This window comes from Balaenoptera acutorostrata, chromosome X (assembly GCF_949987535.1).
Source record: "Balaenoptera acutorostrata chromosome X, mBalAcu1.1, whole genome shotgun sequence".
In the NCBI taxonomy this organism is placed as follows: domain Eukaryota; kingdom Metazoa; phylum Chordata; class Mammalia; order Artiodactyla; family Balaenopteridae; genus Balaenoptera; species Balaenoptera acutorostrata.
In genome coordinates, this window is record NC_080085.1 from 104395947 (window position 1) to 104467658 (window position 71712).

Below are 71712 nucleotides of genomic sequence, written 5' to 3' on the forward strand. Positions count from 1 at the left end.
TTAAGAAGAGAAAACAGGGAGAAGTTTGGAATTTTTTTAACTTATCAAAATCCTTCTTAGACTCTGGCCAAGTCACTCCTAACCCTTCTTTGCCTCTGTTGTCCCCTTAGCTCGCAGAACCAATGAAAATGTCTCTACTTGAGAGACACTCTGCAGTCGCCGTGGACGTGTTAGTGTAGCTGGTAGAGGATGCTGGCATAAAACCGACCTAGATTTGAATCCTGATGGCGTCTAGCAGCTGTGCCTAGAGCAAGTCAATCTCTCTGTCTTGGTCTCCACTTCTGTAAAATAACATCTAATCATGGCTAGCACATCTGTAGTGTTACCTGCATCATTTTTCATTTAATACAACAACCCCTAGAGGAAGAAACTATAGATGAAGCAACTGAGGCACAGAGAGGTTGAGTGACTTCCCCAAGGTCACACAGCTGGTAAACTGCAGAGCCAAGATTCTAACGCATGTTGGAGTCCTGGCCCTAACCACCACACCTACAGCCTCTCCAACTGAGAGCAATAAATGAGGACACACCTACTAAGGGCTGTTTTGAGGATTAAAGGAGTAAATGTATGAAAAACCTAATTCAAGTGTCTGATATCGTGTGTATGTTAAAGAAGGTTATTTTTCCTTCTGCACTGGGAAATCTGTAAGGCTTTTTCCTGGGGCAGAAAAAAAGGTTGGAGGGATGAGAACAGAGGCGAGGGGAGAAAGGAGGCAAGGTGGAACGTGGAAAGGAAAAAAGGGGTAAACAAGGCGGTGGGGGGGCACTGAATATTCAGGACGCAAGAAGTGGAGCGGGCTAGGCCTTGAGAGAACGCGGTGACTCTTTCTCAACTGCAAACAGAAACGTACCCGCCGAAGAGCAGACATTAAACCGACGCAGCCTCAGTCCCGAGCCGGCTTCCTCAACCCCGCCCCGGCCCCAGGCCGGCTCGGCCGGGGCGCGGACCTGCTTCCCGTCCGGGCCGCGGGTCCGCCCTACGCCGGGCGGAGCCTGGCCCGCCCCCCGCACCGGAGCCCGGGAGCCCCAGGCCCGAGCCACAAGATCTGCCGGCCGCCCGGGGCTCGGGCCGGGGAAGCGCGATGGCGACTTGGCGGCGGGACGGCCGGCTGACGGGCAGCCAACGGCTGCTGTGCGCGGGGCTGGCGGGGGCGCTCAGCCTCAGCCTCACCGCGCCGCTGGAGCTCGCCACCGTGCTGGCCCAGGTCGGCGTCGTGCGCAGCCGCGCCCGGGGGCCGTGGGGCGTGGGGCTCCGCGTCTGGCGGGCCGAGGGGCCCCGCGCCCTGTGGAAGGGGAACGCGGTGGCCTGCCTGCGCCTCTTCCCCTGCAGCGCCGTTCAACTGGCCGCCTACCGCAAGTAAGAGCCGGGCACGGGCGGCGTGGGCGGGGCCCGGGGCCCGGGAGGCCGCCGCCTGGCGTCCCGCGGCCCGACGCCGCCCGGGTGCACGGAATCCGGCCAGCGGCGCGCCACAGCCCCCTTCCGAAGCGCGCGGGAGCCCCTCGGGCCAGAAGGCAACCTCTCTGGCCTCCAAAGCGCAGTCCCCACCTTTTCCTTTTCACCTTTTCTTGGGATTCCTGCCCCGCCGGGTGCAGTTTTGTGGGGACGCAGCTCTGGCCCAGAGAGGTTGACCGGGTTGGACGGGCGAGGAGGTGGAAGGGGTCCAAAGGAGATTTGGGGGGAAGGAGTGAAGAGATCTCCGGAGAGATGGCCCCTAATCCTTCCCACCATCCGCCAACTTGGAAATTTTGCTTTGGCTGGCTTGGGAGAGAGACCCTTTTGAAGATGCGTGTATGGAAGTGTGTCAGAGCCCCCAGAAGAACGTGCTTGGTAGGGGCACAGGGCCCAATCCACTGCGACAAAAAGGCCACGGAGTTCGGTGCTCCCCACCCCCCCCAAGAAACTGGACTTTAGGGTCCTACAGAGGCTGCAGCTTCCCTTCCCCAAACTGCAAGCAGCTCCAACCTCGCTGCTCCCTGGACTCCTTCTTTGGGCTTTTAACACCTCCCCCCAAAACAGCTGCATTTTAGGAAAATATCTAAAAAGGTAATGCCAGATGACTCTTAAAAGCTTCCTCAAGAACTCAGAGATACTTGCATTTTAACTGGAAACAAAGTCTAAAAGAATGAAGCGGTAATGATGCAAATTCAGGTAGAGGAGATGTTTCTGCAGCTGGGGGGATGTTCCCCGTGTTCCTCATTCGCTGGGCACACTGCCAACTCGGAAGACGCCTTGGCTCAGAATTAGAGAAACACAGCCCACAGTCTTGACCACGTAGGTCGGCCTTGGAGGCTAACAGTCAAAGGATTTTGCCTTTGGCTCTGGGAGGCCAGAGCTGGCAGTCTCACCTGACAGCTGACAAACAAGCCCGATGGAATCTTCCTTATCACTGAGTCCTCGAGGCCAGTGCTCATTTCACCTGTGCCTGGGAATAGAGTTGCCTTCTCTTTCTCTAGGAAGGGAGGGTAGTGAGATCGTGGGTCATTTCTGTCAAGGCTCTCTTTCCTCCCCAGCCCCCTTTCCCTCAGCAACATCTGGCCTGCAGTCTGTAAACAGTTCTCCTCTGAATTTTAATGACTCAGTTTCTCCCCACTTCACTCTGCTCTCCACAAAGTATGGAACTCCTCCTTTGGAATGTGTACCAAGGGGAGGGAAGCAGAACTTCAAAGGCTGGTTTAAGTACTGTGGCTTTGCTGCTAACCATCTAGAATATATACAGTCATCCCTCCGTATCCGGAAGGGCATTGGTTCCAGGACACGCCCCCCCAACCAAAATCCCCAGATGCTCAAATCTCTTGTAGGAAATGGAGTAGTATTTGCATGTAACCTATACAGTCATCCTGTACACTTTAAATCATCTCTAGATTGCTTATAATACCTAATACAATGTAAATACTATGTAAATCGCTGTAAATCAATGTAAGTGCTATGTAAATAGTTGCTGATGTGCAGCAAATTCAAATTTTGCTTTTTGGAACTTTCTGGAATTTTTTTTCCTGAATATTTTCAATCCACAGTTAGTTGTGGAACCCACAGATATGGAGGGCTGACTGCATATCATGGGATTTTTAACAGCTTTACTGAGATATCATCGACATAAAAATTGTATATGTTTAAGGTGTACAACTTGATGTTTTGATATATGTGTACATTGTGAAATGATCACCACGATCAAGCTAATTAACATATCCATCACCTCTACCTAGTTACCATTTTGTGTGTGTGTGTGTGTGTGTGTGTGTGTGTAAATCGTTGGATTTTTACAACACCTGCCTCCTTCCCTGTAAGGTCCACAGGGCACGAAGTATGCCCACTTTACAGATGCACAGTTGGGTTCAGATTGGCCACGCCACTCGTCAGTGACAGAGCTGAGCTCCACCACCTGGCCTTCTGACTCCAATGCTCATGCCCTATTACTTCATGCTGCCTTTCTCTCTGCTTTCATTAAGTGACCATGGTGTGCATGATGCTGGGGACGATGCAAGATGAAAGGGGCATGGTCCCTGTGCCCCAGAGCTTACAGAGCAAAAGAGTAAAACTACTGTGTCCATAGCATGTGATTGCTAAGGATAAAGTGCTATAGCAATTCACACCTCTGATGACGGAGGAGGAGGAGGAGAAGATGTAAAGATGTCACAGTGGAGAAAAACCATCGGAGTTTGGTGTTGGGAGAATGAGTAGGAGTTTTCTGGCAAAGCTGGGGAGAAAGATACTGCAGATAATGCCACAAGCAAAGGCACAGAGGTGGGAAGGCATGCAGCGTGACTGGAGCATAAGGTGTGTCTCTGGCTGTAATGGCAAGTACAGCCAGAAAAGCAGGTTGGAATGAGATCTTGGAGGGCCAGATTAAGGAGTTTGGACTTTACTTGGAATGCAAGGGTAGCTGTGGGGGATTTTTGATGGGAGAGTACTGTGATTACAGCAGTTCAACAGGAATTGTTGTCACCTGGTAGCAGTGGAGGACGGCTAAAGAGGAGGGAGGCTGGGGGGGTGGCAGGACCACCTGTCGCACTAGTCCATGTGGCGGTTGAAGGCACCTGAAATAGGCTGATGACAGTGGGAGTGGAGAAGAGGAGATGTGTGGGAGAGGAAGAACAGACAGTTACCCAGGCTAGGTTTGCTAATAATTTTTTCCTGCAAGATTAGTTTCTTTCTGGAAATTAAAAAGAAATATTTCAGTGATGGACAGCAAAGTGGTTGATTAATCATGGTGCCAGCCTTCCTACATAAAGACAGTACCTTGGGTCCATCATTATACTGATTAATCTCTACCCTCCTGACCATGAATTTGCAAAACAGTTGGTTGGGGGTAATGGTACAGCCTATGATTATGGGTTTGAACTAAGCATAAACCTCCAGAATGTTCAGAAAATGGAGTGGTTCAGTGACTTGTCCACAAACACAATTAACGGCAGAGCTGGAGCTTGAAACCAGGTCTTCTAGCTCCTTAGTGCAGGGCTCTGCCCAACATTGTGATGCTGAAGTGTCTCCTTACTTGGATTTACAGTTAAAAGAATCCACTCAGTAGAGTCTATTAGGAGCTAGGTCCTTGTGCTAAACAAATAAAACCTAACACAATGGATGGCTTTCAAATATATCAAATAGTAGACCCTCACCCAACTTTATGCCACAACTGTTTGTCTAGCTGTAGAAACATTGGTTTGGGTCCCTGAAACTCTGAAATTGTTCATAACCAACACCATTTCCTTATTGTGTAATCGATTCATGAGCTTGTGTTTGGCTGCTAACTTGTGTTAGGTTGAAGTGTTGGCAGTTCTACCTACATACATCCAGGGTGTGTGTAATATCCATGTGCCTGAGAGGACGGGGTTACTGCTGTTCACCAGCTCATCCAGTTTCGCTGGAAGAAGCTCCTGTGCTGTGTGTAGGAGTGGGAGGAAGAGCAGAAAGGGGAACTGCTCCACACAATCAGACGAGCACTTAAGATGTGGGGACCAGGATGATGTAATTGATGGCCCATCAGGGGTGCCCTGCCTTGACTCTGACTGTAAGAGGAACGATTTGTACTCTTTGTCTCTGTATAGTAAAAGTCTGAGAAGAAGGACTTTCTTTGGTGGTTCTTTTAAATTTTGTATATTTGATAGCAAGACCCTACTTTATAAAACAAACTCATACAAGACAGAGCTCCTCTTCCTAGTTCATCAAGTCATTCAGAGAACCAAGGGCCTAATGCCTCTCTTGTTGCCCCTATCAGTCATCTCTTTGGCAGGGCTGTTGAACTCTCTTAAGATCTATGCTGAATGCTAGCGCAGTGTCTGGCACAGTGTGGATGTTCAGTGACTGGGGAATGAATGCATTAATGCCCTGGGAGTGGCGCGCGGGATGGGGAATAAGGAGGAGGTAATGAGAATGAATGGTGTTTCTTTTGGCATTCAAACTCCTGCTTCTTCTAGATTGTTCCCGCTTGCTGCAGACCACCCCCCCAGCCAAGCATTTCCACTTCCTGTCTCCCCTCCCCTGGCTAAGGTTCCCCTGCCACTTGATTGGCCAGGGGAGGGAGGAGGGAGGACCGAGGGAGTGTGCAGGCAGCGAAACCGAGGCAGATGGCCCACTGGTGAATGCCAGCTTAGTTACCTGCATCTTTAAAAGGTTGCTGGTTCACTCAAATGACTGTTTCAGTTGGTGCAGTTAAGGTAGGGTGACAGAATGAAGTCCAGACTTTCCTACAGCTTGAAGGAGATGTTTTTAATCGACCAGTGTTTACTTGGGAGCCAAGGAGCCGTTCTAGAACCCCTTCAGTGGTTTCACCTGAACTCTGGCTCCTCTTATTTATCAGAGAGGGGGCCCTGGCCTGCTGCCAAACTGAAAAAGCAGGAAATACACAACTTCACTGGAGCTTGGAAAGCCAAAGAACTGGGGATGCTCTCATTTTTAAAAAGATACAATACTTTTATTTTAGCCTAGCTCTGTTCACTTTCTTTTTATTCAGATCCTTGCTATCCCTCTCCCTCTTCCCCTCCCCACCCTCCGACAGAAAATATTATTTTTCCTGGTTTCCAAGCCCTTTTTTTTATTTTGTCCTCATCAGCAAGAATGAGTAAAATTCCTTTGCTTCCTGGCCAGGGAACGTGCACCATGTAAAAGTCCCCTTAGAACAATTTCTGCCGAGGTAGGCCCTCATGACTGGGGATGCACTGCTTCCAGAAAGAGGGATTGTAACAGAGTGGCTTTCTATTCTGCATTTAGAAAAGTCCACCCAAAGCCATTTTTTTACTAAATTGTGAAACTGCAGAGAAACACAAAGAATAGTCTAGCAAACATTCATATACCCACCATGCAGAATTGACAGCATGAAAGATAGTTTAAAAGATACTTCAAGTATCTTTTTTTTACACAAGAAATAAAATATTACAGATAAAGCTGAAGTCCCCTTCATTCTCATTCCCATCCCATCCACTCTCCACCTTCCTGGAGGGGTCTATTTTATACTTTTTTATATGTATCTATATCTATCCATGATTAGTATAATATATGGTTTTGTGGATGTGTTTCTTAATTTAAATGTAGTCAGCCCTCTGTATCTTCGGGTCCTGCATCCATGGAGTCAACCAACCACAGATTGGAAATATTTGGGGGAAAAAATTCCAGAAAGTTCCAAACAGTAAAACTTGAATTTGCCACACTCCAGCAACTAGTTACATAGCATTTACATTGTACTAGGGATTATAAGTAATCTAGAGATGATTTAAAGTATACGAGAGGACAAATAGTATACCATTTTATATGAGCAACTTGAGCATCTGCAGATTTTGGTATCCGTATGGGGTCCTGAAACCTGTGGATATACAGAGATGGCTGCAAATGGTTATCATACACCATAGGTCACTCTACAACTTGCTATTTTCACTCAACTTTATGCTTTTACGATTTATCCATGTAAATACATAGTTCTAAGCACATTCATTTTAACTAAAGTATCATTGTATCACTGTTCTACAATTTATCCATTCCCCTACAGATGGACATTTAGATGGTTCGATTTCACTTACAAACAACGCTGTATGTGTCTTCATATGTTCCCGTGCAAGAGTTTCTCTAGGATATACACCTAGAAATGGAATTGCTGGGGTGAAAGTAGGCATTTTTCCAATTTTACTAGATACTGCAAAGTGACCTACCAATTTACATTTCTCACAGCAGTGGGTGAGCGTTCCTGTTTCCACACTTTCTCACCATCACTTGATGTTATCAGACTTTTTAATCTTTGCCAGTCTGCTGGTTGAGAAGTGGTATTGTGTTATTGTTTTTATTTGTTATTTCCCTGACGGTGGGGTGGCACATCTTCTCTTATAATTATTAAACCAATATATTTTTTAAAACTCAATTACTGGGGATGCTCAAAGTCATCGTTTCAAGCAATTTCATTTACGTTGCAACAGAATCAAAGGAGCATGTTCCAGTTCCGTATTTACCAAGTATTTCTGTTCATTTACACCCCACAGGCAAGCCAGGGTTGACAGTTATGCAGATAAAAGGGGGAAATGCTTGAAATGAAGTGAGGACTTAGGGTAGATAGAAATAAGAGGGTTAGGTATCTCTTCCTTATAGCTGTTATATAAATTATAACAGCTAATTTTATATAATTAGAATCATAGTCATCAATATGAACATAATTGAATGTGTAGAATTGAATGTGTTATTCATTAATCCTAATACATTAGTAATTTTCATTTTGTAAAGCACTTTCAAATGCAGGGAAATTTTGCAATAAGTAGCATCGAGCACTCTAGCACAATCCATGGCTGATTCCCTTGGACTTTTTCTCCCTATTTTCTCCCAGGTTTGTTGTGCTGTTCACGGATGACCTGGGACACATCTCCCAGTGGAGGTCCATCATGGCTGGGAGTCTTGCGGGCATGGTTTCCACCATCGTGACATATCCTACAGACCTCATCAAAACCCGGTTAATTGTGCAGAACATGCTGGAACCATCTTACAGGGGGATCCTCCATGCTTTTTCTACTATTTATCAACAGGAAGGGTTCCTGGCCCTTTATCGAGGGGTGTCCCTTACTATTTTAGGTAAGATGGAACTTTTCACCTTGCCCAAGAAAAGACTGTGTTCTTTGATACATGCAAATGACTTGTATACCTTTGTTGGTAACCAGTTAAATCCATTTTATTGAGTTCAAGGGATATATATATGAATGTATTGTATACCTTTGTTTGTAACCAGTTAAATCCATTTAACCGAGTTCAAGGTCATATGGATTCAATCCACACAGAGTCGATTAGCTTCATTCTGTTCCATAGCCATACACCCCACTCCTAACTCTGGTCTGTTATATCCCAGGGAGGGAGTAGGACAGAGTGCATGTGGCTCAGCACAAATTGATAGGAAGACAGTCCCACACACTCCCCATCTGACTGCAGGAAAGAGTCTCTGTGTGCATCGGTACACGTATGAGCACAACCAGGGTAGCAACTGTAGCTTCTGTGGTCTTTGGAACCTTTGCCAGGGCTACACGTGCACAGGTCACCAGGACCCCCAATTGCCAATCCAGTAGACTTTTGCCTTTTATCTGACCTTTGTTGCAGCATTTGATGAGATCGATCACTCTATTCTGGAAACTTGGCTTCTAGGACCCCACTGTCTCCTAGATGTCTTTCCCACCTCTCTGCAGCTCTTTCTTATCTGGCTCATCTGACGATGCCAGCCCCCTGTGTGTCACTATCCCCCAGCTCCTGCCTTAGCTTTCTTCTCACCCTCCATACCCGCCCTGGGTGGCCTCATCTAAGCCAGTGGCTTGAACAAGCATCATTATACTCTAATGACTCCCAATCTCATCTCTATAATAACAATGACTAACATCTAGTGCAGTTTACTATGTGCCAGGCACTGTGCTAAATGGTTTGCATACAGTTCCTCATTTAAGCCTCATTTTACAGATGAAATAGATGCTTGGGGAAGCTAAGTGACTTGCCCAAGGTCACAGATAGAAAGTGGAAGAATCTAGCAATATAACCCCAGAGCCCTCTCTCTTAACCACTGACTACTACCACTTCCCAATGGCAGTACAAATGCCTGCTATTGGACACCCTCACTTGATGCTCCCTTGGCTCACTGAAGTCAAGAGTAAACCTGATGGCCTCGTTAGTCGCACACCTGCCCCCCTCCTGTGTTCCCTAATGAACGAGACCACCTTTCTTTCACCCAGTGGCCCAAGCCAGAAGAAACCTAGAATCACTTCAACTCCTCTCACTCCACGCCCACTTCAGCCACAAGTGTTGTCAATTTCACCTCTTTTAACTCTCAAGTCTGCCCCCTTCTCCATCCCCATCTTTTCTGCCATAGGTCACACTCTCATCATCATCTTTCCTGCAGACACTTATGAGAGGCTCCTACCTAGTCCCAGTCTTGGGTCTCTGCTGCCCTAGTCCGCCCTGTGCCCTGCTGCCAGGGTGTGATGATCTTTCTAAGTGCAAGTTGATCATTTCACCAACCTCTTTCCACTGCCCTCCTTAAAAGCCTTCACTGACTCCTGTGAGCTACAGGGAAAAGCCCAGATTCCTTGTGGCATACTAGATCCTTCAGACCTGGCCCTGCCAGCCCCTCCTACCTCATCTCCTGTCACGTTCTACCTGTACTCCTGCTTTGGCCATCTAGAAATACTTGCATTTCTTGGAAATACCACTCTCTTTGTACATGCTGTTCCCTCTGCCTGCTCTCCCAATGTCTGATGAACTCCTACTCATTCCTCAACACCCAGTTGAAAAGTTCTCTCTTCTGTGAAGTCCTTCTTGATTCCCCCAGGCAAAATTAATCCCTCTGATCCTTGTGTACCTAAAGCACTTTGTATAGCCCCCTTACTATGGCATATGTCATCTGTCTGTCTCTCCCACTAGGTGGTGAGCATCTCCAGGAATTAGCCTACTTACACCTCTGTATATTCCTGGCACCTGGCATAGGGCACATCACATAGCATAAACTCCACAGATGTTTTCTGAATGAAGGAAAATGTAGGGTTGGTGCGTCATTTTTAATGTGTTTATTAAATAAATATTACATTTTTCTAAAGATGAGCAACCCCACTAGTGTTAGCCCCTCTTTTAAATCTCATTTTGAGGGAGAAATTTAGTCCCTGTGTAAATTTCAGATTGCTCCCAAAGTTTCTGGAAGTTTCAAAGTGCCAACTACTGCACTACTTGCTCACCATCTTTTCCTAGAAAGGTGAGGCTGCCATAAGGTGCAGGGTACCCACTGGGCCCTGATATGGCCACATCATTCCCAGGGGCAAGGGCAAGTAACCTTCCTCACCACTACTATCTCACTCTTCAGGTTTCACAGAACGTTTCCTTCTCAGCTGGAGATCAGTTCCCCCCTAGTCTCCAAAACTTAAGTACCGCCCACTAACTTTTTTTTCATGGGAGTGATTTTTTCCCCAACACTCTATTTTTTAAAATTCAAACACCCAGAAAAGTTAAGAGAATTGGAAACAGCCTGGATAAACAACAAGGTCCTATTGTATAGCACAGGGAACTAATTCAATATCCTGTAAAAAACCATAATGGAAATGAATATGAAAAAGAATATATATGTATCACTGAATCACTTTTCTGTACACCAGAAACTAACACAACATTGTAAATCAACTATACTCCAATAAAATAAATTTTTAAAAAAAGAATTGGAGGGGCTTCCCTGGTGGCGCAGTGGTTGAGAATCCGTCTGACAATGCAGGGGACACGGATTCGAGCCCTGGTCCGGGTAGATCCCACATGCCACGGAGCAACTAAGCCCCTGCGCCACAACTACTGAGCCTGCACTCTAGAGCCTGCGAGCCACAACTACTGAAGCCTGTGTGCCTAGAGCCCATGCTCCGCAACAAGGGAAGCCACCGCAATGAGAAGCCCGCGCACCACAACGAAGAGTAGCCCCTGCTCGCCGCAACTAGAGAAAAGCCCGCAAGCAGCAACAAAGACCCAACACAGCCAAAAATAAATAAATAAATTAATTAATTTTAAAAAAATTGGAAACACCCATATACCCACCATACACCAGCTCCTTCAATTAATGTTTTGCTTTATCTGTCCCTCTAACCATTCATCAGTCATATATTTTTTGATGATTTCCATGTAAGTTGCAAACATCAATACACTTCACCCCTCAACCCTTCAACATGCATACCATTAACTAGAGTTCAATATTTGTTTATGGCTCTTTTAAAAGTAAAATCGACATAGAGTACACAAATATTTAGGGAATCTTTTGATACATGCATTTTGATCAATGACACAACCCGTATCAAAATATAGCACATTATCATCACCCAAGAAAGTGCCTGCTGCTTCGGTTGGAGTGACTTGTTTAACAAGCCCAGAGCCGGTCCTGTTTACTTTCCCTGGATTCCCCACAGGCATTTATGTTCTCAAGCCAGTGTTTCCTGAGACATCACAGCCTCTCCCTGGCCTTGTTTTTCAGGTGCTCTCCCTTTCTCTGCTGGCTCCCTTCTAGTTTACATGAACCTGGAGAAAATCTGGAATGGACCCCGAGATCGGTTATCTCTCCTCCAGAACTTTGCCAATGTCTGCCTGGCTGCCGCAGTGACCCAGACACTCTCCTTTCCCTTCGACACGGTGAAGAGAAAGATGCAGGTGAAGAGTTATGTTTGGGAGGGTTTGTGAGTATGTGGGAGGGATGGCTTGCAGTGTTTGTGGGTGGGTAACAACAGCAAAGAACATGGAGCCTGAGCGATGCCAGGTTTCCAAGGAGCCCATGACTGCTCATACAAACATCCTGCAAACCCTCACTCCGTGGCATTTCTGCTGCTAACCTCAGGGCAATGGACTCGAGCCCAAGCCGCCTCCCCATTCCCATCCTCTGCTTTTTTAGGTCTTTTATAAAGCGCTTTTCTTTCCTCTCTTCATAGCTGCCACCGCCCGTTACATCAAGGCGGCCTCCACAGCGAGGACAGGGCACCCTTGCCTTCATAGCCTGTCCTTACTTCAGTGAAACAGACTGGAAAGAACCAAAATAAGCCAGGAACTATCAATAGCAAGGGGCCAGTAGTCCCTGATTCCCCTGCTGAGGAAGTAACTGCATTTGAAATGGGCCGGTGTCTTAGTGGGATTGGCCCTGCATTTTCCTAATTGTTACCTAGGAAAACTCACAGTTTCTCTACAGACCACAGAGACAAAAGCCTGATATCTGAGGTCTCAAAGAGAGGAATTGGCTTAGCCTAGAATCAGCCAATTTTGATCAAAGAAAAATCAGAGTAGTCCAAGTAAGGTTGGGGTTACAGGCAGATCCACACAGGGCAGGGGTGGGAGTCGGTGGACTCAGAATCAAGCAAGGCTTCGCATCTGCCCTGAACCCTGCTCACTCTCCGCCAGCCTCCCTCCAGACTCCATATCCACAGGCTTGCCTGCCTCCCTGGCCTCTTCCAGGCAAATCTTGATTTATACAATCGATGTATTCCTGAAGAGCTGCTTGGATATTAACTTGGGGGAGTTGAATCCAATTGTAAATGATCAGTCCCCGCTGAGTTTGTTTTTCCCCAGGTCTCTAACTTGTCCCTCTGCTATCTCAGTGGCCCCCGGCTTCCCCACGTGGTTTTCTTGGCCAGGCCAGGCCAGGCCTCACTTACCTCAGCACTAAAAAGCCTGAAAGTACTTATCTCAACCTATAAAGAAAAGCTGCCTTCAGAACAATACATATCACAATTACACCCAATTCTGCTGCTCCAATCCATCAAACTTTTCATCTGTCTGGGTTGTGTTCCTTTCCTATCCTTTGTCCAAACACATTTTTTAAATTGTCACGTTATTGTAATTTTAACGTAGATGCAAGTTTAAAGCCTGCTTAGTGTGTGCTTATTTATAAAAGCCATTATTCCTCATTTCAAGAGTAATGTACATACACTTAAAGATGGTTAAAATGGTCAATTTTATGTTGTGTGTTTTATTTTACCACAATTAAAAAAAAAGGAATGCACATAGATTATAGAAAATTTGGGAAATACAGAAAAATACAAAAAAGAAAATAATAATTACCTCTAAGCCCAACACCTATGCATTATAATGATTAATAGTTTTACTTCTGTGTATGTTCATATGTGTATGCATATGTGTGTGTGCATAAATGTAAGTATATAATATATGCATATGGAAAGTTATTTTTCACAAAATTGCATTCCTACTGTATATAAAGATTAATATCTGTTTTTTTCACTTATTTTATAATGGATAGTGCCTCGGGCCATCAAATATTAAGAGCATCTTTTCTAATTATCACATATATTCCACCATATGGATGTGCCATAACTTAAAAAAAAAAACAAACAGATTTATTCTCTCAAAGTTCCGGAGGCTAGAAGTTTAATATCAAAGTGTTGGCAGGGCCATGCCCCTTTTGAAGGCTCTGGGGGAGGATTCTTCCTTGTCTCTGCCAGCTTCTGGTAGCCCTAAGCATTCCTTGGTTTGTGGCAATACAACTTCAATCTCTGGCTCCATCGTGCCATAAATAACAATTTTTGTTTTTTAATATTCAGGCTGTTTCTAATTCTTCAGTATGATAACACCACAGTGAAAGCCCTTGTATTTTTTCACATTTGTGATGATTCCCTTTAGCTGTATTCCTAGAAATACAGGCCACAAGATAAAAATAATTCTAAGGCTCTTAATGAAGTTTGCACCCCAGAAAGGCTGTAAGTTTACGCCTGCACCAGCAGTGAGTGGGGTGGTTCATCTCAACTCCCATCAACAGTAATGACTATCACTTTCTAAATCCTTGTCAACCTAATAATAGCTGAAAAATGCTGGCACATTACTTTAATTTGAATTTCATTGATTACAAGCAAATTGTATGTTTTTCATATATCAATTTGTCCTTTGTATTTCTTTGTAAATTTTCTGTGTCCATTGCCTATTTTTCTAGGCTATTCAGCTTTTTTTACTAATTGGTAAGAAGTCTTTATATGTTAAAGATATTAACCCTTTGTCATACACTGCATGCATTTTTCCCAGTTTGACAGTTGGCTTCTAATACTGTTTATGTTGTTATTATACATATTTTTAAATTTTTATGCAAATATATATATATATATATTACTATTTTTTGGTTTCTAACTTTGCTCTTCTGTGTAAAAGGCCTACCTCGTCCCACAATCATATGACTATTCACTTATATAGTTCTTTAAATATTTTTGTTGTAATTTTTACACTTATCACCTTATTTAGAATTTACCTGAGGTATGATGTGAGGTAATCATCTGACTTTTAAAAAAAAATAGTTTACCAATTGTTTAAGCACCATTTTTGGAATACTCTCTTTTCCCCACTACTCCGTGCTGCGACTTTTACCACATCCTAGATATTTGTATATGTTCTAGGGTCTGTCTTGGGGCTGTGTATTCTGAGCTGTAGATTTGTCAGCCTGTCCTCGTGCCAGTGCCACACTATTTCAATGCCTATAGCTTCATAATACCTTGTAATGTCTGACAGAGCATCTACCCCCTCACCACTCTTCTTTTCAACATTTCCTTGATTATTCTCAGTCATTTGTTCTTCCTGATGAACTTTAGAACTACCTTGTGATTATGACTGGAGTTATGTTCAACCTATATACTTGGAATAATTTATGTAAAATATTCTATCTTTATTCAGGAATACTGTATATCTCTCCTATAGCTTCAGTCTTCTTTCTTTACATTGAACCATATGACATTGCCAACATCCTACCTTTTTGACATACCCAAAGGGCAACTTCATATGGTTAACTCTTATAAAAGTTGATTTCTTCATATGATAATTATGCTCTTTCTAAAAAAGATAGCTTCTTAAAAAAAAATCCAGGGTGAGGTTGAGTGGGAAGGAGGTATGATATACTACAAGCTTTTTATTCTTTTTTTTTTAACATCCTGGCCCTAGGAATTTATCTTCCTGTCAGGAGTGAGAATGGGCTCTCGCTGGTTGGCCATCAGAAGATGGATGAAACTAAGGCTGCTTATATCACTGGCTTCCATGCTTTGAGGATTGCTTTTTGAAATAGTAGAGCCAGAGGCGTCTCGCCAGCACTTTCTGGCACCTCTTATAATTTAGTGTTCCTTATGCAGAGTTCAAGGTTTAGTGAGCTCACTTCCTCCCCATAGCAAGCCTGCTCAAACCCAGGGCTTTGAGCCTGGGGGTTGGAGCAGTCAGTGAGAAAGGGTAAGAGTCTAGGACCAACTCCGGTGTGTGGGTTTTTTCCCTACACCAAGGAAGTCTCCAACGGCAGCTGAGTGTCCTACAGTTCCACTCAACTCGGACACTCTCTACTCAGAGACAGCATCAGATTCCACAGGCCAAGGGCTCAGTCCCCCAAGACTGCCCCCCCACTTCAAATGCCGGTGTCAAGTCCAGGTTGTCACCTGTGCTTCTGAAGTATAAATTAGAGGTTCCCACAGCCCCATCCTTGGATTCAATTAATTTGCTAGAGTGGCTCACAGAACTCAGGAAACCAGTTGACTCACTAGATTACTGGCAACCAGGCCCCATCCTTAGGTGCTTTCCAAAAGTCACTGCATTAACATAAACTCAGGCGTGGTTCAAAGGGGTTTGTTATGAATATCAAGGCACCTTTATTGCTCTCTTCACTTAGGTAATGTCAAGGATTATAGGAGCTCTATGCCAGAAATGGGGACGAAGACCAAGTATATATTTCTTATTATACATCACAATATCACAAAGGGTTTCAGATGAAATTCAGTGACATCTAAATGTGAGGGTGGAGGTTTCAGTCTTCTCCGTAAACTTTTAGCTTTCCTTTTTCCACCTGAGAGCTAGAACAATGACCTCTTATGGGGTAATCTAGCCACCACTACATTCTACTCTAGAATATACACCTACCACAACAATATGCTGTACACTAGAAGTGGGTATTTGGGGGTAAATTTGATCATATTTTCCCTTGTATGGAAGCCTTATGCATAATGCATACACAGAGCTTCAACAAGAAGCTTTCAAATAAGTGCAAAGTCATGATGGTTGTAAAAAAACCCAAAAAAACCCAAAGAGGCAATTGAATGGTTTTCACAAAATATTATCAGCATCCAGTTACGAATGACAACATAAATGTCATCCAAAGATACGGGAAGCGAAATCTTACGGTTGCGATCAAAGTGTTATTTTACAGGAGTTAATAAACACTAATACCTTGTCCCGCCTACTTAAAAAAAATTAACTCCCCAAAACAGAACCACAGGCTGCTTTTAAATGCAAACATGCGTTGCTTTCTCTGGCCATTAGATGTCGCTGCAGTAACGGAGCTTATCTGAGCACTACCTGAGGGTATGGGAGCCTTGCAGCTGGTGATCACCGACTAGTTAACAACCCCCTAATCCCTGCTCAAAATACATCTTCAGTTCGGAGAGTAAGGAACCTAGAAACAACAGGCTAACCCTAAATTCTGTTGTGGCTGTTGTTTGTTCCTGCAGAGCACTCAATGCAACTTCTCCAAGAAGAGAGAGCTTTAATAACAGTCTCCCCCCACCGCCCGTGGGAGCAGGCAGGGTTTGCCCGCAGAATTTATAAGGAGAGAGCTTTGCGGGGCAGCCGGGCTGCTCTGACCCGAACACACTTAATGGTAACATTTGCATTCCATCGGCTTTCCTCCTCACACTGTCCATCAGGAAGCAAATCAATGTCAGGTGTCTGTTAGATAACAAGCTGGACAGGGAATTTCCTGAACCCCCATACCGACTGGCCACTTTGTCTGAATGTCTCATTCTCCTTATGTATGCTTTATCCAGACACACACAAAATCTGTCCGTTTAATGCCGCATCGGGTTGGAAGTCTCTTGAACACTAATGACAGTAATCATAAGTCTTGTTTAACCAGCTGAGCCCTTCCTTCACCGTGCTTACACTCATTTTATTCCTTTTTCTTTTTCTCACCCCGGCTCCTGGCTGGCATGCTAGAGACTGGAGAGGTAAATAAATTATGCATGTGCATGTCTTGATGGGATGGTTTCTGGTGGGAAGGGGGTGAGTCAGCCCTGCGCACAGATAGGATGAGGTGCCCCCATACCTGGGGCGCTTTCATGGCCCCCAAGACCACCCTGCCTGAAATGCCCTTGGCCACACTTCAGCACATTTCAGCTCAAGCTCTTCTAGGTATATACCCAGCCTTTCCACTTTTGTCTCTCCCACACCTGGCCCTGAGCTTGGGACCAAAGAGGCTGGCAGCACTTAGTGTATTGAGAGGACAAGTAGAACAGTAAAATACTGATGGAGATTAGTTTGTCTGATGAATCTGTGGGCTCTCCATAAGGACCAGGGAGTCCTGAGCAAATGGTTCTCTGGACAGTTCATGTGGAAAAAAAAGAGGAAGATAAGCTGCCCAGAAAATCCAGGGAGCAGCTGAGAAGGTGGAGCTTTGGAATCTGGTGGGCCTTCTGAGAGGATCAGGAGGGAGGCACCAGGCACAAGCTCAGTCTCCCGCAACTCTGCCTGACCCCCCTCCCTGCAGCCCGTATTAGGTGTCTCTGTTTCATTAAACATAAAACCAAGTGTTAGCCTGTTGCTTTCTACCCAGGGGACTTCGACCCCATCAGGGCTCACAAGGCAAGCAGGATTAGGCCAGGTCAGCATTTGAACTGAAAGCACATAAGATGAAGGACAGAGGTAGTATCCAAGGGGCACAGCTGACTGAGCAGAAAAGGCACGGTCCCTGAGTGAAGAGAGGGCCCCAGCTGTTCAGACAGATGCTTGAACCTGCCTGAGATGCTGAACTGCGCACGTAGCTTCATCCATTCCCGCCAGGTCGCCCCGCCCCTCTCGTGGTTCCTCCTGCTCAGATCCACATCCTCAGCCCTGAGCCACATTTCCCGAGCCCTGGTCCCACACTTCTCACTGTTTGCCGGACGCTGCCATTTGGCTGTCACCTCTCCAGGGTCACCTCTAAGTATGTATCAAACTGTCTTCCCAAGGTTCTGCATTTCAGTGCTGTCATTCCCCCAGCCACCCAGGCTGCAGACCCGGAAGTTGTCTTTGACTCTTTCTCTTCCCCCTCCCCCAATCAACCTTGAACCCAGTTGGGTCTTCATTCCTAACGCTCCCACGTTGGTCTTTCTTTTTGTCACTGTCACTGCCCTAATCTAGGACCTTATCAGCTCATACCTAGGCTACTGCAGTAATCCTCTAATTGGTCTCAGGATTAACTCTGAAACTGATCATAAGCATTGGGTACTAATGTACCAGGCACTGTGCTAAGGGCTTTATGCTCATTATCTCATTTAATCCTGGCAACAAACCTGCCAGGTGGGCGCTGTGCTTATCAAGCCCATTTCACAGAGGAGAAAATCAAGGCACTGAGAGGTTCTGTAGCCTGCCCAAGTTCACACACTCAGTCACTGAGTAACCTGAGATGTAACTTATCGCCAGGGCCAATATTCATTTCAGTCCCCTCCAGCCCAGGCTTCTGCCAGATGAATTTTCTTAATATCTGCCTGCGTTGTGTCCTTTATTGCTCTGAGAGAATAAAGGCTGAGCCCCTTGGCCTGGCAGGCTGCCCTTACCAACTTTGCCGCGCTCGTTGCACAGAGGCCCCCTATATCAGGAGTCGCAAAATCAGATGCCGGCAGGAACTTGGAAGTAACAGGAAAAAGAGAAAGTAGGGAAATGCAGGTAACATAACACTCACCCCCTAGAGAATAAGGATTCCGATGCAGTCTGAGCCATCCTGGCTTTCAGAAGCATTCTGGAGCGCTAACTGCACTGTGCTCACAAAATGTGACCAGCATCTAAATATGAATTGCAGCGTGGAACAAAGTGGGCCAGGGGAGGCTGCAGCAAGTTCCTCTTCTCCAAAGGATAGATGCCATTTAGAAATGTGGGCCCACTTTTCAAGGGAGCCTGAAATCCAGATTTTTATGTAAGATCCCAATTTTTCAATGTTGGCAAATAAAAATTGTTAAATCCTGCCAGGGCTAAACAGAACATGCCTTTTTCTGACCTCTGCTCTGTTCCAGCCTCCAATTCAATCAAAATTATCTTAGCCCCCCTCCCCCATCCCCCTGAAGAATAAGTGTATTTCACATTCCTGTCCCCTCTGCCTGGAGCATCTACCTCCATCTCACCTGACATCTGCCTCGTCGTGGCTGTCTCTTCTGACCTACAACAGCACACATCTGTTGCTTTTGTTTGATAAAGGAGTTGGCTTTTCCTACCCCTCAAACAGCTATCCTATCATGATGGATAAAGGCAGGTGTTTTGTCTCTGTAGAACCACAAATGGGGGTATTCCCTATGGCCTCAGAGGGGATTCCGGGGTAGGAGAATCCAGGTTAACTAACAGGATTCTCTGCCGATAACTGCAGATGCTGTTTTCACTGTCACTCCCACCCCACCCCCAAGGGCATATTTTGTTCCAAAAGCTTTGTGGGTGAACAACCCCTTTTAAATGATGCTCTTAGCCTGTATGTGCGCTCTGGTCCAGCTGGTTTATTTTCCACAGCATTTCAACGCGTGCCCCACCTTCTGCCATCTCTCCACCATTGCAGCACATCTCCACCCTGTCTGAGCCCCCTCCTGAAGCCTTCTCTCCCCTCCTCAAGAGGAAGAAGTCTCCCCATTCTGAACGCCCAAAGCTCCCTCTCGCTATAGCTCTCAGGCCCATGTCACATACTTCCTTGTATTGTAATCTTCTGTGTCCATTATTCCTTCTAGACTTTGAGCTCTTTGCCTTTGGGACGTATGTCTTACACATTTGTATGTCCCCACAGCACATAGCCTCATGTAGCAGGCACTCGATACTTGTTTAAAAATGAATGAAGTTCAGGGCCGGCTTCTGAGATCTCACTGCCTTGTGAGTACAGAATTGAACCTTAGCTGCTGCTGGGTGAGCCCCAAGTCTGTGTGCTCGTCCCTACCCCTGCTGAAGGTAAGAACAGCCTGCCCTTTCCCCGGCCTGCTGACCTAGGGAAACCTCGGCTTGTCCCGTCTCAAACTGCCTGCAATCCTCGCTCTGAAAGTGCACTATCTCCCACCCCCTACCTTAGCTCTCCAGTTGTGTATCGCAGCTCCAACAGCTGTTACCATTTCAAGATAAGTAAATATGCTAAAAGGACAGAGTAAAACAGTCTTGATGTATACCCCCCTCTTCATGGCAACCTCCCACCGCTTTGTACAGTGCCTGGAAGTGCCTGATGAATCAGCATCATAGCACTTGTATTCGTCAGTTTGTTGACTTCAGTAAATGTGATATGAATGAACAGGTCTAAATCTGTGCCCTCCTTTGGTGGGGAGGCTTTTGTCAGGGGTAAGGATGGGGACAAAATATGTCTGGAGGAGGTAACGAAAGGAAGGTTTTCCGTGGGAATAAGAAATTGTGATAATGTGATAAAACTACCATTTATTGGTCATGTGATACAGACCAGGCAGTTTATTATCCCATTCCATCCTCTTTATCGACCCTGTTAAGTATTGTTATTATTCCTAGTTTCTAGGTGAGGAAATGAGGCACAGAGAGGGTAACAGTCACTTAGCTAGCAAGTGGGGCGGGGGGCTGGGATTGAACCTAGGTCTCTCCTTCAGGCCCATGCTTTATCCACCAGGACTGTAGGGGCTTGGTCCTAGATGCTAGGTAATAGGTTATTTTTTTTTCCAGTTCCCTTGCCCCGGGTGTGGGAGTAGAGGATGAGGGAGAGGGAAACCTAACCTTGAGATTTGGGAGCACTCGGCCTCAGTCGAAAAACACAGTAGTGCGCAAGCTCAGAAACAGGCACGAGGGCGGCTTTGGCCAGGGAATGGTTAACTCAAGTTGGAGAAAAAAAAAAAAAAACCTTTGGAAAACCAGGCTGTCGGCGGCTCTGGCTTTCTTTGGCCACTGGCAGCCTGACAGTGGAAGGCTTGAAGCCGGCAGGTTGGAATGAGAAGCAGAGAACATTCAGCAGCCATGGACCTTTGGCCACCGCGGACTGGCCACGCCGCTCAGACGGACTGGGAAGAAAGCCCCTCCGGCTCACCGAGCCCCTAGCAGAGAAGGTGCAAAGCCCCAGAAGGGGAAAGTAGATTGTTCTCATCACACCTGCTAGGAAGCGCTAAGCGAGTTTCAGATGTTCCACCTAGCTCAACATTTCTTGGTTGACGTCGTGTCTATTGTCAGTAGGAATAGAGTTCTATTTCCCCAGCACAGCCAACTTGCCCGATGATCCTGAAGTACGAACACTGCTGGGTTCTAAGCTCTCGGGGTCATGGGAGAGGATGGGAACCTTACCTTTTTAGTTCGTTGCATTTTTAACTCCTTGCCGTCATCTTGCTCTGGGGGCTGGCCCCTCTGGGGACTGACTTCTGCCTAAGTCAGTAGCATTGCCTTGGCGTTCTGAGAAAAAAGTATGCTTTTCGGATCCAGGTAGATGTCTGGACATCCCTCAGGCCAGGTGGCTTCGTTTGAGCATCATCGTTAAGGTGTAAGGAAAGGACAAGTCTCCCCTTTGTTTTTTCCAAAGGTGTAGAGTGCCCTAAATACTTTAGGGATGGCAGTTGTTGATCATGGAAACGAGACTCTCCCCTAGAGGGCAGGCGAGGAGGGAGTAGGGAGGAGCCTTCCTAATTCCACTCATTGTGAAATCACTCTGCCCTTTCTCCTGACCTGAGCTGGCTTACTCCTTCCAAGAGATAAAGTCTAGGTATCAAAATGGCCACCCTCTGCTAAGCAGACTTCTTTGAGCTCCAGCTAAACAATAACAGCAGCTAAGACAGGCGTTCCCCTTCCCCCTGCCTCCAGAGTGGGGGTGAAGAGAGAGGTAGGGGAAAGGGAAAGAAAGGTCCCAGAAAAGGCCTGCTGTCAGCCAAGAAAGGCCTGCAGCTGTAAGCAGTCATCTGCGGCTCCTGCTGTCAGGAGGAGATGGACACTGGGGTTTGCCCATCCCTCCACTGGGCTCAAGCCAGCTTTAGAAACGCAGCACCGGTTTTTACCTCCTTTCCCCCACAGAGCTGTTGTTCATTTGTTTTTGACAGCTGTGTTCATCTTAAAGCTTTCATGGGCAGATTAGCTCATTGGTCCAGAGTGTGGGCTTTGGATGCCATCCCTGTCCCTTACTCTTCCCGTGAACTTGGGTAAAAGCCACATCGCCTCTCTGAGCCTCACCTTCCTCATCTGTAAGGCACGGGGAGAAGCCTAGTGCCTGCCTCATATCCCCATGGAGAAGACTGAATTGGGTTAATGCAGATACAGAGCCAGGAACAAGGTAAACAATATAAATACTCAGTAAAACCGAGGTACTATTTTTATTCTTGAAGCATCTCTTCAGAATCTACGCATGGCGTTGAAGGCCTGATTAGAACCATAAAAGCCGGGCCAAGTGTGTTTGTGTGTTTCCTATGATCGCTATAAACACACAAATGAGCTACCATTGCAAGACCTCAAAAGATCTTCCGTCTCTATAGATAATGGTGATCAGGGATGGTAGGGGAGTGGATCATTCATTCGTTGGGTTAATTTAACAGGCGTTTACCTAGAGGCAACCCTGCGCAGGTACTGCCTATGTCTGTATTCCCAGCCTGCAGAAAACTGGCATCTGCCAAACCTTCTCCTGCACCCTTCCTACCCAGTCTCACTCCCAATCAAGGTGACACTAGGGAATTCTCTGGCAGTCCAGTGGTTAGGACTCCGTGCTTTCACTGCCGAGGGCCTGGGTTCAATCCCTGGTCGGGGAACTAAGATCTCCCAAGCTGTGGGGGGCAGCCAAAAAATAAAAATGAAAAATTAAATTTAAAAAGGTGACACTAAAAGTTGGCTCTTGGGCCGCTGCTGCTCAGCACGCGCTCCCACGGCCTCCCTCCGCTGCTCTCGCTTGCATGCATCTCAATTGCTTTCTGGCCCAGCTGCACTTTTGATTTCCCCGCCCCCACCCCCAATCAGCACGTGGGAACTGTTTCCCTTCTCTTCCCAAGCAAAATACTAACCTGCTGTCCATTTACTCGCTTCCCCCATGTCATTGCGGGCTTTCCAAGCAGGTCCTCCGGCACCTCGGCCAGGATTGGGGGGGTGACTTGTAGGCTTGCCAAGCCGGGGGCAGGTGCCTGCACCCGTTTGTGTGGACGTCCCCACCACAGAACCAGGGTGCGTCTCGGCTGTATGAGGATAACTCTTGGGGACCTAGCTCTGCCCAGAGAAACTTGGGCCATGTGGCTCACAGGACATAAAGGTCCTTTTACTTCAATACCATTGGCTTTTTTTTTTTTTTGGCTTGTTTGACTATTGGGGATTTGCCAAAGGACAAAAGCCTCCTACCACAACTGCCTTCCACGCATGTATGTCCTCAGATGGCTTGGGAAGTGGACCACTTGGTCTTCAGGTTGCGTCCCATATGGCTACAGAAGATAAAAGTTGTTTCCAAATAACAAGTGAAAGGTTTTGAGCTCCTGTTTGCTCCAACTAGCAGACTCTCTCTTTTTTTGTTTTTGTTTTCTTTCTTTGGTCTCTCCTTTTAAATGCTTTTTTTTTTTAATTAAGACTTTGGGGGTTTTTTGGAGCAGTTTTAGGTTCACAGCAAAATTGAGAGGAAGGTGCAGAGATTTCCCACGTACCCCTTCCCCACACATGCACGGCCTCCTCCCCCATTACCCACAGCCCCCACCAGAGGGGTGCATTTGTTACCAAGGATGAAGCTACACTGACACATCTCAATTACCCAAAGTCTGTAGTTTACCTTAGGGTTCACTCTTGGTGGTGTACATTCTATGGGTTTGGACAAATGTATAATGATGTATATCCATCATTATAGTATACAGGGTGTTTTCACCGCCCTAAAAATCCTTTGTGCTCTGCCTATTCATCCTCTCCCCCAAACCACTGATCTTTTTACTGTCTTCATATTTTACCTTTTCCAGAATGTCATATAGTTGGAATCATACAGTATGTAGCACTTTCAGATTGGCTTCTTTCACTTAATAATATGCATTTAACTTTCCTCTGTGTCTTTTTGTGGCTTGGTAGCTCATTTCTTTTTCATGCTTAATGATATTTAATTGTCTGATACCACAGTTAATTTATCCATTCACATACTGAAGGACATCTTGTTGCTTCTAAGCTTTGGCAATGATAAATAAAGCTGCTTTAAACATCCATGTGCAGGTTTTTGTGAGGACATAAGTTTTTTTTTACCTCCTTTAGGTAAATACTAAGATCTAATCTAATCAGTACAATTGCTGGCTCCTATGGTAAGAATATATTTAGTTTTGTAAGAAACCACCAAACTGCCTTCCAAAGTAACTGTACCATTTTGCATTCCCACCAGCAATGAATGGGAGTTCCTGTCACTCCACATCCTCACCAGCATTTGTTGCTATCAGTGTTCTGGATTTTGGCCATTCTAATTGGTGTGTAGTGGTAATTGGGTTGTTTGTTTTCTTATTGTTGAGTTTTAAGAGTTCTTTGTATGTTTTGGATAACGGCCCTTTATCAGATATGACTTTCGCCAATATTTTCTCCTAGTCTGTGGCTTGTCTTCTCATTGTCTTAATTAATGCTCTTTTAAAATTAATATTCTACCTTTTGCATAGGTAACATATGCATATGATACAAAATCCAAAAGGTACAAAGAGTGTCCATTGAAAAGTAAGCCTTCCCCAACCTTTGTCCCTGGGACTCCCAGTTCACCGCAGAGAAAACACTGGTTGTTTCCAGTTTCTTACCTGGTCGTTCCAAAGGTGGTCTATGCAAAGATACACATAAACGTGCACATTTATGTTCTTTTTGTTTTTAGATAATCAGCAGCATGCTACATATACTCTTCTGCACTGTTTTTTTCACCTAAAAATGTATCTTGGAGGTGGCACCTTATCAGTCCAGATGGAGCTGCCACATATTTTTAAATGGTGACATAGTATTCCATAGTCTGATGTACTTTAACTAGCCCCCTATTGATGGACATTTAGATTATTTCCAATTTGCTGCTGTTACTAACAATGCTGCAACAAAAATCCTCGTAACACATCATCTCCCACAGGGGCAAATATATCTGTAGGATAGATTCCTAGAAATAGGATTGCTTTGGTCGAGGGTATATGAGTTTTACATCTTCATAAATATTGTTTAATTATTTCAGAACTCATGGAAAGAATGAACAACCTAAAATGTTGCCTCTGTTGGAAGGCCTCTATGGAGTTTATCACAGAAACAATCACGCATATTGCTTTGAAGCATTTACCTTTCATTTCTATCAACTGCAAGTTCGTTCCTCCTTTTCTTCAGTATGTATTAAGCACATACTGGATGCCTGGCATATTGGTAGATTTGGGGGCTAAAACCACATACAAGATAGATAGACATGGTCACTGCCCTCATGGTATTTATAGTCTGTGAGGTGGGGGAGACATGAAAGAAATAATTATACACTAAATCATTACAAACTGTGTCACGTGCCAGAAAAGAGAAGTACAGGGTGACCAAAAGTGTTTACTAGGCTCCTGACTTAGGCTGGAGATCTGGGAAGACTTCTCTGAAGAAGTGGTGTTTAGTCTGATTAGTAAGAGAGACTTAGCTAGGCAGAGGGAACGGCAGGTTTGAAGTCCTAGGGGCAGGAAGGAGCCTTGAGTAGGACCAACAGGATGGATTAGAGGAGCAAGAAAGGGCCTTCAAGTTCATTTAGTTCCAGTCTCCTTACCTGACGTGTGAGGAAACTAAGGTTCAAAGAACTAAAGGACTTGGTCAAGGTTATGCAGATAGTGGCAGAGTCAGGACTAGGACCCGGCTTTCTCAGATGATGTCTGCTGCAGAATGCTGCATGCCCATCCTGGCAGCTGCAGATCTGAACTAGACGCCATGGGATAGTTGCCTGGGTTTCTGTGGAGGGAGGATTTAACTTCAGAGCCTTGTAGCTAGTAACCTGACATGTTTTGTGTCTCTTTGCTAGGAAGATACGGTTTGGGCAAATGGCGGTCTAGTGTTCTAGTCTACTGGGTTGGTTTAGTCTTCAGCATAATTTTCTCCAAGTTTTGGTTTTTGGTTTTTTGGGGGGGTTTGGGGATTTTTTTTTTTTTTTTTGGCCTTGCTGAGCAGCTTACGGGATCTTAGTTCCCTGACCAGGGATCAAACCTGCACTCTTGGCAGTGAAAGCACAGAGTCCTAACCACTGGACCACCAGGGAATTCCCTCTTCTCTAAGTTTAAATACTAAATAATAATGATAATGGTGGTTACTATATGTCAAATGCTGTTCTAAGCACCTTACATATGTTTCATTTAATCTTGACAACAATCCTATAAGGTAGGTGTTATTATTATTGTCCCATTTTACAGATGAGGAAATTGAGGTTCAGGAAGGTCAAGGCATTTGCTCAAAGTCCCAGAGCTAGTGAGTGGCAAAGTGAGGTCTCCATCTAAGCAGTCTGGCCTCAGGACCCATGTGCTTTCCTCAGGCGTTCTCACTGTCAGCAGCTGATTGATGGGCTCAGGTCTCAGCCTGAGCTGCCTTGTGCTATGGAGGGCCTACACCAGTGATCCTCAACCTGTCTGCATATCAGACTCATGTGAGGAGCTTGCCAAAAATGCTGACGTCCAGACCTCACCCTAGGTCAGTTAAATCTCAGTCTCTGGAGGTGGATCCCAATCACTGATGGTTTTGAAAAGCTTCCCTGTTTCGTCTAACATGCAGCTAAAGGTTGAAAAGCACTGCTATATAGCCTTACCATTCCTTCTTTCTTTGGGGGTATTTTAGTTGGAGCTGCTGTAACAGAAATCCATAGACTTGGTGGCTTAAACAACAAGCACTTATTTCTCACAGTTCTGGAGGCTGGGAAGTCCAAGTTCAAGGTGCCAGCAGATTTGGTGTCTGGTGAGAACCCACTTCCAGTTTGCAAATGGCCACTTTTTTGCTGTGTTTCCCCCATGGTGGAGTGAGAGACATTATCTCTCTTGTGTGTCTCCTTATAAGGGCACAAATCCCATTCATGACAGCTCCACCCTCATGACCTAATCACCTCCCAGAGGCCCTCACCTCCAAATACCATCACAGTGGGGGTTAGGGCTTCAACATATGAACTTTGGGGGCGCACAAACATTTAGTCCAAGGGGCAACCAGCAATATGGTTTGCCTTTGTGATCTGGGTATCTGTTTAGTATGACAGTTGTAGAGGTATTTATTCATACCACACCATGAGCTCCAGTCTTAGCACAAAGAATTCATTTGGTGTGCATGCTGTGGCACCCACATTCAAGGACGATGTGTGGAAACAAGTCTGTCGAGGGCTGAGGTAGTCATCGCAGTCCTGGGCATCAGGAAACAGTGTAGCATGAATCTGAGTCAAACAGACCCAAATTCAGGTTGATGCTTTTTTTCATACAGTGTGTGATTTGGGAGATTTATTCTTTCTCTGGCTCCATTTTGCCGTCTATAAAATTAGGCTAATAAGATAATACTACCTATTGCATGGGGCTTCTGTGAGGATTAAACGAGCTGGTACATGTCAAATGCTCACTGTAATGCCTGGCACCTAACACTCTGTAAATATTGGCCATTATTTTACTTCATGGCCGTCCACGTGGCTTACTTGAGCCTGGTCACGGATAAACAGTTATATTTGGGAAAAACTACTAGTGACACTGATATTAAGGGGAATTTTGTTTGACATTTAATGAGTGCCCAGTATGTGCAATGAAGGGTATTAGACCCCAAAGAGCTAGGACAGTGAGGAAGGCCTAGTGCCTGCTCCCATGAGCTTGCTGGCTGCCAGCCCAGAGATTGCATCCAGATAACTCATACCAGGTAGCCTGGACCACAGCAGAGGTCTAACCAATAACTAAGGGAGCGCAAAACAGGAAAAGAACCTCGATTCAAACAAAGAAGCTATAAACTAATTATAAGGCAATCAAGGAAATGTGAACACTGATAAGGTACATGATAATATTAAGGAAATATCATAGGTGTAGTAATGGTATTATATATTTCTATATATGTAATATACTTTATTTTATATTTTAGAGAAGAAGCCATTGTATTTTCGAGAAACATAACTAAATTTAAATTAAACAGATAAAATGATGTCTTGCAAGGGATAGAGATGACAAAAGATTGTCAATACACTGCTAATTGTTGAAGCTGGGTGGTGGAACTTTCCACTCATTTTACTAGCCTCTCCACTTTTGTATATGTTTGATATTTTCCACAATAAAAAGTGTTTTTTTTTTAAAAAAACAGGGACTTCCCTGGCGGTCCAGTGGTTAGGACTCTGTGCTTCCACTGCAGGGGGCGCGGGTTTGATCCCTGGACGGGGAACTGAGATCCTGCATACCGCATGGCACAGCCAAAAAACAAACAAACAAAAAAACACAGAGAGAGGTAAATTTCAAGAAAAGGAGGGAGGGAGACAAAGGAAGAGGGAGCAAGGAAACAAGCAGTTCCAATCGCAGAATCAAGAAGTTTCAAGATGAGGTGGCATCTGACCTGGACCTGGGTGAGGAGGATTTTGCCCATCAGAAAAAGTATACGTAATGTTCAGGAGGTAATGGGTGTGACTGGACGTAGGGCTTCTGGGGTGGGGGTAGGTATTAGTCAAGGTTCTCCAGAGAAACAGAACCCATAGGATGTATATATGTAGAGAGAGAGAAAGAGATGGATTTTAGTTACTTGGCTCATGTCTGAAATCTGCATGGTAGGCCAGCAGACTGGAGATGTTGCAGTTCAAGTCCAAAGGCAGACTGCAGGCAGAATTCCCTCTTTCTCAGGGCACCTCAGTCTTTTTGCCTCTTAAGGCCTTCAACTAATTGGATGAGGCCCACCCACATTATGAAGGGTAATTTGCTTTACTCAAAGTCTAGTGATTCATTTTTTTTTAATTGAAATATAGCTGATTTACAATGTTGTCTTAGTTTCAGGTGTACAACAAAGTGATTCCATTTTATATATCTTCTTTTTCAGATTCTTTTTCCTTATAGGTTATTACAAAATATTGAGTATAGTTCCTTGTGCTATACAGTAGCTCCTTGTTGGTTATCTATTTTATATACAGTAGTATGTATATGTTAATCCCCAACTCCTAATTTATCAAATTAACAAAGTCTAGTGATTTAAATGTTAATCTCATCTACAAAATACCTTTACAGTAACATCCAGACTGGTATTTAACCAAATAGCTGGGTACTGACGGCGGCCTAGCCAAGTTGACACATGAAACTAACCATCACGGGGTGATAGTGGGAAATGATACTGGGAAGACAGGTGGGGGCCAAACTGTAGAGAGTTTTGAATTCTGTTAAGTTTTCTTTGGAAAACACTCCTTCTGGAAGTGTTTCTTTGGAAAATTGGGGGTTGGTGAAGGTTTCGAAGCAAAGCAATGACAGCACCTGATGAGTTTTGAGTGGTACCTGGCCGCTGTGTGCAGGAGGGAGAGGGCAGAGACTGAAGACGGAGGGATGGGTAAGCAAAGTCTCGTCCTCACTCAAGAGAGATGAGAGGTACTGGCAGTGGAACTGAAAAGTGTCTGAAGCATAGAATGTAATGCAGGAAGGAGCAGGAGATCAGACTGAGAAGCAGGCAGAGACCAGGTCATGGAGGGCCTGGTAAGCCAGATGAAAGAGTCTGGACTTCATTCTGAGGGCAACAGGGGCACCCTGAAGAGTTGAAGTCAGGGAGTAACCAGATCAGATCACCCTGGCCGCTCTGTGGGGAATAAGGGCAGGTAGACGAGCTAGCAGCGGTTGTGGTGAAGGTGAAAGATGATGTGGCTTGGACAAGGGCGATGATAGTGGGAAGAAAGAAAAGTGGACAGATTTGGGATACGTTTGGAGCACTAGCTGGTGAGAGATGAGATAGCAGAAGGTGAGGGATGAAGAGAACTTAAGGGTGACTCCAGTTTTGGGCCTGATCAAATAGGTCAATGGCGGTGCCATTTCCTGACATGAGGACAACTAGAGACAGTCAGGGTTGGGGTGGAGTTCTGAGTAGGACATATAAAGTTTGAGGTGTTTGTTAGACTTTTGAGTGGAGATGTCAAGTAGATAGTTGGTTACACGATCCTGTGGCTCAGAGGAGAGAGGGGGGCAGAGGAGAACAGAAAGAAGGCCAGTGCAGTTGAAGTGTAGTATGTGAGCAAGAGAGTGACACAAAATGAAACTGAAAATATGTACGGGGGCAGGTCACTCAGGGCCTGAGCCTTTGAGTCGTGTGCTACAGCCATCTCCTACTGGCTCAGGAGAGCTGATTATTAAATTGCAGCAAATTTGGGAGCTGGTTGACCTCACAGTTCGTAGCCTGCAATCTGCCACGGTGGGAGTATTTACACCATTGAGGTCAGCAAATGCTACAACTCAGGGCTTCCCCCGCCCACAGAACCAGTTGTTAAATATTTATCACTATATTACCACTGCAGCTTACAGACAACAGTAAGAAATTTATATTTTATCCTAAGTGGCTTTAATAAAGCCATTAAAATATTTTAAGCAGGTGAATAAAATGAGTTGATTTTTTTTTAATCACTCTAGCCGCTCTATAGAGAGGGAGGGTAAGGAGTTTCAAACTTTTTATGTCCCAAGGGGACTACTAAGGAAGCTGCTGCGGTGGTCCATATGAGCACTGATGGTGGCTTGGCGGTGAAGGTGGAGTGAAGGAAAGACATTTGGAAGATTGTTAGGGTCCTAAGATTGACTACAGATGGCCCCCGATTCATCACAAGTTGATTATAACTGACCTGTCATATAACTCATGTATATGAGTTATACATGAGTTAGACACTTGGTTAGTGTCTTCTGTTTTAGTTGTGGTAGGGGCTCTCAGGTTGCAAAATTATTACCTTGACTCATGACTGGGGGCTTTTTGCAGTTTTACTGGAAACCGGCAGAAAATAAATCAATAATATTATCTCATAGCAGAATAAGACAGTTAATTTCCTACATGAACACAATCTCCTTTTTTCAATATTTCAGTCTTACAGTAGCAGGAGGAGCTTCAAGTCTTGTGATTAGGCTGATTCTTTCTAAGGGAAAGGAGGCTTAATATCTGTTTGACAGCAGTTCTTTCTCGATGGGATAAGAAGGAAAGGAGGCCGAGTCGGAACAGTGCTAAGGTAAACGCTTTAAAATAAGACATTCGCCAAAACCCCCTGACCATTTTGGTTCCTGTAACTCCAGGCTGGAGACTCAGCTTGTTCATTTCATATCCTGTTTCTCATACTCTGGTCTGTGCTTGGTTGTTACTGTACCTCAAAGGGAAGGCCAAACCCCAAAGTTCACCCTTCGCCCTGATGGGGAACAGAAATCCCTTTTCCTACAGAGCTGAACTTCTAGTTGGGGGTAGGAGCAGACCAGTAAAGAAAGTAAATAATTACACCAACTATTAAAAGGCAGGGAAAAGATATAGGCCTGGTCAGAATCAGTTCAGTGAAGTCATGGAGACAGATGCCACAGTGAGTGGGTAGAGCAGTGAGTGGGGAGGTGGGAAGGGTTGTGCCTCAGCAGGTGAATGGATAACCAAACATCCACACAATGCAATACGACTCAGCAATAAAGAAGAAGAAACTAGTGATGAACTCAACATGGTGACTCTCAAAGGCATCGTGCTGAGTGAAAGAAGCCCGTCTCAAAAAAGTTACATGCTGTATGTTTCCATTTATATGACATTCTCAGAGGGCAAAACTATAGGGACAGAACAGATCAGTGGCTGCCCAGGGCTGGGGGTGACCTTGATTATAAAGGGGCAGCACAGGAGAATTCTGGGGGCTGATGGAGCAGTTCTGTATCCTGATTGTGAGGGTGGTCACACAGATCTGTACATGTGTTAAAACTCATACAACTAACTCTACACCAAAACAAGGTAACTTTACTGTATGTTACTTTGGGAATGAGATTGGGCAGTGTCTATAGGACAAAGATTGGAGGAAGGAGTCATTTTTAATTTGGGAGGGACTTGAGTTTATTCCTCTCCTAGGGGGGAAAATCAGGTCTCTTGGGAAAGGTGCCCAAGAGGAATTCAAAGGTGTGAGATCCAGGGCACCAGTGGGAAGAAAAGATGATCTATTTTCCCTACGAACTGGGAGGCAGGGTCGCCTGTCTAGGGCGGAGGACACGGTGTGGCGTGCGGGGCGTTGAGGGGTGTGGTAAGGTTGGGAAGAGCCACTGTGAGGAATGGGAAAGGATGCTTCCAGGGCTCGCTCTCCAGTATGAGGATCCAGCAGAGGTTAGAGACCTCAAAGCTTTGGTGGCACCGACCTGCCCCTTTGTGGATTCATGTTCAGCGGCTTGGAGCAGAGAAGGGGTTGGTGGGGAGGGGGGCATGGAGATCAGCTGAAAAACAAAGGATTTCGAGACTAGGAACAAAAAGAAGTGCTGGGAGGACCAAAAAAGGAGGACCGTGAAGCCAGCAGGGAAGTGGTGGCCTGGGAGACAAGGGAGAGGGCGTGTGACTAGAGGGGTTAGTGATCTGAACGCTGATGGTTAAGAGGCACCAGGGAGCGGGGGAGCTGGGTGGATGAGGACACGGGTCCGAGCAGTTCTCAAGTGTAAGATTTCAGAAGTGGAGACAGAGGACTAATAGGTCACGTAAGGGATTTGATTGATATTTAGAATAATTTCTACATAATAGTAATAGCAGCACTGGCTCATATTTATTGATCCTTTCCATGTGCCTGACACCGCTGAGTGCTTTGCATGCACATCTCATTCATTCTCACAGCAGATACTATTCTTATTTTCCAGATAACGAAACTGAGTCTCAAAAAGGTTAGGTGAGTTGCCCAGGGTCACATGGCCAGTAAGTAAGTGGGGCAGCCGTGGGCTAGAACCCAGCCTGTCCGACTCCAGAGTTTATGCTTTTCCGACTCTTATACTCTACTGCCTCTCCCACATGGAAGAGCTTGATTCCATTGCAATAAAATGCTATACTAGCCTCAGCTAGACATTTCAGAAACGAACCAAAGTAGGTGCGTAGCTTGAGGTAAACTTGTCACCATTTCTGAAAGCCAGCTATGAGGGGCTGTCCCCCTCACAGTGAACAAATAGAGTCCATTTGCATATAGATGGTATACTGAAAAGTTATTTCATCTGATCGTAAAATTGTTTTTCTAAAGGACAAAAGAGTTACTTTCAAAGATGGGGCATTTTGGTGGTCACTCAGGATGGTACTGGGGGTGATGATGAAATCCATGGGGTGGCCAAAGGGGTGTAAAGGTGAGGATCACTGAAGCCGAGGTCCAGAAACTAGGTATGGGATGGCCTGTGACTACAGATGCCGAAGTTCCCTACGACGGTGTTGAGTGTGGAAGATGGGGAGCTACCAGGTGTCACAGGCCTCAGTGAATGTGGAAGAGTGGCCAGGAGGCCAGTAGCTCAGAGCAGGGACCAGGAGTGTGGTTCAGTGGCACGAGCCCCAGCTGAGAGCTTTTGGCATGAGAGCAGCAGAGTCAGGGTCTGGGAACAGAAAGAGGGAGCTGGAAGAATGCCCTGCCCTCTGCTTCCCAGCCTGGGACATCTGTGATGTGGGGAGATGAGCAGCCCCCACTTGAGAACTTCACAGAGGAGGAATCGGTTAAGACAAGGAAACAGAAGGCACTTAAAAAAGATGAAGGGCCTGAGAGGTGTCTACCACATCCAAAGGGCATAGTTTGGGAGGCAATGTTAAGTGTGAAGTTGAGTCCATCCCAAATGGCTGCTTCCTTCCAAGAAAAAATAGCCACAAATATGTGAATGGGGTGTCATGGCTTTACTGCATGCTAATATTCATTCTAAGCCCACGGAACAGGTAGAGCCCCGAGGCAACCATTCTCTATCATCATCTTGGCCAGGACATTGCATCCAGAGCCCAGACTTGAGACCTTGGCTACTTGACTAGAACCGTTATTTCCCAGTGACTAAATCACCTCATCCCATCTTCTGTTTCCTGCCAGGCTCAGAGCCCCTACCTTCCCCACTGTGGAGGAGTAGATGTCCATTTCTCAGGAGCAGTGGACTGCTTCCGGCAGATAGTGAAAGCCCAAGGGGTCCTGGGGCTCTGGAATGGATTGGCAGCCAACTTACTGAAGGTGAGAGGAGTGGTGAGTCTACTGCTTGTCTGCCTCTTTCACTTCTACCCTGTTCTGTGCCTTTGCTGCTCCCCCTACAGTTCGCGTGGAAACATCTCCTCTAGCACAATGCAGGCTGGTTGTCAGCCCTGAAGAGTGGGGACCCTGTGCAGTGTTGGGGCATCTGACACCCCATCCCAGAGGAGCTGAGCATTTAGTGTAAAGGTTCCCAACATGTAGGTTCATGGACTCCAAAGGGAACTTAACCCCCTATCCTAAAATTGTATGCAAAAATATGTCTATATGGGCATCTGTGCATCCCTCTGCGGAGAGGATCCATAACTTTCATCATTTTCCCAAAGAACTCCATGACCAAAAAAAAAAAAAGTTAAGAACTGTGGACTAACCTTGGACTAACCTTGACGCCAAGTGATTCCTGATTCCAATCAAGACAAGCACATGTTGGGAATTCCCCAGCTGTCCAGTGGTTAGGACTCGGTGCTTTCACTGCTGGGCCCAAGTTTGATCCTTGGTTGGGGAACTAAGATCCTGCAAGCCGTGAGGCGCAGCCAAAAAAAGGACAAGCGTATGTTGACAGGCAGTGTCAGGCTGCCTACATGCATATCAACCCAGACCCAGGCTTCCCCAGGGCGTGCCCTTCAATGGTTCTGCCATTCCTCTCCCCAACACTCACTGGGCCAGCTTGCATTTTGCCATCTTCCCTGATTCCAAAGAAGAATGACCATGTTGTATTGTCTACAGCCTTTATCTTAGTTTACCCTGATCCAAGTTGATTGCAGACGCACTGATGTTTTCTTTTAAGATTTTAACATGATTTTCATTTTCTTTTTAAACAGATAGTTCCATATTTTGGAGTTATGTTTGGCACCTTTGAGTTCTGCAAGAGAATCTGTCTTTACCAAAATGGCTACATTGTGTCTCCTCTGAGCTATAAATTGACCCCAGGGGTGGATCAGAGTTTGAAGCCCCAGGAATTACGGGAATTAAAGAAGTTTTTCAAAACTGGACAACTAAAGTCTAAAAAACCAACTCTTTAAAACTGAATGGAGCTAGAAGTACACTGACTGAAGGTGTGTTGCAATCAGAGAGAAATGTAGCCTCAGAATTGTGCACGCGTGGAGTGACAAGAGGGTGCTCCTGTCTGCTGCTCTTGGAAATGAGAAGATTCGGCCATACCTGAGCTCCAAACTGATGGCCCTGTAAACACCTACGCCACCGAGGGTTTCCCAACATGACCGTCGCAGGATGGCATTCCACCAGATTTTACAACAAAACCTAGCAGTAGTGAAATGTGCAATCTACACTCTGAATGTAAGTAGGCAATTTACACAACACCAAAGAAAGGGCATTGCCATGACTCTTCAGAGCAACATGTAGTTGAAGTGGCTGGGCAGATACCACGCCGGGAGCTCCGCCACAGGCTCACAGCTTACACCAACCCACAGCAGCCTAGTTTCACCCAGATTCACTCCAGGCTTCCTGGAGTGAATTCCTGATACAGTCCTGGAACTCATAATCTTTGCTGACTTCTGAGTGCACACACAATGGTGTAAATTATGTCTTATCAGAAACTAAATGAAAACATTTAACATTTAAAAGTTACCACTGTCGAGGAGGAAAACAAGATGGCGGAGTAGAAGGACTTGCTCTCACTCCCTCTTGTGAGAACACCAGAATCACAACAAGCTGCTGGACAGTCATTGACAGGAAGACACTGGAACTCACCAAAAAAGATACCCCACATCCAAAGACAAAGGAGAAGCCACAATGAGATGGTAAGAGGAGCACAATCACAGTAAAATCAAATCCCATAACTGGTGGGTGGGTGACTCACAGACTGGTGAACACTTATACCACAGAAGTCCACCCACTGGAGTGGAGGTTCTGAGCCCCACATCAGGCTTCCCAACCTGAGGGTCCAGCAATGGGAGGAGGAATTCCTAGAGAATCAGACTTTGAAGTCTAGTGGGAATTGATTGCAGGACTTCGACAGGACTGGGAGAAACAGAGACTCCACTCTTGGAGGGCACACACAAAGTAGTGTGTGAATCAGGACCCAGGGGAAGGAGCAGTGACCCCGGGAGAGACTGAACCAGACCTACCTGCTAGTGTTGGAGGGTCTCCTGCAGAGGCGGAGGGTGGCTCTGTTTCACCGTGGGGACAAGGACACTGGCAGCAGAAGTTCTGGGAAGTACTCCTTGGTGTGAGCCCTCCCAGAGTCTGTCATTAGCCCCACCAAAGAGCCCAGGTAGGCTCCAGTGTTGGGTTGCCTCAGGCCAAACAACCAACAGGGAGGGAACCCAGCCCCACTGATCAACAGTCAAGTGGATTAAAGTTTTACTGAGCTCTGCTCACCAGAGCAACAGTCAGCTCTACCCACCACGAGTCCCTCCCATCAAGCCTCTTAGATAGCCTCATCCACCAGACGGCAGAGAGCAGAAGCAAGAAGAACTACAATCCTGCAGCCTGTGGAACAAAAACCACATTCACAGAAAGACAGACAAGATGAAAAGGCAGAGGGCTATATACCAGATGAAGGAACAAGATAAAACCCCAGAAAAACAATGAAATGAAGTGGAGATAGGCAACCTTCCAGAAAAAGAATTCAGAATAATGATAGTGAAGATGATCCAGGACCTCGGAAAAAGAATGGAGGCAAAGATTGAGAAGATGCAAGAAATGTTTAACAAAGACCTGGAAGAATTAAAGAACAGACTAACAGAGATGAACAATACAATAACTGAAATGAAAAATACACTAGAAGGAATCAATAGCAGAATAACTGAGGCAGAAGAATGGATAAGTGACCTGGAAGACAGAATGGTGGAATTCACTGCTGCGGAACAGACTAAAGAAAAAAGAATGAAAAGAAATGAAGACAGCCTAAGAGACCTCTGGGACAACATTAAACACAACAACATTCGCATTATAGGGGTCCAAGAAGGAGAAGAGAGAGAGAAAGGACCAGAGATAATATTTGAAGAGATTATAGTCAAAAACTTCCCTAACATGGGAAAGGAAATAGCCACCCAAGTGCAGGAAGCGCAGAGAGTCCCATACAGGATAAACCCAAGGAGAAACATGCCGAGACACATAGTAATCAACTTGGCAAAAATTAAAGACAAAGAAAAATTATTGAAAACAGCAAGGGAAAAACGACAAATAACATACAAGGGAACTCCCATAAGGTTAACAGCTGATTTCTCAGCAGAAACTCTACAAACCAGAAGGGAGTAGCATGATATACTTAAAGTGATGAAAGGGAAGAACCTACAACCAAGATTACTCTAACCAGCAAGGATCTCATTCAGATTCGACGGAGAAATCAAAAGCTTTACAGACAAGCAAAAGCTAAGAGAATTCAGCACCACCAAACCAGCTCTACAACAAATGCTAAAGGAACTTCTCTAAGTGGGAAACACAAGAGAAGAAAAGGACCTACAAAAACAAACCCATAAAAATTAAGAAAACAGTAATAGGAACATACATATTGATAATTACCTTAAACATGAATGGATTAAATGCTCCAAACAAAAGACACAGGCTCGCTGAATGGATACAAAAACAAGACCCATATATATGCTGTCTACAAGAGACCCACTTCAGACCTAGGGACACATACAGACTGAAAGTGAGGGGATGGAAAAAGATATTCCATGCAAATGGAAATCAAAAGAAAGCTGGAGTAGCAATACTCATATCAGGTAAAATAGACTTTAAAATAAAGAATGTTGCAAGAGACAAGGAAGGACACTACATAATGATCAATCCAAGAAGAAGATATAAGAATTATAAATATATATGCACCCAACATAGAAGCACCTCAATACATAAGGCAACTGCTAACAGCTATAAAAGAGGAAATCGACAGTAACACAATAATAGTGGGAGACTTTAACACCTCACTTACACCAATGGACAGGTCATCCAAAATGAAAATAAATAAGGAAACAGAAGCTTTAAATGACACAATAGACCAGATAGATTTAATTGATATTTATAGGACATTCCATCCAAAAACAGCAGATTACACTTTCTTCTCAAGTGGGCATGGAACATTCTCCAAGATAGATCACATCTTGGGTCACAAATCAAGCCTCAGTAAATTTAAGAAAATTGAAATCATATTAAGCATCTTTTCTGACCACAATGCTATGAGATTAGAAATCAATTACAAGGAAAAAAACGTAAAAAACACATATATATGGAGACTAAACAATATGTTAGTAAATAACCAAGAGATCACTGAAGAAATCAGAGAGGAAATCAAAAAATACCTAGAGACAAATGACAATGAAAACATGACGATCCAAAACCTCTGGGATGCAGCAAAAGCTGTGCTAAGAGGGAAGTTTATAGCAATACAAGCCTACCTCAAGAAACAAGAAAAATCTCAAAGAATCTAACCTTACACCTAAAGGAACTACAGAAAGAAGAACAAACAAAACCCAAAGTTAGTAGAAGAAAAGAAATCATAAAGATCAGAGCAGAAATAAATGGAATAGAAACAAAGAAAACAATAGCAAAGATCAATAAAATTAAAAGCTGGTTCTTTGAGAAGATAAACAAAATTGATAAACCATTAGCCAGACTCATCAAGAAAAAGAGGGAGAGGACTCAAATCAATAAAATTAGAAATGAAAAAGGAGAAGTTACCACAGACACCGCAGAAATACAAAGCATCCTAAGAGACTACTACAAGCAACCATATGCCAATAAAATGGACAACCTGGAAGAAATGGACAAATTCTCAGAAAGGTATAACCTTCCAAGACTGAACCAGGAAGAAACAGAAAATATGAACAGACAATCACAAGTAATGAAATTGGAACTGTGATTAAAAATCTTCCAACAAACAAAAGTCCAGGACCAGATGGCTTCACAGGTGAATTCTATCAAATATTTAGAGAAGAGCTAACACCCATCCTTCTCAAACTCTTCCAAAAAATTGCAGAGGAAGGAACACTCCCAAACTCATTCGATGAGGCCAGCATCACCCTGATACTAAAACCAGACAAAGATACTACAAAAAAAGAAAATTACAGACCAGTATCACTGATGAATATAGATGCAAAAATCCTCAACAAAATACTAGCAAACAGAATCCAACAACACATTAAAAGGATCATACACCACGATCAAGTGGGATTTATCCCAGGGATGCAAGGATTCTTCAGTATACGCAAATCAATCAATGTGATACACCATATTAACAAATTGAAGAATAAAAACCATATGATCATCTCAATAGATGCAGAAAAAGCTTTTGACAAAATTCAACACCCATTTATGATAAAAACTCCCCAGAAAGTGGGCATAGAGGGAACCTACCTCAACATAATAAAGGCCATATACGACAAACCCACAGCAAACATCATTCTCAATGGTGAAAAACTGAAAGCATTTCCTCGAAGATCAGGAACGAGACAAGGATGTCCACTCTCACCACTGTTATGCAACATAGTTCTGGAAGTCCTAGCCACGGCAATCAGAGAAGAAAAAGAAATAAAAGGAATACAAATTGGAAAAGAAGAAGTAAAACTGTCACTGTTTGCAGATGACATGATACTATACGTAGAGAATCCTAAAAATGCCACCAGAAAACTTCTAGAGCTAATCAATGAATTTGGTAAAGTTGCAGGATACAAAATTAATGCACAGAAATCTCTTCCATTCCTACACACTAATGATGAAAAATCTGAAAGAGAAATTATGGAAACACTCCCATTTACCATTGCAACAAAAAGAATAAAATACCTAGGAATAAACCTACCTAGGGAGACAAAAGACCCATATGCAGAAAACTATAAGACACTGATGAAAGAAATTAAAGATGATATTAACAGATGGAAAGATATACCATGTTCTTGGATTGGAAGAATCAATATTGTGGAAATGACTACACTACCCAAAGCAATCTACAGATTCAATGCAATCCCTATCAAATTACCAATGGCATTTTTTACGGAACTAGAACAAATCATCTTAAGATTTGCATGGAGACACAAAAGACCCTGAATAGCCAAAGCAGTCTTGAGGGAAAAAAACAGAGCTGGAGGAATCAGACTCCCTGACTTCAGACTATACTACAAAGCTACATTAATCAAGACAATATGGTACTGGCACAAAAACAGAAACATAGATCAATGGAACAAGATAGAAAGCCCAGAGATAAACCCACGCACCTATGGTCAACTAATCTATGACAAAGGAGGCAAAGATATACAATGGAGAAAAGACAGTCTCTTCAATAAGTGGTGCTGGGAAAACTGGACAGCACATGTAGAAGTATGAAATTAGAACACTCCCTAACACCATACACAAAAATAAACTCAAAATGGATTCGAGACCTAAATATAAGACTGGACACTATAAAACTCTTAGAGGAAAACATAGGAAGAACACTCTTTGACATAAATCACAGCAAGATCTTTTTTGATCCACCTCCTAGAGTAATGGAAATAAAAACAAAAATAAACAAATGGGACCTAATGAAACTTCAAAGCTTTTGCACAACAAAGGAAACCATAAACAAGACGAAAAGACAACCCTCAGAATGGGAGAAAATATTTGCAAACGAATCAACGGACAAAGGATTAATCTCCAAAATATATAAACAACTCATGCAGCTCAATATTAAAGAAACAAACAACCCAATCCAAAAATGGGCAGAAGACCTAAATAGACATTTCTCCAAAGAAGACCTACAGATGGCCAAGAAGCACATGAAAAGCTGCCCAACATCACTAATTATTAGAGAAATGCAAATCAAAACTACAATGAGGTATCACCTCACACCAGTTAGAATGGGTATCATCAGAAAATCTACCAACAACAAATGCTGGAGAGGGTGTGGAGAAAAGGGAACCCTCTTGCACTCTTGGTGGGAATGTAAATTGATACAGCCACTATGGAGAACAGTATGGAGGTTCCTTAAAAAACTAAAAATAGAATGACCATATGACCCATCAATCCCACTACTGGGCATATACCCAGAGAAAACCATAATTCAAAAAGACACATGCACCCCAGTGTTCATTGCAGCACTATTTACAATAGCCAGGTCATGGAAGCAACCTAAATGCCCATCAACAGACGAATAGAGAAAGAAGATGTGGCACATATATACAATGGAATATTACTCAGCCATAAAAAGGAACGAAATTGAGTCATTTGTAGAGACGTGGATGAATCTAGAGACTGTCATACAGAGTGAAGTAAGTCAGAAAGAGAAAAACAAATATCGTACATTAACGCATATATGTGGAACCTAGAAAATGGTACAGATGAACCGGTTTGCAGGGCAGAAGTTGAGACACAGATGTAGAGAACAAACGTACGGACACCAAGGGGGGAAAACCACGGTGGGGTGGGGATGGTGGTGTGCTGAATTGGGCGATTGGGATTGACATGTATACACTGATGTGTATAAAATTGATGACTAATAAGAACCTGCAGTATAAAAAAACAAACAAACCAAAAAAACAACTAATACTAAACTTTCTTTGGGTTATTTGTATGGAAATATGTTAATATAAATGTTTCAGACATTACATGAAATTTCTAAAAATCTTATATGTTCTGGTATAATGTTATGTCATAATTCTAGTTATTACCTTAATACATATATCTCAGAAATAACTAAATTTCCTTGTCAATTGCATTATTATGAACTTTCATCAGATCTTTAACCGTGGTCATTTTTAAGTCTTCTGTCATTTACAGACAGTTCTGGGTGTACTCTGATGCTTTTGCAAAAATGTTCCTATAAAAGGGTTTCATCTTCAAGGAATTCATGGAAAAGACTGACAAGTACAGGTTTCTGGTAACTGACTATACTGCTGAACTGAATGAATAAGCATTTTCAGAACTCTAATGGAAAACTGATGAATTCATAAAAGTGCTAACAAAAGATCAAGATGAAAAAAAAATTAATTACATGGGACTGAGTGAACTGATGAGGATGATTATAATTTTTCTGACTTTCTGTTTGAATAAAAAAAAATCCCACAAGGACTCAGAGGCAAAAAATATACAAATCAGTTTTCACTGCAAAGTAAAGGAGCTGTTACAGTGGAGGATCACTGGACTGAATGTCAATATTATGACATAGTATGTGTGTTTCGTGTGTGGTAATTGAAATCACTGTTGCTTTTGTTGTGGTCATCCATTTACAATGCTTGGTGTCAGTTTATCTCTTGTAAAAATAAAATACAGTGTGTGTGTGTGTGTGTGTGTGTGTGTGTGTGTGAAAAAATAAAAATAAAAAATAAAAATGGGGAAACTGAGAAAAAAAATAAATTACAAAAAAACAGAAAACAAAAGTTACCACTGTCATAGTAGAACCATCCTTCTTTATTTAATTTGAAGCATCCTAGGCTTAGAATCTTGTGTTTCTGGAAGGTAGTTTATACCATGACTGCTTCATCATGCCCCAGAAGACCTTCTTTCAGTTGAAGTCATGTATAGTTCAAGTGGCCTGAATTCTCTGCCTTTTTTACTTGCTTTACAAGCCTACCCTGAAAATAAATTATTTAGTCAACTTATTCTCACAACATGTCCCAGTTGCCTAGAAAGGATCAAATAGAACATTGGACGTACACACACACACACACACACACACACAAAATGTAACTAAACAAAAAACACTTCAGTCTAATCATCTCTCCTAGATTTTTTAAAATCAAATTTCGGGTTTATTCCACCTTGGGGATTCTATGTCAAGTTTATGTAACTGTACCTTTTGAATAGTGCCTACCTATGCATTAAAAAACTATCTAATATTAAGTTGTTAATTTATACACAGAGAGAGAGAGACTTGCAGTATGTTGAAAGTATTTTTCCCTATTAAATTTATTTTCCAAAGAAAAATGATGTTGGTCATTTATTACTAATCTGAGTTGTAAAACTATGGCTATCTATATATACTGGCCAAAACCTTTAAACTCTCAGAAACCTGTCCTATTGAAATATATCAAAATAACTCATTTTTCCAACCGCTGGGCAGACTGTGTTTTATGGGGAAGAGCAGTTAATACACACATGAAAATCTCATCTGTAACCCAATCTGTTAGAGTTTAGAGGGTAGCAAATTCTTAACCCAGAGTGAATCGCTCATGTTAATTACTCTTGATTTTCCTTGAGGTGAACAATTTCTTAAAAAATTCTGAAAGCTGCAAAAAATTATTTTAAAACTCTAGTTCTGTTCCTGAAATGAACTTCCAGCTCTTTGCATTTTCTCAGAGGTATGAAGGAAGTGTTCTGCTTTTCCGCCTTATGGCTGGCAGTGGGCACCACCAAATTGGGCTAAGTACTTTAGGAGGATTGTAAAGATGTGTGATGCAATATATATTTTTTTAATTTTTAAAATAAATTTATTTATTTTATTTATTTATTTTTCGCTGCGTTGGGTCTTGGTTGCTGCACGCAGGCTTTTTCTAGTTGCGGCGAGCGGGGGCTACTCTTCATTGCGGTGCGTGGGCTTCTCATTGCAGTGGCTTCTCTTGTTGCAGAGCACGGGCTCTAGGCATGCGGGCTTCAGTAGTTGTGGCTCACAGGCTCTAGAGCGCAGGCTCAGTAGTTGTAGCACATGGGCTTAGTTGCTCCGCGGCATATGGGGTCTTCCCGGACCAGGGCTCGAACCCGTGTCCCCTGCATTGGCAGGCAGATTCTTAACCACTGTGCCACCAGGGAAGCCCAGTATTTTTCTTAGTATTAATAAAATCTAACATGTATTGAATGCTTACTATGTACTAGACTGTTTATGCATATATTATCTCATTTAATTGTCCCTATAGTCCTTCAAGGTACAGGTACCATTATCATTCCCATTTTACACCTGAAGTCATGGAAGTCTGGAGAGGTTAAGCAACTTACCCAAGGCCTGACAGCAAGTGGCAGAGCCAGTATCTGAACTCTAGCAGTTTGGCTGCAGAGCCCACCCTCTTGACCACTGGGCCAAATTACCTCTCTCTTACTTTGTCCCAGATTCCCAAACTCAGATGCTCAATCCATTCAATCTTATACATACAAAGGAATAGAGCCACAGAATCTTAGAATTAGACAGGTGCAGAACTCTCTTCCCAGCCAACACAGTAATCTCATCTACAGTGTCCCTAACAAGTGGCCATTTTACCCCAACTCTTAACATTTCCAGTGACAAGAAGTTCCCCACATCGTAAAACAACCCATTCCACCTTTAAGTCGCTCTTTTGTTTGTTTGTCTGTTTTGTTTTGTTTTTTGCCACACCATGCGGCTTGCAGGATCTTGGTTCCCCAACCAGGGATTGAGCCCAGGGCCCCAGCAGAGAAAGCACAGAGTCCTAACCACTGGACCACCAGGGAATTCCCAAGCAGCTCATATTTTAGAAAGTTGTTTCTTGTTCAGCTGAAGTCTACCTTCGTGACACTTCTACCAGCTGGTGTTGATTCCATATAGAATGTCTTATTCTCTTCCACCTGACAGCCCTTCAATTATGAAAACAGTCATGATGGCCCTCCTTCACCCAAAGCTCTTCCCCAGTTAAATGTCTCTCATTCATTCAGCCATTTCTCATATGACATGATTTGCAGGTACTTCACTTTCCTGACTGCATTCTTTGAATATGTTCCAGTTTGTTAATGTCCTCTTAAACATGGCATCCAGAAGTAAGCACAAAGCTCTATGGGCAGAGAATGGACTTGAGGACACGGGGAGGGGGAAGGGTAAGCTGGGACGAAGTGAGAGAGTAGCATGGACATATATACACTACCAAACGTAAAATAGATAGCTAGTGGGAAGCAGCCGCATAGCACAGGGAGATCAGCTCGGTGCTTTGTGACCACCTAGAGGGGTGGGATAGGGAAGGTGGGAGGGAGACGAAAGAGGGAAGAGATATGGGGATATATGTATATGTATAGCTGATTCACTTTGTTATAAAGCAGAAACTAACACACCATTGTAAAAGCAATTATACTCCAATAAAGATGTTTAAAAATATATATACAATAAAATAAAATGGATAACCAACAAGGACCTACTGTATAGCACAGGGAAGTCTGCTCAATAGTCTGTAACAAACTAACTGGGAAAAAAATTTGAAAAAGAATAGATACATGTATATGTATAACTGAATCACTTTGTTGTACACCTGAAACTAACACAACATTGTTAATCAACTGTACTCCAATATAAAATAAAAAGTTAAAAAAACAAAAACTTGGGGGGGGAAAAAAAGCTCTATGGGTGGACCAGCAGAGGCCCCAATGGGACTAAAAGTCCCCCGATCTGTTCATGACCATCATCTTGACCCAACTCAAGACTCATTAGCATTTTTTGGCATTGCCAACTCACAGTCAAGTAAGACCCTCAGTTCTTTTTCACACATGCTCTAGCTCCTTATCCTTAAATGTCCTGCACTAAATAGAGCATTAGAAACTTTTATTGTGGTCCTTCCCATTTTCTAAGCCTGAGTTTATTCTGGACTTTAGCCCTTCTGACTCAGTTCCTAGAGGTTTGTGATACTCTTTGGTCTTTGCCCTTGGAAGTCTAGCCCTCACTGTGTCATCTATATATGTACTTTAAACATTTGAGCTCATCAGAGGATAACCTGGAAGGGCATTTAATTTATTAGATATCTCTCCCTTTTGAATTTCTCACTGGAATTTTTCCAAATTGTACAGGTCTGAATTTTATCTTGGGAATCTCTCACCCTCCTGAGCTATCTTTCTGTTTGGAGCTTGGCCAAGAGATCATATTTACCTTTTCTCTGATCCTTCTGAAGTCTAACACACACACACTCCACAGGTTAGTTAACCTATCTGACTATGCCGAGCATTCTTTTGTTTGACAGATCCAGACCAGTCAGTCTTGGTCAGTTTCCCTTAGATTCTTGTCACTTTTACTTTGCTAACCAGATCTTCCTTATTTATTATCAGGATTAAGCCTAGTTTAGCAATTTACCTCATTGCTCTTCAGTGTTCTGAGAAGTGTAATTATCAGCAAGAGAGTAAAGAATTTATCCAGTGTGTTGCTATCGGAATAATGAAACCTACAGCAGATATTCAGATGGCTTTTGTCCCTGATCAACATTTCTAGTCTAGGTGATGGCTTTATGAAGTACTATTCATAGCTTTTATCTATCTAGGCAATCTCTAGGTATGCTTCCACAATGACAATCACTTTCATCTCTCCCTTTCATTTTCATGGAATGCTTTTCACCCTCCCACCAGTGAATTGTTCTCCTTCTATATGGTATCTCTCTGAACCAGGTTTACCCTTCCTTTTCCTGATGCCAGTCAGAAGTCCCATTCCATCAAGTTTGAACAATACCTATAAAGTTGTGTTTTCTTGCTTGTATTGACATTTTACATTCACTTTATTACCCATACTCTGGGTGTGTTAGTACATAGATAACTGAGGCCTTAAGTATCATTTCTGACCCTCTTCCTTGTTTTTTCTGAGAGTTACTAGGCACTGCCTTAGCTTTAGTTTCTCTTTCTTATTTATACATGTATTCTACACAACTTCCAGAACACAACAGTTACTAACACAGAGCTCCCACTATGTCTCACTGGAGGAATTTGTTTTTGATGAATTGACTAGCCATATATCATTATCAACATCATTATCATTGACATTAGTCTCTATTTCCCTGGACTCTTGCTACTGGTTTCTTTTTTTTTTTTCCTTTTTTTTTCTTTTGACTTTTTCATTTTTTTAACTTTCAGAAATAAAAATGTTGCCCCCAAAAAAACCAGTATAAAGAATTTCCATGTATCCTTCACTCAGCTGCTCCAAATGTTAACATCTTACGTAACCGCTGTAACTAAAAGTACTATTGGTAGACTATTATTAACTAATCTACAGATATGTATCCAAATTTCAATAGTACCATCAATGTCCTTTTTCTGGTCCAGGATCCAATCCAGGATCACACATTGCATTAACCTGTCATTCTCCTTAGTCTCCTTTAATCTGTGACAGTTCCTCAGTCTTTGTCTTTCATGACCTTGACACTTTTGAGAACATTTGACTCCTTGAGGTACACCTGGTCATTGGCAACCAGGAGAGCTCCAGCTCACAGTAGATTTAGCAAAATACCAAGTCATGACATGGATTCGCTTTTAAATGTATTTCATCTTCAGTAAAACTACACTTAAGCACCCAAAGACTGAAAAGGGACAAATTCTATGTAATTATTTGATCATCTTTTTGTGGAGAGAGAGAAATCTAACAGAACAATAAATGTGGAGGTGCTTGAAACAGTAAAAGACCTTTGGACTAGAATATGGTAGGGACATCATGCTCAAAGGGAGTAGCAGATGTGGCCAATGAAAGGTAGAAAAAGGTACATAAGTGATGGTAAGGTGGGTCAGAGTAATTAATATTTGAATAAAAATGCATTCATCAGAATGTCAAGAGTTCAGACTAGAAAGGTTTTGAATTGTATTTTGAAATGCATTCTAAAACCCACCTCCCTCTAAACAAAATGCTCCAGAGATTTTTTGTTTTAGCTGTTCATTCTCTCACCAGTAGAGGTAGAGGATTGGCTACCGCTTTCAGAGAACACACTCTGTCACTGAAATTGCACAGCAAGGTCATTTCTGTATCCAGCTGCATTTCTATTATAATCAGCTAACAAGAGCATAGCGGCCTCTCGAGAATACAGGTCAAAGATAGCCCCCAGGATCAACAAAGCTGGAGTGAAAATTTCTCTTCTTTGAACACTTGCTGTGTGTGCTCAACACTTCAGATTGCTGGGGTTCTTGGGAAGACTAAGAAATTGCAAAGTATACTTAGAGGAAGGACCTGACATTCCTGGAGGAATCCTAGAATTGGGTCCTTTAACGGGCAGATCTGGAGAAGGTGGGAGAGGGCAAGAAAGTAAAGTGAGGGGTATGCCACCTATGTTTCCAGTGTGCTGGGTACCTAGGGCTCAGCTGCAGTTGGAGTTTTCAACAGTTATCCTTACTTTTATAAACATGGTTGTCATTACTTACACAGGATTTGTGATGACACTCTCAGCTCCTGTTCTGAATCTGAGAGAGTGTACTCAAGCTAACAAGTAGGTTTTTAAGGACATGTGTGGCAAATGCTCCCCCAGTGCAGAGATTAAGGGACTCAGTAAGCACTTGTCCCTTGACACAATGGGTGTCAATCTAGTTCTACTGATTCCTCTAAACCTTTCTGGAGTTCAGGAATCTACTCAATTCAAGAGCACTTTACCTGGGGTCCAGGACACCAAATACCAATCTAATTCACACAACCTCTTAACCTTAACGGTATAACCTCTATCTTTGGCTTCTGGCTAAAATAATTTCCCCAGCCCCTACCGAGTTCTTTGGACTCTCCTCTGCCAATTCCCGGCAAGATCTCTGTTAAACTGCATTTGCAAACCGGGGTCTGGGGCACGCTGACAGTGTCCCAGCTCTGCTGTTCCCCAGTTTCCTCTATACCGTCACCCGTCAAGCTCCAGGGCAGTGCTAGGTCTAGGGTGAGAACAGTGAGGCACTTGCCTTGGCACCAAATGTAAGCGGGAGCTAAACAACTCAGTAATCAAGACGAATGATTATTTTAATGCACTATTTTTAAATATCAAAAGGAATACAAAAATCCATGATGAACAACGTTTCGAAATTTATAATAAAGACAGGCTCCCATCTTGCACTTGTAGGGTCCTGCCTCACTTGCCTCACCCTCATTCCAGCCCTGGGGCTCCAAGTAAACTTTATTTACAAAAACAGGCGACCGGCCAGAGCGCCATACTTTGCCTACACTAATCTTTTTTTAAAATATTGCATTAAATATTATTTGTCTTGACTACCAAGTTTGGGAGGGGGGTGTTTGTCTGTTCTTTGGAGTCCCCTTAAATATCGCGCCTCACCCTTGTCCGGGCGCGTCGTGACCTCTCGCTCCCTCCGCGCCCCCAGGCCTCCCCCAGGGTCCCGCATCTGGGCCGGGTACTCTCTGGGGCCGGAGCCGCCCCTTCCTCGGGCCGGGTCAGGCGCTGCGGGCGAGCCGGGGCGACGCCGAGGACGGCCGGTGCCCGACTCCACGGCTCCTCCCTCCGCGCGCTGAGCCATTCAGCGGCCCCGGCGCCCGCCCCCGACGCCGGCCGCCCGGGCGCCGGCCTCCCCTATATAAATCGGCCATTTGCTTTGCTCCGCCCCAGAGCCCCGGAGTCCAAGCCGGTTCCTCGCTGTTCCCGCAGTCGCCCGCCTCCTCTTTCCTTCCAACATGACAGATGCCGCCGTGTCCTTCGCCAAGGACTTCCTGGCAGGTGGAGTGGCCGCGGCCATCTCCAAGACCGCCGTAGCGCCCATCGAGCGGGTCAAGCTGCTGCTGCAGGTACGTCCCGGAATCCGAGAGCCCGATCAGGAAGTGGGGGGAGGGGGTCGCGCGGGAAGCGGTGCCCCAGGGCCTGGGGAGAACGAACCCTCCGGACCAGTCCAGGGAAGTGGCAGCGTGGGAGCAGGGGTGGCCGCAGGGTCGGACCAAAAGGCAGACTTGAGGGAGATGCTTTAGTGACCTGAAGTTCAGGATCTAGGAAAGGGTCAGGGGCGGAGGGTCGGGGGAGGAAGCCCAGGGCCTGGGCATCCCGGAGGCAGCGAATTCGGATGGGACAGCCCGGGGGTGACTGGCTCCCGGGCCTGGAGGTCAAGGGCTAAGCCTGCAAGCCAGCACTGAAAAGAGGGACACCTGCCCTTACCGAAGACCTCAAGGTCGCGGCAAGGAGATAGCAGCCCCGTGGAGGCCGTGCGGCCGGTGGAGCTGCCTCGCAGCCGGCCGCCGCGCTCCGACCTAGCCGGGCCGGAAGCCGGCGCCGGGAAGCGCGTGTCCCTTCTGCGTCCTCCCCCGCGCAGCCGCCGGCGCGTCCCCGCGGCCTGGCGTCCTGCGCGGCGCGCTCTCCCGCTCCGGCTCTAGAGGGCGCGCCTGCACGGGCGTAGGGGTGGTGGCCCACGGGTCACCTCCAGGAGAGGAGGGGGGCCAGAGCGGGAGGGAAGCCGCTCCGGGGACCCTGAGGCGTAGGCCACGGTCACCAAGGTGACTGCGCCCGACGTGGGCCTCGCCCTGATGCTTCTGAACCTGGGTCTGAGGTAATGACTTTTCTCCCAGGCCTAAAGGTCACGGGTCCGCTTGAGGGTGCCTCCTCCCCACCTAAAGGGATGGAGGCTTAATGCTTCTGAGGGTGCAGATCACCTCTTCCACCTGTGACAGCGTCAGAGGTTTGCGGGGGGTGCGGGGGTCCAGCCTGTGTGACATAGAAGACTAGATTTGGGGAAAGCGGGAGCCAGCTAACCTTTAAGGGTGTCCATTGAGATGATACATTCTCTTCCCTTTTCCCTTCTCCGTGGTTATAACTCTCCCTGTTGGCCTCCTCCTTGTCTGTCAGGTGCAGCATGCCAGCAAGCAAATCACTGCAGATAAGCAATACAAGGGCATCATAGACTGCGTGGTTCGTATCCCCAAGGAGCAGGGAGTCCTGTCCTTCTGGCGTGGTAACCTGGCCAATGTCATCAGATACTTCCCCACCCAGGCTCTCAACTTTGCCTTCAAAGATAAATACAAGCAGATCTTCCTGGGTGGTGTGGACAAGAGGACCCAGTTTTGGCGCTACTTCGCAGGGAATCTGGCATCAGGTGGTGCCGCTGGGGCCACATCGTTGTGTTTTGTGTACCCTCTTGACTTTGCCCGTACTCGTCTAGCAGCCGATGTGGGCAAAGCTGGAGCTGAAAGGGAATTCAGAGGCCTTGGTGACTGCCTGGTTAAGATCTACAAATCTGACGGGATTAAGGGCCTGTACCAAGGCTTTAACGTGTCTGTGCAGGGTATTATCATCTACCGAGCTGCCTACTTCGGTATCTATGACACTGCGAAGGGTAAGTTTGCTGTGTGCTTCAAAACTGTGTTCTCATGAGATCATTTATAAGATTGTCGTGCCATCCTAATTTTCCAGGAGCCAGAGATTTCTTTGTAATTGCTGAAGGAAGCCAAGGTCACCCAGTACAGCCCTTTGTGTACAGATGAGATGTTGGGGATGAGGGGACGTGGCAGACAACGAGTCAGGAGGACTCTGCTTTCTGGTAAAAGTGTCTCTTTCCTATCCTCAGGAATGCTTCCAGATCCCAAGAATACGCATATCTTCATCAGCTGGATGATCGCACAGTCCGTCACAGCGGTGGCTGGGTTGACTTCCTATCCGTTTGACACAGTGCGTCGCCGCATGATGATGCAGTCAGGGCGCAAAGGAAGTAAGTTCCGCTTGAGCAGAAGACGAAGATGTGGGCATGGAGCATGGGCACAAACTAGCCATGCCTGTCTTTGAAAATGGCAATCTGTTGAGATCGCAGATGGGGTTGGTTGGTCTGTGTCTACTGCACAGTTGCCTTTGAGTGGGCCCTTTGGGTGCTTATGCCCAAGAGGCTTCCATGGTATTAGAGGTTAAGACCAGCGGGTAATCTACGTATCTCTGTTGTTCTCTAGTCACCAGATTAAGATTTCAGTATTGCCCACACTAATGTGTCAGTGTTGGATTTTTAAAAACTGACATTAGCTCTTAGAGGTGGGGCTCTGGTTTAGTCTAGTTAAACCTAAGGATTTTTCATCAGCCTCAGGTCACCAGCTCCTTGTCTTTGTCCTTTGCAGCGGATATCATGTACACAGGCACACTTGACTGCTGGAGGAAGATTGCTCGTGACGAAGGAGGCAAAGCCTTTTTCAAGGGCGCGTGGTCCAATGTCCTCAGAGGCATGGGTGGTGCTTTTGTGCTTGTCTTGTATGATGAAATCAAGAAGTTCACATAAGTTATTTCCTAGTTTTTCTTCTTCTGTGAACAGGCATGTTGTATTATATAACATATCTTGAGCATTCCTGACAGACTGTTGGCTGTCTATTTATCAATGGCAACTATTTACTGGTTGAAAATGGGAAGCAATAATATTCACCTGACCAGTTTTCTCTTAAAGCCATTTCCATGACGATGATGGGACCCAATTATGTTTTTTATTTTAGTCACTCCTGATAAAATAATAAATTTGAAGAAATAAAAAATACCTGAAATATAATTTTGTTTGTGGTTTATTTTCATATAAAAGTACATTTTATAATTTAGTAAGTGCTACGTTTGAGTAAAATGCTACATGTTTAATAAACGCTACAGTATCTCCTGAGATGAAGAGCTTTCTTCTAAAACCAACCTTCAGCCATCCACTTAGCAAAGAATAGCTCAGTCGTGTGACCCATCAACATTCCCAATACATTAGCAAAGTGAAATTCAGACCCAAAGCATCCAAAAAACCATTGGTCCATTGCCTGCGGACAGTCATAGCTGATGAGCTTTCTCTAAAAAGTACTATGTACCCACCTTTCCTATCTTGTGGTTATTAATCAAGAAATATAAGCTGAATTGTTCACTTTAGAATGGTGGTTCTATGAATTTCACCTCATTTCAACAGAAGTATTGTAAAATATAAGGTGGTAACAGCTAGCAACTTTTGTCCAGTTGCTTTCCCTCATCTATCTTCACCTGTCTCAAGTCATTTTAATTTAATCCTGTTCAAAGCAGAGGATTAGAGCTGGCATAGTTACGCGGTGCTGAGATGGCAGTGCTGTTAAAGATTACGGAGAGAGCTGCCACGACCTCAAAACTCATTTTACAAAGAGGAAATGGAGCATCTGCATCTTGCCTAACATGCAAATAAGCCTAGTCAATGAAGGACATTTGTTTTTTTTTGATAAACCCTTACTTGGGATCCATGTGTGTTTGCAATTTCTGTAGCTCTTGATAAGGCCTCAGAAATCCAGTGGATCTTACCTGTAACATGAGATTTGTATGAAGAATAAAGCACCATGGCTGTCAAGCCACATTTCAAAGTAGAAAGTGATAGGATAGGTGGTCCACGTGCACAGGTAAAACATTCCTGAGGAACATCTCACACACTGGCATGTTTAAGTGCCACTCACAGACAGGGTCTGCATCACAGGCATTGGTGCCCAGGGGATCGTAGAGTTTGTTATGTGCCCTCTGGCCAAGCACCTTAATTGTAGTATAGCTTAGTTGTTGAGAACTCTTCACAATGTATACATATCGAATCGTCAAGTTGTATACCTTAAATATATACAGTGGTTACATGTAAAAGGTGTGGTAATAAAGTTGTTAAAAAATCCAGGCATCAGGCCTGGATTCTGCCACTTACTCTGCTGTTGGGTAAGTTACTTAATTTCTCTAAGCCCCAGTTTTCCTCATCTATAAAATGAGAATAATAATAATGCCTGCCTCCGAGGATTGTTTCAAGGATTAAAGAATTTATGCAAAGCACCTACCATAGAACATACATAATAAACACTCTATAAATGGTAACTGTGATAATCATTAAAAGACAGTTAAGATTTCAGGGACTCCAGAATCGGAAGTACCTAGATTTGAATCCTGGCTCTGCTGCTGATTTAGCTGTATGGCCTTGGGCGAGTCACTTATCCTGGGTCTCAGTTTCCTCACCTGTAAAGTGGGGATTTAATAGTGCTAGCCATATTTCCTAGGGGTGTTGGGAGTGAGGGTTAAGTAACATAAAGCATGTAGAGCAATCAATATGGCGCCTGGCATCTAGTAAGCACTCTGATGTGAGTTTTTCATAATCAGACATCCATTTTGTTGAATGAAGATCTGCCCAAGCAGAGAACTACTTAAAAATGAATTCAAATCCACTTTTCTTTCTCTGCAACAGCCTACACATACTATTTTTTGCAGAATTTATATAAAATAAACTTCAGCTTAGGTCTTTTTCAGAGAATTTGTTCCTGAAAGGGGATAAGAGGCTCTCCACTTAGGGCTGCAAACCACAATACAAGAGAACCCAAGCCCCCTTTATGGTTATTACAATGGATGTGGACTCACTGAGCTGGCAGCTATTAAAATAAACCTAGGACCGAGCATTAATGATCAGAAAGAAAGAAGTGGTGCTTCCTACAATTGGGTGGCTGACAGATGAGGTGTTTTTTTTTCTCTCTTTCTATTCTTGTTGTTCAATGATTTTTGAAATTTAATTTAAAGACAAAGTGGTTTTAATCTCTCCAAGCTGTGCAGGATAGTGCTATAGAATTCATTATGTCCATTATGCTCATGCGAACATTGATGGTACACAATCTTAGCAACCCCCTAATTTATGCCGTTGTTTTGTTACTATTCAAAGCCTAACAGCATCCGTGAAGCCTGATTCCAGGTGAGAGAGCCAGAATACAGGTCAGCTCGCACACAGCCGTGCTCCCCATTCCAGGGGCCACTCCGCTCAGTCACTGAAGGCAGTGTGCTCCGGGTGCTCCAACCGCTGGAGAAAGAAACCAGGGGTGTCTCCCCACAGGGGCAGTTGTCGTGGATGGTAAGTCATTTAAGCCATTATTTTTGTATTAAAAGAGATGCGGATATGTTAGAGAGTCTATTGCACAATTTGAATGTGTTTTAAAGCTGCAAAGAGAGTTCTTGTGTATAGAGGACCATTTCTGGCACTGCCCTCAGACCCCAGGGGGAAACCTTTCAGCCTTCTCTGCCATTATGGACACTTCAGTAGAAAAAATCTTAAAGTATTGCTGTACCGGATGCTAGATTTTCAAGCGTCCGTGTTCCTGTGGTAAATTTCATTTCTCCTGTGAAGTTCGTGAGCATAGTATTTCTAATTTGTTTTTTAGGTTTTCAACACAGTTAATATCTGTACATGGTCATCAAAGTTGAACAGTAAAGAAAAGATATAAAATGAAAAGCAAACATTTCACTGTCCTCCCTCTCCCATCCCTAATCCCCCTCCTCAAAAGTAACCATTATGAACAGTTTCTTGTCTATCCATCCAAAAAAAAAAAATGTAATGCATCTTGTTGTAAGAGTAGCTGATTTGTTTTTATCTGAATCATAATCTGACTGCTTGGATTCAAAATGGCATGATTCTTTTAGACCGGTGTCAGACTGTGGGCATGAGGACTCAGACGCTGTCAGAGCCAGGAGGGTAGGGAAAGGGTCGCTTCTGGACCCTGAGCAAGGATTTCTAAGTGTGACCCTTTATTAAAACCTTAAAAGGAAGCCAGTACTTTCCTTTGCGCTTTTAGCTTTGGTTGCTGAGTGACCCGGGGGCAAGTCACTTTTCACATCACAACCTTAATTTCTCCTCTAAAGTCCTTCCAGTTTAGATGTTCTCTGGGTCCATCATTTTTACATAAAGCAGAATCTGTGAAAGGACTGGGATTAGGTGATTGAATCCTTCCCAAGAACATTTTAAAATATCTAACAGAGTCGTAAGTGAATAGTCTCTGACTCAGAACAGTCATTTGCAGACTGTGTGGGAGGGTTGGCGTTGGCAAATAAAATTACGATTGTAAAGATTTACATTAATTTCGGGACCAAGAAGCTGAGCAACAAAATTACAGCTCAGAGTTTGGGTCAAAGGTGGTCTGATTTACCTCAAAATAATTAACTTCAGTCTTTTCAGAGCCTCATTTTATTATGTGTAATGTGCACTTCGGTATGCAGGTGGAGATTTATTGGAACAACAAATATTGGATGCTACAATTTCTGGACACACACAAAAATGCCTTGCGGTCCACTCAAAATGTTTGGAGAAGCTTTCCCATCATTTCAGCCATTATTTGCTTTAAGTGCAGGTGAACAAGTTCAGATGCATGGTGTTCTTCTTAGCCAAAGGCTTAAAAGAGCCTTCGGTATCCTGGCAACAAATATAAACAATGTTCAAGTGACAGACTGGGCAGTATTTTCACTGTTCCCTCTTCGGAGACACAACTGAGTGACATGAAAAGAGTATTAATCCATGGTTTTTCCATGACTGTCAGTCGAGGAGGGGTCTCATTTTGATGGTGAGCGTCCATCCTGGGATTTCGTTTCCTTGTGTGACTTTTGTCACGCAGGGAGGAAATTTAGCACTGTTGAGATTTAAGGGAACTTGTGGGATCTAATCTCCCGACATGTTTCACCGTCCCTAATGTTTTCACTCCCACAGCAGAGATAGTTGTGGCCATAAAGACATAACCAGGGCAAAGTCTGTGCTAGACCACTCTTGACAGATCAACTTCTGAGGGCCTCGTGTTTGGGAGTGAAAAGGGAAAGTCTTCCATCTAAATGAGCTTCCAAGGCCCTGCTGGGTGAGGAGAAAATGTACTCCCTCATGGCAGAGAGACATGCCGCGAACCTAATGATGCCTCATCCTCGGAGCCGCCCCTTGCACGGGCCCCTTTCCAGCCCTGGGAGGCACCATAGCAACATATTCATTTGGTCATCTGGTTTTGTAAAATGTTCAAAAGATATGTTTGTGTTTTTTAAAAGAGGGCACCCAGATTATATATAATTATATAAACTGGTATCCCCACAAAACCTGCATCTACTCCTGCTGGTGGAGCTGGAATAGATAAAGGAATCTGGAGGCAGCCCTGTACATCAGGCACAGGCGTCACCCAGGTCTGGGACTTCCTTGTCACCTGTTCTCCCCACTGCTCCCCATCTTCCCACTCAGGACTCGCTCATGAGACTCTTTTGGACTAGAGGTCTCATTTTCAAATACCAAACTTTCTCACTTGACAGCTGTGCAATTTTTTTTTTTTTTTTGGCCTTACCACTCAGCATGCAGGATCTTAGTTCCCCGACCAGGGATCGAACCCGTGCTCCCTGCAGTGGAAGCACAGAGTCCTAACCACTGGACTTCCAGGGACTTCCCGACAGCTATCCAATTTTTACTTAACTGCTTCATGCCTCAGTTTCCCCATCTGCCATTCGTGGATAACAACAGTACCTACCTCATAGGAATAGTGTGACAATTAGCAAGGTTAATATGTGTAAAGTGCTTAGAACAATGTGGGCACCTGCTTTACACAGTTTTGCTATTATTATGACTGTTATTGTTTTATTGGAATGCTTTAAATGATTTTTGTTTCATTCATGGGAGACTGATGTAATGGATTTATCCCTGACCTACAGATTTCTGAAACAGTCTCAAGAAAATGCCACATGTCCTATAGACAGTGAATCACACACACACACACACACACACACACACACACACACACACACACACGAACAAAGAAAAGGTTGTAAAGAAAGAAAAGGACACTTGGAGTGGACTGAATAGAAACGTGGTTATAGTGGTAATCCTGAACTCTAAGTTAGAGCACTTATTTTACAACACTGACTATTCAAGGGAGCAAAGGCCAAAAATAAATCCATCCTGCCTCATACCCAGACCCCACTGCCCTGCTGGCCCAGGGGCACTATGTGATCACCGGGGTTCCCTTTGCTCTTGTAGTATTTCAAGGAACCCATGAGGTCCCGGCCTGATTACCCAAGTCTATGACGTGACTCCCTAGGGAAAGAAGCTGCTGGGGAGAGGCAACACACCAAGACCTTTGGAAGCAAAAGATCTTCTTTCACTTTTGCAATTAAGTTCAGGAATCAGGAGTCCCTTTGTTACGAAATTTGAGCCTTGTAGTGGGCCTACCCTAGAAGTGAAGGTCAGGGGGTAAAAGTGCTTGCACTTCTGGGTAAAAGCATGCTGTTTGCCAATTAGGATTTAAAAGCTGGGAGTTTGGCCATTGAAATTGTAATCCCACTTCAGCTCCATGTTTCTCTGTCTGTCTTGGGTCACATCACACCTCATCATGGGTTAGTGCCTCAGTTTGTCCACCAGGAAGATTGGGAATCAACTTTTCTTGTTTGGGTTACAATACCGTTTGGTTTCTTTTTTAAAAATTTTTATTGAAATGTAGTTGATTTACAGTGTTGTGTTAGTTTCAGGTGTACAGTAAAGTGATTCAGTTATACACACACACACATATATATATATTTTTACAGAATCAGATACAATATCATTTCTTAAGTCTTCTACCGAGGACTGTGGCCCTTTTCAGAATTTCTAGATCTAGACACATTGGATTGTTAAGCCTGCTTCTGCTGATTAAACAATCGATACAACCAAATACCATGATTTCTCTAAAACTACAGAATCAGGATCATAGCTAATTATTTTGACCTCCTATATGCCAATGTTGTGCTAAGCACTTCGCATGGATTAACTCTCCTGACCCTCTCAACAGCCCTGAGAGGTAGGTATTGTTATTAGCTCCATTTTACAGCTGATGAAACTGAGGCTTAAAGAGGTAAGGTAACGTACTCTGAGCTGTCCTTGACTTTCAAAGAGAACTTCAAGGCTATCCTGTCCAACTACTTATTTTCAGTCATAAAATATATTAAAATATGAAAGCTGGCTAGTTTCAACAATAGACAAAATCCACCTGACAAATATTCAATTAAATAGAAATTGTAATAACCAAAGCACTGTTTACAGAGTTCATTTTTAGAGTATGGGTTATTTACTATTCCAGCCAATTTAAGAATTATTGTTTAAGAATAATTACTTGAACCTAAAGCTACATTTGATTTTATTCAAGTTTCCCTAGCTTTTTCAGGACAGACCCTCCTTTTAAATATATTTATTTTATTCATTTTATTTTTGGCTGCGTTGGGTCTTCGTTGCTGTGCACGGGCTTTCTCTAGTTGCGGCGAGAGGGGGCTACTCTTTGTGGGGTGTGCGGGCTTCTCTTGTTGCGGAGCACGGGCTCTAGGCGCGCAGGCTTCAGTAGTTGTGGCATGTGGGCTCAGTAGTTGTGGCACACGGGCTCAGTAGTTGTGGCGCATAGGCTCAGTGGTTGTGGCTCATGGGCTTAGTCGTTCCGTGGCATGTGGGATCTTCCCGGACCAGGGCTCGAACCCGTGTCCCCTGTACTGGCAGGCGGATTCTTAACCACTGCACCACCAGGGAAGCCCCCAGACCCTCCTTTTAAAAGGAGGCTCTTAGCAAGGAACGCTGAGCCCCCTTCTGATGTTATTTGCCTGAGGCTGGGGTTATTGGGTTATTGGGCCATTGGGTAAGGCCCAACCCAACTAACACAACCACATGACCACTTGGTGTTTGGCGCCCCCTCACCTCTTGCCAGGGTTAGGGGTTGGGAGGGGCCATCTCAGCAAAATGCTGACACCCGGGCGTTGGTCTGTTTTAGCTGATTCCGCCAGCTATGGAGAGACAGTAACTTGTGCCTCTTGTCCTGCTACTTACGCTCATGCTCCCAAGTCCCAAACCAAGCTGCTTGCCATTCCCTCACCAGGCATTCACGTTCATATTTCTAAGCTTTGCTGTACTATTATGTGGACTACAGAAAAACGCTCAACCTAACAGTTGTGAGTTATGTTTTATTCGGGGACCTTACTGAGGGCACCCGGGGAGACAGCCTCTCAGACAGCTCAGAGAGCTCTGAGGGACTGTTCCAAAGAGGCAAGGGAGGAGCCAGGATATATAGGAGTTTTTGCTGGAAAAAAAACTGTGGTCGAACATCAAAAGATTACTGCTAATCACAAAAACATGCACCTCAAGTTAATGATTTTAGCGCTTTTCTATGTATGGGAAGATGCAAGAATCTGGGCTCATTGAAATCATTCCTTAGATATGCATCTTAACTATCTATAGCCAGTATCCTGTTTTTCTCCTTTCTGAATTCCCCTCAGGGCGCACCGTGTTGGGCTGGGGATGCAGCTGCAGTGGCTTCTGGCCTGATGGCGGGCAACATTCTTTGTTTACTAGAATGGCAGGCGGTTTTGTCCGCAGTTACCCCCCGCCCCCTGCCCCGGCCCACCTGCCCTTCCCTACCTCTCTGTCAAGGCACGGTCCTTCAGGACCCAGGTGCCATCACGCCTTTTTCTGCAAGCCTTCCCAGACTCCACTAGCCAGTGCTTGCTGCCCTTTCCTTTGAACTGCTAAAGTAGTCTACTTATGTCAGCTCCATGAGCCAAGGAATTTTGTCTGTTCAATTCATGGTTGTATCCCCAGTGCCTAGAACAGTGCCCGGCACATAGTAGTTATTCAAGAAATTATTAAGCAAATGAATTATAATGTTTGTGTCATTGTATGATGACTAAGTATTTACTTGTCTGTCTCCATTAGGGGCTATGTCTTGTTCCTCTTTACATTCCTAACATGGAGCAGAGAACTTAACACAGAGCGGACGTGTGGTAAATGTCCATTGGAGGGAGAAATGAATGAGAGGATGAATGAATGAACATGTAAACTGTGCTCCCGCAGGAGTGAATATTGGCTGGATCCAGCATCTTGCTCCCTGGGAACGACTCTGCAGTAATAAATTGCACAGGGCCTTCTTGATTGGCATCTATTGTTTGCCCAGCTCCTGGGCTTAGAGGGAGGCTCTGGATATAGCAGGGGTTTGGAAATCACCGGGTTCCCATACTGCTGCTATATTGTCCATGCTAGAGCCAGGGTCTTAGAAACCCCCCTCCCCAAATCTGTGTGAAAAATAGGTGTGACTCCACAGCAAGTCCTCCTAGCAACCTGTGGACATATGCTGCCTATTCAATCACGAACCCCAAACACGGATCCCTCCATATAGTAAGTGCCTGATGGGTATCTGGTTGTGATGGTGACAATGCTGAACACTGACTGTCACACAAGATGACTCAGGCCACTCCAAGGGGAGAGGAATAGGCATGTTACTGGGGCACCTGAGGACGCTGCCATCAGAGCTGTACCGACTGCACACCCACGTGACTTATTAGGGCTGATTAGGCCAGACATACTCCTGTGCCTGGGCCTGATGTTCCCAGCCTCTAAGACAGACCCAGCCACAGAAAGCCGATGAGAACCCTAGAGTGAATGTGACCCTCTTTGATCTGCTCTGAAGGCAAGTGGGTTTGCTCTCTCTCTCTTGAAGGTGGGTGGGAAGCCCCCAGGGATTTGGTCTCTTATTGCTCACCCATTGTCATTTCTAGAGCTTTTTATTGTGGGCCAGACACTCTTCTAATTGTGTATGGATTCTCTCATTTAATCCTTTCAGCTGCTTTATGATGCAGGTGCTATGATTACCATTTTCCAGATGTGGATAACTGAGGCAAGCCATATATATATATATATATATATATATATATATATATATATATAGCACCTGCAGCTGAAAACCCTGAAAGCAGAGGCCCCCCACTTAAGAGAGGGCCAGGAAGCACTGCAGGATTATGTGGTTCCTGGAAAATGAGCAGGGAGATCCGATGAAGGAGAGTGGTCTGCAGCATCAGGAGAGGCCTTGGTGTAGTGGTTAGAAGATGGCTCTGCCTCTTTCCAGCTGTGAGGCCAGGCGGTGGACAAGGTGCTAAGTTCTCAGTGCCTCAGCTTGCTCAGCTGTAAAATGGGGTCAAAAAGAGCACTGTAGTGCGGATTAAATGAGTCAGTACTTGCGAGGCGCATGGAACAGAGCTTGGCACAGAGTATGTGCTTAAGTGTTAAATGACGGCGGGGCTCTCTGGAGACCGCCAGCCTCGTCCCTTGAGGTGCTGGTTTTTTCAAGGGAAACGTTGTAGGGGGCGCTCTCGGCATGTTAGCTACAATAGTCTTTGCTGCGGACCGGGAGTGGGGGAAGAGTAGCAGAGGGAGATGTCCCCTCCGCCACGGGGGCGACTGAAGGCAACTACCTAGGAGAGAGGAGGGCCGGGCACACCCTGAGGGGAAAACGCGGCTGCTGTGAGCATGATGGCGACTGAAAGCCGCTGGAAGCGCCAGGCTGGATGAGAGATACAGGCTAGGAGACCCGCCGCGCAGCCGCCGCCGCCAATGGCGAACTCGCCTCGCAGGGCTCAGCCGCCTCCTCGCAGCTGCCTGCAGAGGGCGCGCTGCTTCTCTGCTCGGCCCGGCGCTGCTGCCCGGCGGCTGGGAGTGCGGCGCCCTAAACGCAGGCAGCTCTCCAACCATCTCGGGCCAGCCCACCTCCTCCAAGAAGCCTGCTCTGACCACTGCGACCACAGTCTTCCTCCCCTGATCCCCTAAAGCATCAAACGCGCTTGCATAATTTAGAACTCGGATATGTGCTGGCTGGTTCGCTGTGTCGGATGTATTGGGAAGTCTTGGCTTCACAACATATCATACCTTGTATTTCTCCCCCGCACCACACGCGGCCCCTGGTGCACCGGTAGCCACATAGCGAGTGCCCAGCGAACACTTGACTTGCCTCTACGAGGTCCCGCTGTAATGACTCCCCAGGGAGACTCTCAGGGTCCCTGATGTCACAGAGCCCAGGGTTGGCAGAAGAGGCGCCTAGCGGGATGCCTGCATGGCCTCCCTTGACACCTGAGCCTTCACTAACCAGGTGGGACCGGTATAGCCCACCTCCAGAGGCAGTGCCTTGTGCAGAGGAAGCCTGTCTGCAGGGAAGCCCACGGACATGGAAACATTTGCCGAGCCCGGGCTTCAGTGCAGAGTCCTGTGCTGGGCACCCGGGACACAGATATAAACAGGGTGCTTGCCCTCATGGGAGGCAGCGTGGAAAAATGGAAACAAGAGATGGAGAGTCAGAAAATTCCCACATGCTAGCTGCGTGACCTTGGGCACATCGTGTTGCCTCTCTGAGCCTCAGTGTCTTCATAACGTATCCCTAAGAGGGTCTGGAGTCGGGTGGAGTAGGGGTGATCAACGTCTACTGTAGCCAGATCTATAATGTTTCCATTTTCATGAGGAGAATATATTTGTTTATTGAGTAATTTATATTACATTTTTAAGTCAAAAAAATTAAGTGGAAGTGGTAGCGTTTTGTGACAATCAAATGATAAAATATTTATGCAAGCTTTTTGTTAAATCGAAGAGGCTCCACAAAGGTTCATCACTTTTTCCACTGCTAAAAATACGTAGTCGGCACTCTGGTAAATGCTTCTTGAGGAGGATGAAAATGTTTCCCAGGTGATGAGGTGAACAGTTAACTCAAGGTTACAAGATCCATACATAAACATGGAAGTTAAGGATACAAGAAGGTCTGGCATGTGCCAAGTGACTTGTCCAGACACTTGAGTTATCCAGATGGTAAGTGTCGAATGAATGACTCCAGAAATCACTGTGGGTAGATGGTCAGGGGAGGCTCCACCACGGGCACAAGTCTCGAGATCAGCCTTGAGGATTGGATTGGATTTTGGTAAAGAAACACAGGGAAGACCATCTAGACAGAGGAATGTCCTGAGTAAAGGTGCGAGGCAGGAAGGAATGAATGGTTGGAAACTGCAAGTGCCAGCGGGTAGTTTTTTGCTATCGTATCCACAGTCCTTGGCATGTAGTAGGCTCTCAATAAGTATTTGTGGAGGGAAGGAAGGAAGGAAGGGGGGAGGGAGGGAGGGGAGAAAGGGAGGGAGGGAGATGAATTAATTTGGCCAAGTTGAGACCAAAGCTTCCCATGAATCACGAGTCAGGGCAAGAGACAAACGGAGACTAGAGGGACACAGAGTTGTCTAACATCCCTGAGACTCATCTTCCCTTCTGATGATAATACTCACCTCGCAGGACTGTCCTGAAGATTCAATGACAGAGAGTGTGTAAAGTACCCGTGGCAACCCACAGGGACACTTGGTAGCCATTGTGATCACAGCCCTGAGGCTGGAGCAGATTTCGGAGGGGTGCTTTGTATACAGTAGTCCATCAGTCAGTATTTTTGGCTGAGAGGAAGGTTGGGGACTTTGAACTTTTCCCCTGTAGGCGGCGGGAACCTCATATGCAAAGTGGGGTGAGGTGTGGGCTGCAGGGCAGGAGGGGAGGAGGTGCAGGTGCGAGGCTGCTGTAACTGGGAGAGGATTAAGACAGGCTAGGGCGGTGGCAGTGGAAATGGAAAGAAAGGGATGATGGGAAGAGGAGAAGCAAGGGGACTTGTTATTTTTGAAAGGAGACTGCCTGGAAATAGCTGCAAACTAAAAGGGGAAACAGGGACTTCCCTGGTGGCGCAGTGGTTAAGAATCTGCCTGCCAATGCAGGGGACACGGGTTCGAGCCCTGGTGCAGGAAGATCCCACATGCCGCGGAGCAACTAAGCCCATGTGCCACAACTACTGAGCCTGCGCTCTAGAGCACGCGAGCCACAACTACTGAGCCCTCGTGCCACAACTACTGAAGCCTGTGTGCCTAGAGCCCATGCTCTGCAACAAGAGAAGCCACCGCAATGAGAAGCCCGCGCATCCAACAAAGAGCAGCCCCTGCTCTCCGCAACTAGAGAAAACCCGCGCACAGCAACGAAAACCCAACGCAGCCAAAAATAAATAAATAAAAGTAAGTAAGTAAATAAATAAATAATAATAATAATAAATAAAAGGGGAGACAGGTATGAGGTCAGAAAGATGCAGAGACCTCCCAAGTGGGTTTCACTGCAAAGAGTGAGGATCCAAGTGCTTTCTGGACTCCTTTAACGAACTGAATCCACATTAGTTCAGAGAATGACTCTGGGATCAGAGAGGCCTAGGTTCAGATCCCAGCTCTACCACTTCTTAGCTCCATGTCCTAGGGCAAGCCACTTAACCTCCCTGAGCCTCAGTTTCCTCATCTGGAAAATGGGGAGAGTAATAACAGCACCCACCTCACAGAGCAGTTGTGGCGTTTCAGTGAGATAATGTGTAAATGAGAGAGAGCCTAACAAACAGCACTCAATGAACGGTAGCTGGAGTCCTCGTTATTGTTAATAGTAACAATAAAGCAACGTGCTACATATTGAATATAGAAAAAACTTGGAAGACGCAATGGCAGGTGCGTAGGAGGTGGGTTTTACCCTGAGTTGTTGAAGGTAAAGAGGCAGGAGTTGTGAGAGCAGAGTGGGGAGGGCATTCCAGGCAGAAGGAAAGAGCCGATGTCTTCAGAGTTGGCGGGTGACTTCACGCGGCTGGCTCGCCTGGTCTGCATTGGCAAGGACGGAGGCTGCTGCGATGGGGCCGGTGCAGCAGGACTTGCGGGCCAGGCATGGGAGGCAGCTGAGTCCTCACCTCAGCGTGAAGAAGCCAGGGAAGTGATATGAGGGAGTGTCTCCAGTGATTATTGCTAGAGAAGTCCTCTTGGTCTCCAGCCTCAGCATGTTAGAAGAGGAAAGCAAATCCACGAGAGCAAGTGTATTAGTCAGGGTTCTCCAGAGAAACAGAATGTATACATAAAATAGGCATTGGCTTATGTGATTATGGAGGCCAAGAAGTCCCAAGACCTGCCATCTGCAAGCTGGTGGTGTAACTCAGTTGGAGTCTGAAGGCCCTGGAGCCAGGTGACCTATGGCATAAGTCCAGGTCCAAGTCTAAAAGCCCAAGAACCAGGAGCAGCAATGTCTGAGGGAAGTAGAAGATGGATGAAGCAAAAAGAGCAGATTTGACTTTTTTCTGCCTTTTTGTTCTTTTGGGGTGGGGAGCCCTCAACAGACTGGATAATGCCCGCCTACATCGGGGAGGGTGACCGTCTTTACTTCTACAACCGAGTCAAATGCTAATCTCTTCCGGAGACACCCTGACAGACACACCCAGAAACAATGGGCATCCCTTAGCCTAGTTGACACAAAATTAACAACTGACAGCAAGCTAAGGAAGAGAAGGGCCCCAGGGCTCTCTCCCTGCAGGGGCAGCCCCGGTGGGACTAAACCGAGAGTATGGAATAAGGGAGTCAGAAAGTTTCTTTGCTCTGGACCCTAAACACGTATCTACAATTCCAAGGTGATGACCCAATGGGACCTAGAAGTCAGCTTCTACCCACAAAACCCTCAGCTATCAGCTGCAAAATGCTCATCCCAGGTGGTACCTTCCCCACTCCCACCCCAGGGGTGGTAAACTGGCAGGAAGTTTTTGGCATTTTTTAACCCCAGGGCCTGGTCTAAGGCTTTCATTTCCATGCTTATTTTATAAGCAGATCTTTCTCAGGCCTTGACTCAGGGCCAGCTGAGCTGGGCTCATTTCTTGTCTGTGCAAATGGTATGCACCCATATAACCCTTGGTTACCTAGGCCCTTGGAGGGAAGCCTTGGCCTAAATAGCCCCGAACAAGAGACAATAGAAAAACCTTTTATATTTAGCTTTAGGGTATCATAAGTGATTTTTTGGCAGCACATTTCCCTTCCTAAATAGGGTTGGATTAGGCTAATATTAAAATGAACTTTGGACTTCCCTGGTGGCACAGTGGTTAAGAATCCGCCTGCCAATGCAGGGGACAGGGGTTCGAGCCCTGGTCCGGGAAGACCCCACATGCCGCAGAGCAACTAAGCCCGTGCACCACAACTACTGAGACTGCTCTCTAGAGCCCGCGAGCCACAACTACTGAGCCCACGTGCCACAACTACTGAAGCCTGCATACCTAGAGCCTGCGCTCCGCAATAAGAGAAGCCACCGCAATGAGAAGCCCGCGCACCGCAACGAAGAGTAGACCCCGCTCGCCGCAACTAGAGAAAGCCCGCGCGCAGCAACTAAGACCCAACGCAGCCAAAAATAAATAAATAAAATAAAAAATAAAATGAACTTTATGAGAGGCAGTACCTCAGAGTGCATAAAAGCCTTAATAGCACAGCGGTTACAGGTTCATAACCACACTGTCTGGTCACCACCACTTACTAGCTGTTTGTCTCTCTGAAGCTGAGTTTCTTCATCTGTAAAACGAAGAGAGCCAGAGTCCCTTCCTCCCTGGGTGTTTGTGAAGACTGCGTGAAATACAATGCATGTAAAGCACTTAGCCCCAGCCTGGCCCACGGAAGCATTCCATAAGGGTGGTGGTCATAATGATCCTCACATTATTATTATTCTCCCAGCAGACCCGTTGGGCTTTGGAGAAAGGAAGCCGGCAGGTATCCCGGGGGACGGACATGTGAGGGAAAGTCAGACCAGGATTAAAGACTGTCAGCATACAATCCAGAAAAAACACTCCACACTAGAAAACTGACTGTGTCCACTCGTTATCCTGAAAACCACCAGAACCTGCTTTCTCGACCCTTGTTCTCAGACCTGTGCCAGTTCCTCAGCCGACTGAGGCCGGGGTGAGCAGGTGGTGCTGGCCGGCGACCAGTTGGACCCCGAGCCTGTTGGGAAGCACTTCTCTGTGCCCGGGGCGGGCCCGGCTGGGGACGGGTGCGTGTTTGCCAGGTGAATGGCTGTTATCCTCGCAGTCACCTTTGTCTGTGAAGAGGGGAGGAGGCCAAAGCGTGTGGAAGGAGGCCAAATCTCTTCTGCCTTGTGCGGGCCTCACCTGCCTCTGAACTCTTGTCACGTTAGCAGTTTCCTCATGGGACATGTTTGGAAAAAAAGACTAGAAAACATACAGGTTTTTTTCCTAGCTAGGACATGGTAAAAAGACCTCTTGGAAATAACTATCACGGCTAAAGCCTGGCCTGTGTCCCAAGCCAGGAAGACAAATTGGTAAGTTCAGTCTTTATGTCCTGGTTCTTCCATTGCCCACAACCCAAAGCTCTTTGAACACGCCTTTGTGAGCCCTTATCCTGTTTATTTCCCCATTTACATGTCTTCACGTTTGTCTCTCCCTCTTACGTCATTTATTTTTTGCAGAGGTAATATACAGGTAACATGTGTCTCTGATACCAAACTCACAAGGCATAAAGGGTTTGCAGTGGCAACGTGGTCGCCCTCCCACCACCGTTCCCTAACCACCCCCAGGTAATGTAATCTCTGTTCCTGCGTTCCGCCGGTCCCCTCCAGAGATCATCTATGAAGATGCAAGCATACATATGTCAGCACAAACGGTAGCATTCTTTTTTTTTTTAATTTATTTATTTTTGGCTGCGTTGGGTCTTCGTTGCTGCGCGCGGGCTTTCTCTAGTTGCAGTGAGCAGGGGCTACTCTTCGTTGCGGTGCGTGGGCTTCTCATTGCAGTGGCTTCTCGTTGCGGAGCACGGGCTCTAGGCACGCAGGCTCAGTAGTTGTGGCGCATGGGCTTAGTTGCTCCGTGACATGTGGGATCTTCCCAGACCAGGGCTCGAACCTGTGTCCCATGCATTGGCAGGCGGATTCTTAACCACTTCGCCACCAGAGAAGCCCCACAAACAGTAGCGTTCTTACTCACGTTTGCATTCCCGGTGCCCAGCAGAGGGCCAAACACATAGGCCTTCCAAAAAAGTATGTTGGTTGCATGTTTGTTTGCTCCAAAGTTTGTTGCCCTCATCCCAGCCCTGTCCATACTGTCTGGTTGATGTCCCCACGGGCGTATCAGCAAGTTACCTGTTTGGGCTCGCGGCTCTGGCTGTACTTTCTCAGGACTGAGATTTACAAAGAGGCCACTGGGGCCCTGCTTACTATAAACGACTCATTATCTTTCACTTTAGAGCTCAGAAACACCATCCTGGTGCACTCATTTTCTTCCCTGCTCTCTTTGGTGTCAAGCCAAAGCTGAGCTCTGGCTGCTCTTTGGTGGTAGTGGTTGCCTGAGGCTAGGGTTAAAGAGATTTGGATGCCATGCTCATCTTCAGGGAGTCTCATTCAGCTCGGAATTTTGGCTCAGGAAATAAAATGCAGGAGTTTCTGAACCACTGCGGTGTGCCTCAGCCCCTGCCAGAGCTGGCTTTTCCAGAAGCATCCAAGCATTCAGACAGTGCCCTCATTCGCGTTCTCTCTCTCTCACCCTCCCTCTCTCTCTCTTGCTCTCTCACTCTCTCTCCTCCTCATGTTTCTAGGGGACAGGTTGGAGTCTACTTGATCTGTATGAAAGCACCTAAGGAAGAAAGGAAAGTGGGGAGGAGAAGGGCCACTCCTTGTCCTGCTCTGTTCCCACAATGTTTGCAAACCCAGGGAGGCAGCAGGGCAGAAGAGTAAAGAGAACAGAGTCTGGGGTCACACTACCTGGGCTGGAATCCTGAGTCTGCCACTTAGCAGCCGTGTGACCTTAGGCAAGTTATTTAACCTCTCTGTACCTCCGTTTTCTTCAACTGTAAAATGGGGATGACACCTGTACCTACTTTAAAAGATTGTTTTGAGAATTTAATGCGTTAGATTGTAAAGCATTTAAAACCGTCCCTGGCATATGGTAAATGCTACATAAGTGCTTTTTTTTTTTAAATTTTATTTATTTATTTATTTATGGCTGTGTTGGGTCTTCGTTTCTGTGCGAGGGCTTTCTCTAGTTGCGGCAAGTGGGGGCCACTCTTCATCGCGGTGCGCGGGCCTCTCACTATCGCGGCCTCTCTTGTTGCGGAGCACAGGCTCCAGATGCTCAGGCTCAGCAATTGTGGCTCACGGGCCTAGTCGCTCCGCGGCATGTGGGATCTTCCCAGACCAGGGCTCGAACCCGTGTCGCCTGCATTGGCAGGCAGATTCTCAACCACTGCGCCACCAGGGAAGCCCTAAGTGCTTTTGTAATAAAAATAAAACTTTTAATGTTAGTGGTTCCTGTGTTAGATCTATTTTCCTGAATTAGGCATTCCCTAGCTGTAAGTTTCAAGGGTTTCACTTACTGACCTGGGGCCCCTTGGTGCATTTTTATTTTCCTATTGGGAAAAAGCCGAATGCTATCTTAGAGAGGAAAACCGAAAGAACAGCCGTATGAAGGATAAAAGTTCAGTATAAAGGCAGGGTTGTGTCACTATGCTGACTTTTGCCTGGGGCTGCTCTGGGGCCCCTCTCTGCCTCTAGAGGGTGATCAGAGCCCTGTCGAGAGCTTCCCCAGCCAGTGCCTTCTGGGAAGAGTTGCTCTGGCTGCCGAGCTGGGTGCAGCGCTCAGCCTCCCCAAAGATGTGTATGCTGTTATGGCAATGGGCCTCGGCCCTGAGGGGCTGCAGAGCAAGAAGACAGCCTGGAATCCAGGTCCAGATCTTGGCGGTCATCAGAGGTCATTCTACCGGATTGGTAGGCTATGCTCCAGACAACAGGGGTGCCCCATGCTCTTCAAAGGGCGGGGTGGTCAGCCCAGCTCCTCCTAGGCCTTCTCGCCAGGTCTCTCCCGCTTCTGCATCAGCCCGACACAGAGCGGCGTGCCTTCCAAATGACCTAGCACCAGAAAGACATCCAAAGTCAGCTCACCGAGTGTGTATAGTTCGGCCAGGAGCTCCTGGGAAGGTTCCATGGGAGGAGCCAGGGACTGTCATGTGGGAAGGCTTCAGGCCTCAGGATGGGTCATGGACAGCCCTTGGTCACTCTCAGAGACGCACTCAGTGACGGGAACCCTGATGACCCTGACCACGTACCCCTGCGTGTCCTGTGCCTTGTGATCAGGCAGGGCTGGGCCCAGCTGTGCCAGAACAGCAGGGGTTCAAAGGGCACGCCACTTGGCGCACAGGTGTTGCCCACAGAGCTTAGTACAGTTCTGTGGAAAGAGAGCAAAAGTATTTCCTTAACGACCAGTATACACGTATGGACTCATTCAGCAAAGGTTCAAGTGCCTGTTATGAACAAGGCCCTGTGCCAAGTACTGAGGGGAGGGGAAGAGGATACAGAGATGAATTAAGTGAGGTCCTTGCCCTTAAAGACTTTGTCCTCTACTGGAGAAGCCAGCCATATAGGTAACAAGCTGAAATATGAGACCCACCTCTTTAACTGATTTGACATTTGCTGAATACATATGCTGGGCGGGGCACATCAGAGAAGAAGAGGGAGAAAGCCCTACCCTTGAGGAGCTTATATCTCCATGATGGAGGCAGAGAAGTAAGAAGACAATGATGATATAATGTGACAAGGATGCCGATGGGGTCAGCAGACAGAGTTGTGGAAGCAAAGAGCAGGAATGCCGAACCGACACTTGGGGAATCTGGGAAAGCTTCCAGACAGGCAGTTCCGATAAACCAAGACCCACGGCTGCCACTTGGCATGGCTACGATGTAAATGGCGCCCCCTGGAGTTGTGTACCGCCATTTGCGGCAGCCCAGGCTGAAGGATGAATAGGAATTAGCCAGGAGTGCTTAACAGGTGTGACAAACCGAAAGTGGCACAAAATGGCTAGAGTGGTAAATTTTACAATTAAAATTTTATCCTGTTCCTTTATCATTTGGGTTCTCTCTCTCTCCACACACACATTTTATATATACAGTTGACCCTGGTAAGTGTGGATGGAGGGAGAGTGGGAGTTGGAAACTCGTCATTTTATGGCTATCGTCATTGTAAAGATTAGAACGGACAAAAATCATCCATGGATGCTAAATTTAGTGGAGATTTTAATGAGAAGCAGGATATTTGCATGGTCTTAAAGTATCTCCCCACAGACTGTTTATTATGTGCAAGGGAGACATTTAAAAGTAGCTACAGAGAAATCGGGCACCACCTTGAACTGGTGATCAAAATTAACATCACCAATGAGAGACAGACGTCCACTGAGTGCCTCCAGATTAGACACCATATTAGCTATGCAGCCGCGTGCCAGCAGAGATGCATATCCCCAGTCGAATCGTGAGGAAACAGCAGGCAAACAACATGAGGAGCATTCATTCTGTTAAAAGTATTAGCAAGGGGGCTTCCCTGGTGGCTCAGTGGTTAAGAATCCGCCTGCCAATGCAGGGGACACGGGTTCAAGCCCTGGTCCGGGAAGATCCCACATGCTGCGGGAGCAACTAAGCCCATGCGCCACAATTACTGAGCCTGCGCTCTAGAGCCCGCGAGCCACAGCTACTGAGCCCGCACGCCTAGAGCCCGTGCTCCTCAACCAGAGAAGCCACCGCAATGAAGACACAATGCAGCCAAAAATAAATAAATAAATATTTTTTAAAAAAGATCTACTCTCTTAGCAATTTTCAAGTATATAATACACTATTATTAGCCATAGTCACCATGCAGTAATTAGATCCCCAGAACTGACTCATCGTATACCTGGAGGTTTGTACCCTTTGACCAACATCTCCCCATGTGGCAGCAGCCAAATATTGAAGAGACTTGAATATCACAGTTGGAATCTGGACTTTATCCTGAGGACAATGAGATACAACAGATAAATTTTTATAAAAGACCTTGCACCACAGTGTTGATTCATGTTTGGTTTTCTTATTTGTAGCTTT

General features: G+C 45.3%; 2 protein-coding genes across 2 annotated transcripts; both read left to right on the forward strand.

Annotated features, from left to right (window-relative positions):
- Positions 1-996: 996 nt before the first annotated feature.
- Positions 997-34996, forward strand: SLC25A43 (solute carrier family 25 member 43). The gene is made up of 5 exons (XM_057537821.1): positions 997-1356; positions 7799-8040; positions 11441-11613; positions 33812-33946; positions 34783-34996. Exons 1-5 carry the CDS (start codon positions 1082-1084, stop codon positions 34981-34983), a joined length of 1026 nt encoding a protein of 341 aa, XP_057393804.1. The 5' UTR covers positions 997-1081; the 3' UTR covers positions 34984-34996.
- A 14074-nt stretch (positions 34997-49070) lies between these two features.
- On the forward strand, positions 49071-51991 carry SLC25A5 (solute carrier family 25 member 5). The gene is made up of 4 exons (XM_057539019.1): positions 49071-49274; positions 50320-50806; positions 51038-51178; positions 51573-51991. The coding sequence occupies exons 1-4, from the start codon at positions 49164-49166 to the stop codon at positions 51728-51730; spliced, it is 897 nt and encodes a 298-aa protein (XP_057395002.1). The 5' UTR covers positions 49071-49163; the 3' UTR covers positions 51731-51991.
- The last annotated feature ends 19721 nt before the right edge of the window (positions 51992-71712 follow it).

Bases quoted from the DNA above. Each gene is read 5' to 3' on its own strand.
- SLC25A43 (XM_057537821.1), top strand. From the start codon at position 1,082: ATGGCGACTTGGCGGCGGGACGGCCGGCTGACGGGCAGCCAACGGCTG. The intron at 1,357-7,798 runs GTAAGAGCCGGG...ATTTTCTCCCAG, and splicing joins CAACTGGCCGCCTACCGCAA to GTTTGTTGTGCTGTTCACGG. The intron at 33,947-34,782 runs GTGAGAGGAGTG...CTTTTTAAACAG, and splicing joins TGGCAGCCAACTTACTGAAG to ATAGTTCCATATTTTGGAGT.
- SLC25A5 (XM_057539019.1), top strand. From the start codon at position 49,164: ATGACAGATGCCGCCGTGTCCTTCGCCAAGGACTTCCTGGCAGGTGGA. The intron at 50,807-51,037 runs GTAAGTTTGCTG...TCCTATCCTCAG, and splicing joins TATCTATGACACTGCGAAGG to GAATGCTTCCAGATCCCAAG. The intron at 51,179-51,572 runs GTAAGTTCCGCT...TGTCCTTTGCAG, and splicing joins GCAGTCAGGGCGCAAAGGAA to CGGATATCATGTACACAGGC.